Genomic DNA, 72,089 nt, shown 5'->3' with positions numbered 1-72,089 from the left:
CGATAAGGTTGCCTCTTTAGAGTGGGAACCTACTCAAAATTTGGCGCAGCGCTGCGACCAACGGCCCAAATCCCGCGCCTACGCACTGCCTCTCCAGGGCAAGCGCACTGCAATGCCCATTATGGATTAGGAGGGCGGGCAAAGGCAGAGGCTGGGGAGGAGTAACAATGAACGGCTGAGCAGCCTGGGCTCCTACACACTGAACGCCGCCCCCGGGCACTTGCGAGTGCTCATTTGCATATGAATTAAACATAGTTTTTCCTGCTTCTGCAAGTGTAAAGAAAATAACAAAGGTACCATTACATTCATGTATAGGTGTGCTACAGGACAATGTAAGTGCTGTATATGGTCATATAGTGGTGACAGACTCCCTTTAAGGCTCAACACCGAAACAGCTGATTGGTAGGGGTGCCGAGTGTCAGACCCCCACTGATCTGACATTGTTGGCCTATCCCACTCCACAGTACCCTCCGGAGTCCACTCCTCAGTCTCCTCTGTAGCCCACTGCTCAATCGCAACCATAGTCCACTGCTCGATCCCCTCCACAGGGCACTCCTCTAACCCCTCCACAGTCCACTTCTCAATCCTCTCCACAGTCAACACTCAGTCTACTCCTCCAATCCTTCCACAGGCCACTCCTCAGTCCCCTCTGCAGTCCACACCACAGTCAGTCCAGTCTGATTTCCTGTCTGTGTGTCACCATTATTACCAAGTTTGGGCATCTCTGTACCTGTCATTATTATGAAGCACTGTCCCTATCACTGTTATTGGGCACTATGTAGCAGTCACTGTTATGGAGACACTGTGGCTGTCACTGTTATCAGGAACCGTGTCTGTCACATTTATGGGGCACTGTGTGGGTGGATGTCACTGTTATGTGGCACAATTTGGCTGTCACTGTTATTGGGCACTGTGAACATCATTGTTATGGGGCACTATGTGGCTGTCACTATTATGGGGCACTGTGGTTGTCACTGTTATGGAGACACTGTGATAATCACTGTTATGGGGCACACAGTAGCAGATTAACATAAGGGCATTCGGGTCAGAAGCCCGGGGCCCGGCATCACTGGGGAGCCCAACGCAGAATACCCACATACTGCGGCGGGGGACAGGAGCGCATAGTTCTCTGCCCTGCCACTGATGACCGCCATAGGCTTCAGGCCTAGTAGGCCTGAGCCCTATGTGGTAGTATAATCCCGGCGCAGGCGTGTGTGATGACATCATCGCGCGCCTGTGCCGGGACGCAGGACCATGAAGATTGCGGGCCTGCTGCCTGCCTCACGATCCCGGACACAGGTAAGTATTAGCTTTTATTTTTTATTTTTTTTCTGTGTGTGCTAACTTTGGGCGGCAGACGAGGACATGGGGGCAAATCATTTCATGGGGGGCAGTGTGGAGGAAGATTATTACATGGGGGCAAAATACTTCATTGGGGGCATATTATTACATGGAGCAAATTACTTCATAGGAGGGCAGTATAGGGGCAAATTATTTCATGGGAGGGCAGTGTGGGGGCAAATTACTATATGGGGACAGTGTGGAGGAAATTACTATATGGAGCAGTGTGGGGGAAATTACTATACTGTAATTACTAAACTATACAGCGTGGGGGAAATTACTATATGGAGCAGTGTGGAGGAAATTACTATATGGGGCAGTGTGGGGGAAATTACTATATGGGGACAGTGTGGGGGAAATTACTATATGGGGACAGTGTGGGGGAAATTACTATATGGGGGCAGTGTGGGGGAAATTACTATATGGGGACAGTGTGGGGGAAATTACTATATGGGGACAGTGTGGGGGAAATTACTATATGGGGACAGTGTGGGGGAAATTACTATATGGGGACAGTGTGGGGGAAATTACTATATGGGGACAGTGTGGGGGAAATTACTATATGGGGACAGTGTGGGGGAAATTACTATATGGGGACAGTGTGGGGGAAATTACTATATGGGGACAGTGTGGGGGAAATTACTATATGGGGACAGTGTGGGGGAAATTACTATATGGGGACAGTGTGGGGGAAATTACTATATGGGGACAGTGTGGGGGAAATTACTATATGGGGACAGTGTGGGGGAAATTACTATATGGGGCAGTGTGGGGGAAATTAATATATGGGGACAGTGTGGGGAAATTACTATATGGGGACAGTGTGGGGGAAATTACTATATGGGGACAGTGTGGGGGAAATTACTATATGGGGACAGTGTGGGGGAAATTACTATATGGGGACAGTGTGGGGGAAATTACTATATGGGGACAGTGTGGGGGAAATTACTATATGGGGACAGTGTGGGGGAAATTACTATATGGGGCAGTGTGGGGGAAATTACTATATGGGGACAGTGTGGGGGAAATTACTATATGGGGCAGTGTGGGGGAAATTACTATATGGGGTAGTGTGGGGGAAATTACTATATGGGGCAGTGTGGGTGAAATTACTATATGGGGTAGTGTGGAGGAAATTACTATGTGGGGGCAGTGTGGGGGAAATTACTATGTGGGGGCAGTGTGGGGGAAATGACTATATGGGGGCAGTGTGGGGGGAAATAACTTTATGGGGGCAGTGTGGGGGAAATTATTTCATTGGGGAAGTGTGGGGGAAATTACTTCATGGGGCAGTGTGGGGGAAATTACTTCATGGGGCAGTGTGGGGGAAATTACTATATGGGGACAGTGTGGGGGAAATTACTATATGGGGACAGTGTGGGGGAAATTACTATATGGGGACAGTGTGGGGGAAATTACTATATGGGGCAGTGTGGGGGAAATTACTATATGGGGTAGTGTGGGGGAAATTACTATATGGGGTAGTGTGGGGGAAATTACTATATGGGGCAGTGTGGGGGAAATTACTATGTGGGGGCAGTGTGGGGGAAATTACTATATGGGGCAGTGTGGGGGAAATTACTATATGGGGCAGTGTGGGGGAAATTACTATATGGGGCAGTGTAGGGGAAATTACTATATGGGGGCAGTGTGGGGGATATTACTACAGTATATGGGGGCAGTGTGGGTGAGATTACTACAGTATATGGGGCAGTGTGGGGGAAATTACTATATGGGACAGTGTGTGGTAGATTACTGTGTGAAGGCAGTGTAGGGGAAATTACTATATGGGTCAATGTGGGGGAAATTACTATATGGAGCAGTGTAGGGGAAATTACTATATGGGGCAGTGTGGGGGAAATTACTATATGGGGCTGTGTGGGGGAAATTACTATATGGGGACAGTGTGGGGGAAATTACTATATGGGGCAGTGTGGGGGAAATTACTATATGGGGTAGTGTGGGGGAAATTACTATATGGGGCAGTGTGGGGGAAATTACTATATGGGGCTGTGTGGGGGAAATTACTATATGGGGACAGTGTGGGGGAAATTACTATATGGGGCAGTGTGGGGGAAATTACTATATGGGGCAGTGTGGGGGAAATTACTATATGGGGACAGTGTGGGGGAAATTACTATATGGGGACAGTGTGGGGGAAATTACTATATGGGGATAGTGTGGGGGAAATTACTATATGGGGCAGTGTGGGGGAAATTACTATATGGGGCAGTGTGGGGGAAATTACTATATGGGGACAGTGTGGGGGAAATTACTATATGGGGACAGTGTGGGGGAAATTACTATATGGGGACAGTGTGGGGGAAATTACTATATGGGGACAGTGTGGGGGAAATTACTATATGGGGACAGTGTGGGGGAAATTACTATATGGGGACAGTGTGGGGGAAATTACTATATGAGGCAGTGTGGGGGAAATTACTATATGGGGCAGTGTGGGGGAAATTACTATATGGGGCAGTGTGGGGGAAATTACTATATGGGGCAGTGTGGGGGAAATTACTATATGGGGCAGTGTGGGGGAAATTACTATATGGGGCAGTGTGGGGGAAATTACTATATGGGGCAGTGTGGGGGAAATTACTATATGGGGCAGTGTGGGGGAAATTACTATATGGGGCAGTGTGGGGGAAATTACTATATGGGGCAGTGTGGGGGAAATTACTATATGGGGTAATGTGAGGGAAATTACTATATGGGGACAGTGTGGGGGAAATTACTATATGGGGCAGTGTGGTGGAAATTACTATATGGGGTAGTGTGGGGGAAATTACTATATGGGGCAGTGTGGGTGAAATTACTATATGGGGTAGTGTGGAGGAAATTACTATGTGGGGGCAGAGTGGGGGAAATTACTATGTGGGGGCAGTGTGGGGGAAATTACTATATGGGGGCAGTGTGGGGGGGAATAACTTTATGGGGGCAGTGTGGGGGAAATTATTTCATTGGGGAAGTGTGGGGGAAATTACTTCATGGGGCAGTGTGGGGGAAATTACTTCATGGGGCAGTGTGGGGGAAATTACTATATGGGGACAGTGTGGGGGAAATTACTATATGGGGACAGTGTGGGGGAAATTACTATATGGGGCAGTGTGGGGGAAATTACTATATGGGGTAGTGTGGGGGAAATTACTATATGGGGCAGTGTGGGGGAAATTACTATATGGGGCAGTGTGGGGGAAATTACTATATGGGGGCAGTGTGGGGGATATTACTACAGTATATGGGGGCAGTGTGGGTGAGATTACTACAGTATATGGGGCAGTGTGGGGGAAATTACTATATGGGACAGTGTGCGGTAGATTACTGTGTGAAGGCAGTGTAGGGAAAATTACTATATGGGGACAGTGTGGGGGAAATTACTATATGGAGCAGTGTAGGGGAAATTACTATATGGGGCAGTGTGGGGGAAATTACTATATGGGGCAGTGTGGGGGAAATTACTATATGGGGCAGTGTGGGGGAAATTACTATATGGGGCAGTGTGGGGGAAATTACTATATGGGGATAGTTTGGGGACGTTGCTATTAGGGGACTTTTTTGGGGGGACACTATACAGGCATTATTACCTGAAGCAAAATATAGGGTGTTGTTATTACTGGGGGCACGCTAGGGGACATTATAGCTGCTGTAGACACTATAGGGACCTTTGGGATAATTTATCAAACTGGTATAAGTAGAACTGACTTAGTAGCCCATAGCAACAGATTCCACATTTCATTTTTGACAGCTCCGTTGGAAAATGAAAGGTGGAATCTGATTGGTTGCTATGGGAAACTAATCCAATTCTACTTTACACCAGTTTGATAAAGGACCCTAATTATGAGAAATCTAACGTGTCTATGTAACAAACTCTGTAGAGACAAGATGTGTGTTACAAATAGGGGGTAGGAAGTAGTGCACCCCTGACTGCCACCCGCGCCTCTGTCCCTGCCTACTTGCACTTAACAGTCCTAGATAACGGAGCGCAACTGGGCGGCTGTCCCTAACTTACGTAAGTGCGGGATAGACAAACAAGACAGACAATACGGAAAGCCAGATAGCAAAGTCAAAACCAGGAAGTCGAGGCAGTACAAAGGAGCAGGCACAGCGAGTCTAAACACGAGCCAGGAGTCAAACTAGGAGATAATAACAAGATACAAGGAGCGGGCGAAGAAGAGTCAAAACACGAGCCGAGAGTCAATACCAGGAGTTACCACAATACACAGGGAGCAGACGAGGACGAGTCAAACACGAGCCGAGAGTCAATACCAAAAATCTGAGGAAATAACGCAGCAGTATACACTAGGTAAGGACCTTAATCACAGGCAACCTGTGGCCAGCAGGCTGCCTTTTAGGGCTCGTGCACACAAACGTTTTTTGTGTTCCGTATACGGACCGTATTTTGATTCTGTATACGGTCCGTATACGGAACCATTCATTTCAATGGGTCCGCAAAAGATGCGGACAGCACTCTGTGTGCTGTCCGCATCCGTTGCTCTGTTCCGTGACCCCGCAAAAATTATAAGACATGTCCTATTCTTGTCCATTTTGCAGACAAGAATAGACATCTCTATAATGGGCCTCCTGTTCCGTTCCGCAAATAACGGCACAGTCGTGTGCATGAGCCCTTAAATAGTGAGGAGTAGGAGTCATGTGACGTGCCCAGCGTCACATGACTTGTTCTCCTGCATCCAGCTGAGCGCCGAGTGCCCAGATCGGCGCTCAGACTCAGCCCTGTTACTATGGGAGTGGAGGACGCCAGCCACGCTGGAGAGACGTGCGCGGCTGGGTCCTCCCCGCCCCTTGTTACTCTGGAGACGAGGATGCAGTGCGTGTCCTCGTTTCGATCTCACTGCAGGGAGCCGGCGATGCTGGGGAGAAGGAGCGCCCCGTCGGCGCCCTGTGAAAGTACCCCCCCTTCTACGAGGGGCCACCGGACCCAAAGTCACCAGGCATGGTTTTTCCGGATGAGCAAGATGGAATTTTTTAATCAACCTGGTAGCATGCATCCTATTCACCAGCACCCAGGACCTCTCCTCTGGTCCATAACCCTTCCAATGGACAAGGCATTGAAATTAATTTTGAATTTTCCTGATATCCAGGATCTTAGATATGATATATTCATTTTGTCCGTCCACCTCTACCGGAGAAGGGAATCCCTGTGAAGGAACTACAGGCGAAATATATTTCTTAAGCAAGGATTTGTGGAATACGTTGTAAATACGAAACGAGTTCGGCAGCTTCAATCTAAATGATACGGGATTAATAATGTCGACAATTTCATATAGTCCAACAAATCTCGGCACAAACTTCCTAGAAGACACCTTTAACGCCAGATTTTTGGTGAACAACCAAACCTTCTCGCCGACTTTAAAATCCACCCCCTTAGAACGCTTCCTATTAGCTTTAATTTTCTGAACCTCCTGGGCTTTTTCCAGGTTCAATTGAACCTGAGCCCAGACTGTGCACAGCTCTGAAGTAACACTATCAGCCTCAGGGTTAAGTGAGGAAACAGAAGAACAAGAATTAAATCAGGGATGGAAACCTAAGTTACAGAAAAACGGAGATATTCCAGTGGAAGAGTTCACACGGTTATTAATTGCGAACTCCGCCAAAGGAAGATATCTTGCCCACAACTGTTGATTATCAGACATGTAACACCTTAAAAATTGTTCAACAGCCTGATTCAACCGTTCCGTTTGACCATTGGTCTCAGGATGAAAGGATGACGAAAAGGACAATGAAATTTCACATCTTTGACAAAAGGCTCTCCAAAACTTAAAAACAAACTGGACACCCCTGTCAGATACAATGTTCTCCGGAACTCCATGCAATCGTACAACTTGATCAATAAATAAAGAAGCCAGGGTCTTGGCATTAGGGAGCTTGGCCAGAGGAACGAAGTGCACCATTTTACTGAACCTATCGACCACTACCCAAACCACTGACTTACCCTCAGAGGGTGGCAAGTCAATAATAAAATCCATAGAAATATGTGACCAGGGTCTACTAGGAATGGGTAGTGTTCGTAACTCACCAGCTAGACGTGTTCTGGGAGTCTTGGACCTGGCACATACCTCGCAAGCAGACACATACGAACTGACATCCCTCGATAACGTAGGCCACCAGTAGTATCTGGACTCGAGTTCTCTGGTGGCATAAATACTGGGATGACCAAATAAAACAGAATTATGGCACTCACCCAAACTTCGGAGACGGAAATGCCCTGGAACGAATAACTTATCTGTGGGTGTCTGTGCAGGAGCTAGGTGTTGTGCTGCCTTAATATCAGAAGCAAGATCCGATGATAGTGATGCCACAATGATGTTTGCCGGCAAAATGGGTTTAGGAGGAATGTCTAGAGGTTGAAACGCACAAACGCTACGAGACAAAGCATCCGCCTTCACATTCTTAATTCCTGACCTGAAAGTAATAGAGAAGTTAAATCACGTGAAGAATAATGCCCATCTAGCTTGCTCGAGAAATAATACATTCTCATTGTCAGTAAGAACAGTGATACACTGTTTGGCCCCCTCCAAAAAATTTCTCCACTCTTCCACTCTTCAAAGGCCCACTTAATGGCCAGCAATTCACGATTTCTAATGTCATAATTCCTCTCAGTGGGAGAGAACTTACGTAAAAGAATGCACAGGGTCTTAGGTTAGAGGGTCCCTTAGAAAGAACTGCCCCCATCCCATCCTCAGAAGCATCAACCTCCACCACAAAAGGTTTCTCCTGATCCGGCTAAATCATCAACCTCCACCACGTTCTCAAAACACTTCTTAAGGGTTTCGAAGGCCTTAATGGCCTCCAAAGGCCAGTTAAGATCCACCCCCTTTTTAGTTAAGTCGGTTAAGGGTCTAGCAATTACCGAATTTTTTTAAATAAATTTAAGATAATAGTTGGAGAACCCGAGGAAGCGCTGTAATGCTTTAAGGAAAGATGGCCTCACCCAATCTTGAATCGCCTTCACCTTTCCCGGATCCATCTTAAACTAGTGTGGAGTAAGGACATACCCTAGATACAAAATTTCTTGTACCCCAAAAATACATATCTCTAACTTGGCAAACAATAGATTTTTTCTTGGAATTTGGAGCACCTGCTTGATATGAGTAACATGGAATCCCAACTCGAAGAAAAAAAATCTAAATATTGTCAAGATACACAATCATAAATCTACTGATAAATTCTCTGAATATGTCATTCATGAAATTTTGAAAAACTGCCGGAGCATTACTAAGTCCATTACTAAGTATTCAAAGTGTCCCTTAGGAGTATTAAAAGAAGTTTTCCACTCATCTCCTTCCTTAATTCGAATTAAATTATATGCCCCTCTCAAATCAAGTTTAGAAAACCAAGACGCACCCAGAACCTGATTAAACATATCTGGAATCAATGGAAGGGAATATTGATTTTTAATAGTGATCTTATTCAATTCTTGATAGTCGATACAGGGTCTGAGGCTCCCGTCCTTTTTTTCAACAAAAAAACCCCCCGCCCCCATAGGGGAAACAGAGGGTCTAATGTGCCCTTTAGTTAGCTTCTCCTTAATATATTCCTTCATGGAATTATGTTCCGGACCAGACAAATTATATATTCGACCCTTAGGGAACCTAGATCCTGCCACTAAGTCAATAGCGCAGTTGTAAGGTCTATGGGGCGGAAGACACTCTAGGTCAGATGTGGAGAACACATCTAAATATTCCTCAATAAACAGAGGTAAGGTCTTATTTTCAGCAGAGACCCCCCGCTTGAACAATGTGTAAACAGGAGTTACATTTAGGACCCCATCTTTCAACTTCCTCCATGGTCCAATTGATAACAGGATTATGTAATTGGAGCTAAGGCATACCTAAAATCACTTCTACGGGAAAATTTTCCAAAACCAGAAAAGAGCAATTCTCAGAATGACACGCCCCTACGGTCAAGGTTATTTCGGGAGTACAACACTTGACCGTTCCACCCAACAAAGTAGTGGAATAAACTTGAGATCAATAAAGTTAGAGGCCGAACCAGAATCAATAAAGGCATTACCAGAACCCCTATAGGACCCCACAGAAATAACAATAAGAACTAGAAACTTTTTTCTTACCACCCCGGGGAGTACCTTGTCCTTTGATCCTTCAGATTTGGGTCATCTTCTGGAAGAAGAAACCTTGGGACAGTGTCGGATCCAATGATCGGAGTCGCCACAGTAAAAACATGTACCCCGGCGTCGGTGTTAGTCTCTTCTGGTCATCCCAAGCTGCATAGGTTCATCAGTCAGAGTCTCTGATTTGACCCCCAAAGGACAAATCTCTGGTTTGGACACAACCTGTGGAAACAACAGATGCTCCTGCTGTCTCTCCCTAATGCGTCTGTCCAGTCTCAACACAAGAGTCACGGTTTGTTCCAAGTTCTCAGGGCAAGGCTAACACACTAGCATGTCTTTGAGGTTTTCTGACAGGCCTGACCTAAACTGACTTTTGAGAGCAGATTCATTCCAACCAGAGGGAACGCACCACTTTCTGAATTGAATACAATAATCGTCTACCAGCCGGTCACCCTGCACAAGGGACTTAAAGAGGACCTTTCACTAGAATAAAACATCTAAACTAACTATACAGACATGTAGAGCGGCGCCCAGGGATCCCCCTGCACTTACTGTTATACCTATAACTATGAGGGAGAACGGAGCGGCGCCCAGGTATAACAGTAAGTGCAGGGGGATCCCTGGGCGCCGCTCTACATGTCTGTATAGTTAGTTTAGATTTTTTATTCTAGTGAAAGGTCCTCTTTAAGCTGACTCTCTGCCACGGTCGCCCTGGCCGGTTCATCATACAGAACCCCAAGAGCCTGAAAAAATGCATTAACAGACCTAAGACACAGAGAGTCGGGAGGCAATGGGAATGCCCAATCCTGTGGGTCGCCTTGTAGTAAAGAAATAATAATTCCTACTTTTTGTTGTTCTGAACCACAAGAATGAGGGCGCAAACGAAAATACAGTTTACAACTTTCTTTAAAAGCCCAAAAACATTTGCGGTCCCCAGAAAAGCGATCTAGTAACTTAACATGGGGTTCCGCTTGTAGTGCGGGAGGATTTGAGACAGATAGGTTGCGAGCAGATTCTTGCGCTAGCAACCTTTCCCCCAACTCATGGACAATCTGAGCAAGGTTCTGAACGTGATCAGTGAGACTTTGCAGAGGGTCCATGGTGATATATGGCCTGTGATTCTGTCACGAATAGGGGGTAGGAAGTATTGCACCCCTGACTGCCACCACGCCTCTGTCCCTGCCTACTTGCACTTACCCGTCCTAGATAATGGAGCGCAACTGGGCGGCGGTCCCTAACTTACGTAAGTGCGGGATAAACAAACAAGACAGATAATGCCAGCTGGCTGCCTGTTAAATAGTGAGGAGTAGGAGTCATGTGATGTGGCCAGCGTCACATGACTCGCTCTTCTGCATCCAGCTGAGCGCCGAGTGCCCAGATCGGCGCTTAGACTCAGCCCTGTTACTATGGGAGCAGAGGACGCCAGCCACGCTGGAGAGACGTGCGTGGCTGGGTCCTCCCCACCCCTTGTTACTCTTGTCGGGGGTACAGGTTACCTCCTGCTCGACCCCTAGTACCCCGACCAACACTACCTACACTAAACCCCACTCCCCAGTCACTTACCCCACCCTTCTCCTCCGAACCTTCACCTTAAGAACCACACAGACACCAGGCTGGAATTAATTGGCCACAGCAGCCGTTTATTAAACAATACAACAAGTAAGATATATATATAACAGTATATCACAATATATATATAACAATATATATATAACTGATTCCTTGCAAAGGGGAGGTCCTTGAAGCCCCAAAATTGAAAAATTTCCCCCGCTGGGGTGTCACCTTGCTCCCAGCCATTCTCACCAGCTCGGAAGCACCACTGAATGGCCCCCCACCACTTCGGCCCAAACTGGGAGTTCAGCCCCACCGCGGAGCCCTCCCATCCCATCCTTGTACCATAGAACAACACCGACTTCAAGGACCTCCCCCCGCCACAGACCTGCAGACTTGACCCCTCAAGACTGCGCGTCCCTCCACACACCAATCGCAATCTCAATGCCATCTTGCAGTACCAAACTCCACATGTCAATTCCTACTCCATTCAGATGCACGCCATCTGCCCTCCAGAAGGCACCCACTCCGTTCTCTAGCTCTCTATGTCTCACCGCCATTGCCCCATTCCTAGCCATAAACCGACCCATCGCTCGGTTCAACTTCACCCTTGCTCTGTTCATTCCCTCAACTGAACGGGCCCCCCTCCAAACCTTCCTCGGAACAATATCCGACCACACCGTTATCAACCGCGGAAACAGGGCCCATAATCTCAACAAATCAAACTTCATATCCCCCAGGATCTTCCGCAAAGACCGTGCCGCCAAGTCGTTGCCGCCCACATGCAGCACCAAGATATCCGGCGCCCTATCCAATCTGAAAAATCGGTGCACCTCCTTCGGCAGCACCCCACTCCATACCATCCCCCTTCGCCCTTTCCACCTTACCACCGCCTCTGACCGCAGGAAACCAAGTTGCTCGCCGTCCGGCCGAACTGCTGCCCGGGCGGCTCCCCAGAAAACATACGAATGACCCAGTATCCATACCAGGGCAGGCTCCGCACCTGAAACGAGAAATCAAACGAAACAATACAACCTCGACTAACTCGTTCTAAACTTACAATACCCACAACACCTCACTCCACAGCCCTTTTTAGTTACAAACGATTGACCCGGACATATGACCTAAAACGGACTGACTCCCAACGACCTATACTTTTTATTACCTCGTCCCCTAAACCCCACCGAACAGCCTCGGTGGCCGCTCCAATCCGAAATGAGTGGCTGGAATACCCCACCACTTTTAAACCCAACCTAAGCGGACATCTATCAAAAACGGCAGCGAATTGGAACAAGGACGAAAAGGAGCCATCCTCATGCACTAATAACGGTTGACCCTCCAACTCCACCGACCCATAATCCCGCATACAACGAACCAGGCACATTGCGCAGCCCGGTACACTGAACAACACCACTCTCTTCCCTCTCCCTTGCACATCTGTTTTCGACCGCCGAATAACAAATTCCACCCGATCCTGACAAAGCTCTACATCCGATCTAAGCAAACCTCCCACCCACCGGGTCGTCGGACAAACCAATTCCCCTAACCGCAATGCCCCAAAAAACGCCAACGAGAAGGCCAACTTAAACAACCTCCTCTCCCCTTCAGAACTACAAACCCCTTGTAACTGTTCCTCCAGTTTTAACAGCAACTCAAATGATACCAGACGCCTACCATCCACCCGCACCCCCAACCGCCACCAACCCTTCAAAGCTCTGGTGACTAAAAAGGATTTGGTAACGTCCCCCATCTTCCGCAACTTAAAGCCAAATGCCAACCCTGCCATGTACCGGTTAATCTTCGCCACTGACCAGCCTTCATCCTTGCAATGCCCCAAAAACAACAATAACGCCACCTCCCCGTCCTCAATCCCACCTCCCAAACTACTACACCACTCCTCCCAACATTTCCATGCTGCTAGATATGTTGCCCACGTACTGGGCACCAGGGAAGCCTGTACAAGACTTGCTATCGTTCCTCCAGAATCTCCCACAACCCACTCGGACACTCCTTCCCTACCTCTTCCGCTTGCGGGGCCAGCTGCCGGAAACGATCCCACTGTGAACGAGAAAGAGCGTCAGCGATTTCGTTATTCACACCTGGTACATGCACCGCCACCACCCAAGCATTCAGTGCCAAACACTCTAACACCAATTGCTGAAGCAACTTTACTACCAAAGGCGATGACGCCGATAGCCCATTTATCGCCTGCACCACCCCTAAGTTGTCACAGTGGAACCGCACCTTCTTATCCTGAAAAGCCTCCCCCCACAACAAAACCGCCAAGACAATGGGAAAGAGTTCTAGCAAAGCCAGGTTCTGCAACCAGCCTTTCTCGGCCCAACCTGTCGGCCAACTCCCTGCACACCACTGGCCTCCCCAATAAGCCCCAAATCCCCCACTCCCCGCAGCATCTGTAAACAATTCACAATCAAATGCATTCACCACATCATCCATAAACAGCTAGCGACCGTTGTACCGCTCTAAAAATAAACTCCACACCTGCAAGTCCGCTCGCAACTCCCTCCCCAAACTAATGTAATGATGTGGTTAAGCCACGCCCGCCGTTGCCCCAGCTAACCGTCTGCTAAACACCCTCCCCATAGGCATGATGCGGCATGCAAAGCTAAGCTTCCCCAAAAGGGACTGCAACTCCCGCAATTTAATTTTTCGCAACCAAGCCACCCTTCCCACTTCCGCTTTTAAATCATCAAACTTGTCCCGCGGCAACCTACATTCCATAATTTGCGTGTCGATGACAATCCCCAGGAAGCTCAACTCCACAGCCGGACCCACCGTCTTTTCCGTCGCCAACGGAACTCTGAACGCCGCAAACACTGGAAACAACGTATGTAACAACAAAGCGCAAACACCCAGCCGAATCAGCCACCACCCACTCTAAAAATGAACTAAACGCTTCGAAGTACGCGCATGACAACGAACAACCCATCGGCAAACAACGGTCCACAAAAAAAACCCTGTCCCAAAAACAGCCCAACAAGTGTAAACAGTCCAGATGTACTGGCAGTAACCTAAACGCTGCTTCAATGTCTGTCTTTGCCAATAACGCCCCCCTACCCAACTTCTTCACCCATGCCACCGCCGCGTCAAATGATGTATATACCACCGAACACAGGGCCGGATCAATACCATCATTGACCGACGAACCCTTCGGGAAGGACAGATGGTGAATAAGCCGAAACTTATTCGCCTCCTTTTTGGGAACCACCCCCAGCGGAGACACGCGCAAATTCTCAAATGGCGGAACAGCGAACGGACCTGCCATCCTGCCCAGCCCTACCTCCTTCCTTAGTTTCTCCACCACCACATCCGAATGTTCCCTGGCTGACCGTAAGTTCCTTTCCAACAAAACCGCCTCCCCTGGTATAAACAGAATTTTAAAACCCTGGGAAAAACCCTCCCGTAACAAAACCGCCGCCTCCCTGTTTGGATATCTACTTAGAAAGGGCTCCATCCTTACCAAATTGACTGGCGCGTCTCCCCCTTTGGGATTACCATCCCCCCACCTTTGCCTACCGCCTTTGAAACACCGCGACGCGACAGGGGATCCCTCGCAACTGGAAAACTCGTGTTTAAATTTAGACTTGGCTCCAAATCTGCCGTTCCCGTCGTTGAAGGAAAAACACAAACCTTTCGCCGATGCGACTGATCCTGAAGATTGAGTCCCGCCCCTGAATTCCCTGCGAAAGGACTGCCCCGGCCGTACAGGCGCCGTCACCTTTAACCCCTTAACCCCACCCCCACATTCAACTTAACCAATCCCTGATCTCTCCCACTAACACCAGCCTCCCCCTACCAACTCCCGGCCGGGGGGAACACAGTGAAAAAGGGGAGGAGAGTAGGGGCGGCCACCGAAACCAAGGGGTCCACCTGAACCCGACCCCCCGTCATGTCGGCCTCCCCCTAAGGCTCCACCTCCAGTCCGGCCACATCTGGAGATGAGGACGCCGCGAGTGTCCTCGCTCCGATCTCACTGCAGGGCGCCGATGATCCTGGGGAGAAGGAGCACCCCGTCGGCGCCCTGTGACAATGTGGCTAAAAGAATTTGTTATGGAGGTCTGGGTCAAACGGAGAAGAGGAAAGAAAAGATCTAAATGACAGGAGATGTCACTAGATGTAACATGTATGTGGTAATGTATTCTCCTATATGTAGAGCTGGCTCACTACTGTGACCTGCATCTCATCTTCACTTCCAAGTCTTTTTTATTATAATTATATATATTGTAAATTTGGCAACTAAAATTTTAATGTCACCTGCAGTCCTATGTAACAGCCCAGATAACAGTGATAACTTTCTGTGTACAGATAACGTAGCAGATGTTCCCTGCAGTCCTATGTAGCACCCCACATAACACAATAGTTCACTGTGTTATGTGGGGTGTTACATAGGACTGCAGGTAACATCTATGAAATCTGTACTCAGAGAGTTATGAGATGGTGGGGGTCCGACTCCTGGCACCCCCGCCAATCAGCTGTTTGAGGAGACCGCAATGTTAAAGTGAGCGCCGCAGCCTCTTTACTCCTCACCAAGCACTGTGCTGTCCATTTGATATGACTGTGCTTGGTATTGCAGCTCAGCCCCAATCAGTCAGATGGAACTGAGCTGCACCTAGGCCATGTGAACGATGAATGTGATGTCATATGGCTTAGGAAGAGACTGTGACGCTCACGAATCACCTCAGCCTCTTCATATAGAAAAAAACCTAAAACTTAGGGTACTTTCACACTAGCGGCAGGACGGATCCGACAGGCTGTTCACCCTGTCGGATCCGTCCTGCCGCTATTTTGCCGTGCCGCTGAATTGCCGCTCCGTCCCCATTGACTATAATGGGGACGGGGGCGGAGCTCCGGCGCAGGATTGCGAAAGAGGCCCCCGGACTAGAAAGTCGGACATGCAGTACTTGTAGTCCGGCGGCCTTTCGCCGTGCACTGCCGTGATGCGCCGGGCTCCGCCCCCGTCCCCATTATAGTCAATGGGGACGGAGCGGCACTATTATTGGGCACTGTGGCTGTTAATGTTATATGGCACTATGTGGCTGTTAATGTTATATAGCACTATGTGGCTGTAACTGTTATGGGGCACTATGTGGCTGTCACTATTATAGAGACACTGTGGCTATCACTATTATTGGGCACTGTGGCTGTCACTGTTATGGGGCACTATGTGGCTGTCACTATTATGGAGACACTGTGGCTATCACTATTATTAGGCACTGTGGCTGTCACTGTTATGGGGCACTATGTGGCTGTCACTATTATGGAGACACTGTGGCTATTACTATTATTGGTCACTGTGTCTGTCACTATTATGGGGCACTATGTGGCTGTCACTGTTATGGGGCACTATGTGGCTGTCACTATTATGGGGCACTATGTGGCCATCACTGTTATGGGGCACTATGTGGCTGTCACTGTTATGGGGGCACTATGTGGCTATCACTATTATTTGGCACTATGTCGCTGTTAATGTTATATGGCACTATGTGGCTGTCACTGTTATGGGGGCACTATGTGGCTGTCACTATTATGGGGCACTATGTGGCTATCACTGTTATGGGGCACTATGTGGCTGTCACTGTTATGGGGCACTATGTGGCTGTCACTGTTATGGGGCACTATGTGGCTATCACTATTATTTGGCACTATGTGGCTGTTAATGTTATATGGCACTATGTGGCTGTCACTGTTATGGGGGCACTATGTGGCTGTCACTGTTATGACTCACTATGTGGCTGTCACTATTATGACTCACTATGTGGCTGTCACTATTATGGAGACACTGTGGCTATCACTATTATTGGGCACTATGTGGCTGTCACTATTATGGAGACACTGTGGCTATCACAATTATTGGGCACTGTGGCTGTCACTGTTATGGGGCACTATGTGGCTGTCACTATTATGGAGACACTGTGGCTATCACTATTATTGGGCACTGTGGCTGTCACTGTTATGGGGCACTATGTGGCTGTCACGGTTATGGGGCACTATGTGGCTGTCACTATTATGGGGCACTATGTGGCTATCACTGTTATGGGGCACTATGTGGCTGTCACTATTATGGAGACACTGTGGCTATCACTATTATTGGGCACTGTGGCTGACACTGTTATGGGGCACTATGTGGCTGTCACGGTTATGGGGCACTATGTGGCTGTCACTATTATGGGGCACTATGTGTCTATCACTGTTATGGGGCACTATGTGGCTGTTAATGTTATATGGCACTATGTGGCTGTCACTGTTATGGGGGCACTATGTGTCTGTCACTGTTATGACTCACGATGTGGCTGTCACTATTATGGGGCACTATGTGGCTGTCACTGTTATGGGGCACTATGTGGCTGTCACTGTTATGGGGCACTATGTGGCTGTCACTATTATGGGGCACTATGTGGCTATCACTGTTATGGGGCACTATGTGGCTATCACTGTTATGGGGCATTATGTGGCTGTTAATGTTATATGGCACTATGTGGCTGTCACTGTTATGGGGGCACTATGTGTCTGTCACTGTTATGACTCACGATGTGGCTGTCACTATTATGGGGCACTATGTGGCTGTCACTGTTATGGGGCACTATGTGGCTGTCACTGTTATGGGGCACTATGTGGCTGTCACTATTATGGGGCACTATGTGTCTATCACTGTTATGGGGCACTATGTGGCTATCACTGTTATGGGGCACTATGTGGCTGTTAATGTTATATGGCACTATGTGGCTGTCACTGTTATGGGGCACTATGTGGCTGTCACTATTATGGGGCACTATGTGGCTATCACTGTTATGGGGCATTATTTGGCTATCACTGTTATGGGGCACTATGTGGCAGTTAATGTTATATGGCACTATGTGGCTGTCACTGTTATGGGGCACTATGTGGCTGTCACTATTATGGGGCACTATGTGGCTGTCACTATTATGAGGCACTATGTGGCTATCACTGTTATGGGGCACTATGTGTCTATCACTGTTATGGGGCACTATGTGGCTGTTAATGTTATAAGGCACTATGTGGCTATCACTGTTATGGGACACTATGTGGCTGTTAATGTTATATGGCACTATGTGGCTATCACTGTTATGGGGCACTATGTGGCTATCACTGTTATGGGGCACTATGTGGCTGTTAATGTTATATGGCACTATGTGGCTATCACTGTTATGGGGCACTATGTGGCTGTTAATGTTATATGGCACTATGTGGCTGTCACTGTTATGGGGCACTATGTGGCAGTCACTGTTATGGGGCACTATGTGGCAGTCACTGTTATGGGGCACTATGTGGCTATCACTGTTATGGGGCACTATGTGGCTATCACTGTTATGGGGCACTATGTGGCTGTTAATGTTATATGGCACTATGTGGTTGTCACTGTTATGGGGCACTATGTGGCTGTTAATGTTATATGGCACTATATGGCTGTCACTATTATGGGGCACTATGTGGCTGTCACTATTATGGGGCACTATGTGGCTGTCACTATTATGGGGCACTATGTGGCTATCACTGTTATGGGGCACTATGTGGCTATCACTGTTATGGGGCACTATGTGGCTGCTAATGTTATATGGCACTATGTGGCTGTCACTGTTATGGGGCACTATGTGGCTGTCACTATTATGGGGCACTATGTGGCTGTAACTATTATGGGGCACTATGTGGCTGTCACTGTTATGGGGCACTATGTGGCTGTTAATGTTATATGGCACTATGTGGCTATCACTGTTATGGGGCACTATGTGGCTGTTAATGTTATATGGCACTATGTGGCTGTCACTGTTATGGGGCACTATGTGGCAGTCACTGTTATGGGGCACTATGTGGCAGTCACTGTTATGGGGCACTATGTGGCTATCACTGTTATGGGGCACTATGTGGCTATCACTGTTATGGGGCACTATGTGGCTGTTAATGTTATATGGCACTATGTGGTTGTCACTGTTATGGGGCACTATGTGGCTGTTAATGTTATATGGCACTATGTGGCTGTCACTATTATGGGGCACTATGTGGCTGTCACTATTATGGGGCACTATGTGGCTGTCACTATTATGGGGCACTATGTGGCTATCACTGTTATGGGGCACTATGTGGCTATCACTGTTATGGGGCACTATGTGGCTGCTAATGTTATATGGCACTATGTGGCTGTCACTGTTATGGGGCACTATGTGGCTGTCACTATTATGGGGCACTATGTGGCTGTAACTATTATGGGGCACTATGTGGCTGTCACTGTTATGGGGCACTATGTGGCTGTTAATGTTATATGGCACTATGTGGTTGTCACTGTTATGGGGCACTATGTGGCTGTTAATGTTATATGGCACTATGTGGCTGTCACTATTATGGGGCACTATGTGGCTGTCACTATTATGGGGCACTATGTGGCTATCACTGTTATGGGGCACTATGTGGCTATCACTGTTATGGGGCACTATGTGGCTGCTAATGTTATATGGCACTATGTGGCTGTCACTGTTATGGGGCACTATGTGGCTGTCACTATTATGGGGCACTATGTGGCTGTAACTATTATGGGGCACTATGTGGCTGTCACTGTTATGGGGCACTATGTGGCTGTCACTATTATGGGGCACTATGTGGCTATCACTGTTATGGGGCACTATGTGGCTATCACTGTTATGGGGCACTATGTGGATGTCACTGTTATGGGGCACTATGTGGCTGTCACTGTTATGGGGCACTATGTGGCTGTCACTGTTATGGGGCACTATGTGGCTGTCACTATTATGGGGCACTATGTGGCTATCACTGTTATGGGGCACTATGTGGCTATCACTGTTATGGGACACTATGTGGCTGTTAATGTTATATGGCACTATGTGGCTGTCACTATTATGGGGCAATATGTGGCTATCACTGTTATGGGGCATTATGTGGCTATCACTGTTATGGGGCACTATGTGGCAATTAATGTTATATGGCACTATGTGGCTGTCACTGTTATGGGGCACTATGTGGCTGTTAATGTTATATGGCACTATGTGGCTGTCACTGTTATGGGGAACTATGTGGCTGTCACTATTATGGGGCACTATGTGGCTGTCACTATTATGGGGCACTATGTGGCTGTCACTGTTATGGGGCACTATGTGTATATCATTGTTATGGGGCACTATGTGGCTGTTAATGTTATATGGCACTATGTGGCTATCACTGTTATGGGGCACTATGTGGCTATCACTGTTATGGGGCACTATGTGGCTGTTAATGTTACATGGCACTATGTGGCTATCACTGTTATGGGGCACTATGTGGCTATCACTGTTATGGGGCACTATGTGGCTGTTAATGTTATATGGCACTATGTGGCTGTCACTGTTATGGGGCACTATGTGGCAGTCACTGTTATGGGGCACTATGTGGCAGTCACTGTTATGGGGCACTATGTGGCTATCACTGTTATGGGGCACTATGTGGCTATCACTGTTATGGGGCACTATGTGGCTGTTAATGTTATATGGCACTATGTGGTTGTCACTGTTATGGGGCACTATGTGGCTGTTAATGTTATATGGCACTATGTGGCTGTCACTATTATGGGGCACTATGTGGCTGTCACTATTATGGGGCACTATGTGGCTATCACTGTTATGGGGCACTATGTGGCTATCACTGTTATGGGGCACTATGTGGCTGCTAATGTTATATGGCACTATGTGGCTGTCACTGTTATGGGGCACTATGTGGCTGTCACTATTATGGGGCACTATGTGGCTGTAACTATTATGGGGCACTATGTGGCTATCACTGTTATGGGGCACTATGTGGCTATCACTGTTATGGGGCACTATGTGGCTGTTAATGTTATATGGCACTATGTGGCTATCACTGTTATGGGGCACTATGTGTCTGTTAATGTTATATGGCACTATGTGGCTATCACTGTTATGGGGCACTATGTGGCTATCACTGTTATGGGGCACTATGTGGCTGTTAATGTTATATGGCACTATGTGGCTATCACTGTTATGGGGCGCTATGTGGCTGTTAATGTTATATGGCACTATGTGGCTATCACTATTATGGGGCACTATGTGGCTATCACTGTTATGGGGCACTATGTGGCTATCACTGTTATGGGGCACTATGTGGCTGTTAATGTTATATGGCACTATGTGGCTGTCACTGTTATGGGGCACTATGTGGCTGTTAATGTTATATGGCACTATGTGGCTGTCACTGTTATGGGGCACTATGTGGCTATCACTGTTATGGGGCACTATGTGGCTGTCACTGTTATGGGGCACTATGTGGCTGTCACTGTTATGGGGCACTATGTGGCTATCACTGTTATGGGGCACTATGTGGCTGTTAATGTTATATGGCACTATGTGGCTGTCACTGTTATGGGGCACTATGTGGCTATCACTGTTATGGGGCACTATGTGGCTGTTAATGTTATATGGCACTATGTGGCTGTCACTGTTATGGGGCACTATGTGGCTATCACTGTTATGGGGCACTATGTGGCTGTTAATGTTATATGGCACTATGTGGCTGGTAATGTTATATGGCACTATGTGGCTATCACTGTTATGGGGCACTATGTGGCTGTCACTATTATGGGGCACTATGTGGCTGTCACTGTTATGGAGCACTATGTGGCTGTCACTATTATGGGGCACTATGTGGTAATCCCTCCTGTTATGGGGCACTATGTGGCTGTCACTGTTATGGGGCACAGTGTGGTAATCCCTCCTGTTATGGGGATAAAGTAGCACATGAGTAAGGTTATTAGTTTGAGGCGTGACCCAGTAATCCCTCAAAGGCAGGCCGGTGTGATAATAACCCATTGTATTCCGGATAGTATTCTATGTCCAGTGACCGGTGTCTTCCCCGCTCCTCCTTTACCCCTCACTAGTTCTGCTCTCCGAGTTTGTCCCTCGCTGCGCTCCGTCACCAGAGAACCAAGATGGCGGCCTCCATGCTGAGCGGGGTGTATGTGACCCTTCGGGGCCCCGCGGCCTTCGCTGTGGCCCCGATCAGGGTACAGTGGTACAGTGCGGGTCTGACAGTCTCAGGAGCGGGTAAGAAGCAGTCATATATTGGGGGGTGTGATGATCGCGTGTCCTGCCCGACAGTGTGCCCACCGAGGACTACAATACCCAGCATCTCGTAGCCTAATAGAAGTACTACAATTCCCAGCAGCTCTGTACTATAGAACTACAATGCTTACCATCCTATCCCAAAGATCTCTATTACAAGCATGAGCCTCCAATGGGACTACAAACCCCAGCATGTTCAGCTAGTATTTGCCATTATTTTATATATATATATATATATATATAGCGCTACAATGTGCAAGTAACCTTTTTCAGTCTCTGCATACCATAGCGCCTGTAGAACTACAATACCCAGCATTCTTGTGCGCACACGGAGCTACACGTAGTGATGAATTGAGAGCATGCGACCCCGTCATGACGCCAGTCCTATTGCCCAGTGGGTAAACTGGTCTGCAAGAAAGGGAGACTTGATAGTCCTTGCATTGTGATTAGTGTTGAGCGAACTTGTGTTTTAAATTCGGCGTCGGGTTATCGAAGAATCGCGTTATGGATTCTAAATTCTGTTATGGTCCGGACCAGGGTGGATTTGATTTTAATCACTAGTCAGTAGGGCTTGATTTAAATCATAGTTTTCTACATAAAGACCAATTCTTGCTGGTATAACGGTTTAGAATAACAACTTTTCATATTAGGTTGATTCTGTGTTCATAGGTTTGTAGAAGTTAGGATTAAAGGGATTCTGTCACCAGGTTTCACCCCTGTCAGCTAAACATATGCTGATGTTCAGGGCCTCATCAGGATTCCTAATGTGGGCTTCTAAATGTGATCCGTAGCCTTATTTTGCTAAAAAACAGGTTTTACTAACCTGTCACTCAAAGAATTAAGGTGCCCAAGGGGATGCAAGGTGCCCGCTGCACCCAGCGCCGCCTTTCCGGACTTCTGCACCGCCTCCTAATCCTCTGTGCCGCCTCTCGCTCTCCCTCCATCCCCCCCTCCTCCTGCTGTAAGATCTCGCGCGTGCGCACAGGGCTCTGCCTGATGCGCCCGTGCGGACTTCTCGATTTGGCTTCTTGAAGCGAAGTGCGCATGCGCCGGCACTTCGCTCAACCCAGGTATGACCTGCACTCTGGCGCCAGCCTTTCAGAGCCCTGTGCTCACGCGCGAGATCTTGCAGCAGGAGAAGGGGAGGGAGAGCGAGAGGCGGCACAGAGGATTAGGAGGCGGCGCTGGGCACGAACGGCGGTGGGTGTGGCGGGCACCTTGCATCCCTTGACATCCCCTTGGGCACCTTATTTCTTTGAGTGAAAACCTGTTTTTTAGCAAAATAAGGCTACGGATCACATTTATAAGCCCACATTAGGAATCGTGATGAGGCCATGAACATCAGCATATGTTTAGCTGACAGGGGTGAAACCTGGTGACAGAATCCCTTTAAGGTCTTTTTCTCAACTCTGTTCATGTTATAACATTTTTGCTGTGATAAGAGGCATGTGATCTCTGCTGAGTCAAATTCCGTTTTGAGAACTGAAAAAGTAAACCAAGCATCTGTGATAATATCTTGTAGGCAGAGAAACTGCCCAATAATCTTACAAAAACCTCTGGAAGAGCATGACATTGTGAATGGGTTAATGGAATTTATTTACCCAAAAAATTTAACACATACAGCCTTATTCTATATAATTAAAAAACGAATCTTTATTTCATGATGGAATAACCTTTGGATGGTAATATATTTTCCTCAAAATGCATTTTATCTAAAATAAAATCAGATTTAAATAAAAAAAATATCAGATTTTATATATATATATTTTAAATCATTGATTTTTATCCACCCTGGTCCGTGGTAGCGGAATCCATAACGCGATTCTTCGATAACCCAAACCCGAACTTTAGATGCCGAACTTAAAACACAAGTTCGCTCAACACTAAGGCCTCATGCACACGACCGTTGTTTGGGTCCGAATCCGAGCCGCCGTTTTGGCGGCTCGGATGCGGACCCATTCACTTCAATGGGGCCGCAAAAGATGCGGACAGCACTCCGTGTGCTGTCCGCATCCGTGGCTCCGTTCCACGGCCCAGCTAAAAAAATATAACATGTCCTATTCTTGTCCGCGCTTTGCGGACAAGAATAGGCATTTATATTGACAGCCGCCGGTTCCGTTCCACAAATTGCTTCTGTTTTTTTGCGGATACGCGGTTTGCGGACCGCAAAAAATGGCACGGTCGTGTGCATGTAGCCTAATTGTGATCTGTATGTGTATGAGGGAGAAGATGGGAGTGATTGTCATCACTGAGGTTTTCTTTTTTTGTTTCCAGCTGCTGTCCACAGAAAACGGCCTGGACAGAGAGGCGGCCAAAGGAAGGAGGTAAGAGCAGCAAGGATCAGGCCGAGGCCGGTGGATGCTAAAATCACCGCACAACTTAAAAAGTGACCGTACCCCCACGCCCTACGGTAGTGACATGACTGTAACACAGTGATCTTATGCAAACATTGCACGAACATTTCATCAAAGTTGCGAATCCAGTCCATGTCCACCCCTGTACTCCAAAGATAAGCTGATCATGAGGACTTTTTTGAAGAACCCCCCCCCCACACACACATTTAAAGACGCTGTTTAGCACCATAATGTGGGCGCATAGGTCACATGATTTCTCCTGTGCAACCAGTTGATACGTGTTGTGTGTGACGTGTTCTTGCTGTCTGACCACCTGTCACTTATTCTTTTGTTGCCCCCTCCAGGTCCCACCTCCACGCACAGAGAAGATGCTTACAGATCAAGAATGGAGTAATGTCTATCCGACAGCCGCCTCCTTCAAGCCGTCAGCGGTCCCGCTCCCCGTGCGTATGGGATACCCCAAGAAGAAAGCAGCGCCCCCAGATAAGATTGGGAACCTGGAACTGCTGAAGGTAAAACTGCCTTGAGCAGTTCATTTTGACTTGCAAAGTTAAGGCGACGTTTACATCCCCAGTCAAAATGCGCCATTTATGCCAGAATGTGCCGGATCACCGCCGGACCTCATTGCAGTTAATGGGGATCCGGAGGTGAATTCACATGAGCGAGTTTTCCGCGCGGGTGCAATGCATGACGTGAGCGCATAGCACCCTCACTGAATCCGGACCCATTCATTTCAATGGGTCCGTGTACATGAGCGTTGTTTTTTCACGCATCAGTTCTGCGTTGTGTGAAAAACACAGCATGTTCTATATTCTACGTTTTTCACACAGCCCTGGCCCCATAGAAGTGAAAGGGGTGTCAGTGAAAAACGCATTGCATCTGGGAGCAAGTGCGGATGCGATGCGTTTTTCACTGATGGTTGCTAGGAGATGTTGTTTGTAAACCTAAAGTTTTTTATTGCGCGTGCACCCGCGTGGAAAAAACTGAACGCAGTCTCAGACAAAACTGACTGAACTTGCTTGCAAAATGGTGCAAGTTTCACTGAACGCATCCGGAGCCAATCAGTCACGCTCGTGTGAACGAGGCCTTAGGTAAATAATGAGGCAGATCCGGGCGGCCATTGTGCGGTATTGAGGAATGACTGTTCAGTAGACATTGCATTGTGGGAAATATGGTGATGAGGAGGGGAGATGCTGCTGCAGATTCTCTCTATAGAGCTATGAGAGGGAGGGAAGCATGCGACTCACAGCTCTGCCATCACACCAGGAAGACGAGTGTTTTTCATCCTCTGGCTCTTCAGCTGTGGTGAACTACAACGCCTATCATGTCCTAATATTTTTTATTTTTTTTCCCCCCAGATTTCCAACTTCCTGCACTTAACGCCAACAGCCATCAAGAAGCACTGTGCTATGCTGAAAGGTAGGATCAGAAAATCTGTCGCTGTGGTAGATGGTTTAGAAGTTTCATAGGTTAAATTTACAGGTAATTTGAAACACGAAGCTCCAGTAGCATCTAAAGCTGCATCCACAATTCTGCTGGCTGCTACATGCAGTCTGTCAGCATTGTGAGAGAGTGCGCAATACATTGTGGAAATGCAGTGTTTCTCTGCCAGATGAAATCTTGCTTTATACTCCGGTCACATCCAAAGCTGCAACCACAACTCTGCTGGATGCCAGATTGAAATAGTCAGCACTGACTGACAGACCCGACTTTCACAACTTAGCTGAGATCCCATAATGCATGGTGGTGATGCCAGTGCCTGGTGAAAACATGACATTTCTCATAATGCACTACAGCAGACCCTGCACCACTAGGGGGCAGTAATGTAACGTGGGCTTCCTCTACTAGAAAGGCATTAGAATTGCAATTGCAGCTCTAGCTGTGACTAGGGGACAAAGTCCGTTTTTTCAGCTTGTTATCTGGATTTAACTTATGAAATGATACCCAAGGGGCGCAGTTTTTGGCTGATATTACTGCGGCATGGCCAGATAATAATACCCAAGGATCAGGTTGATGAATTGCTGATAACTTATATTAATTTCTCTGCGGCCACCGATATAAATAACTTCTGGATGGGATTGAGAATATTTGATCCAGTGGTATTAATGTAAAAATGTGATTTGGCTCTTGGCGGAGAAGACTTGCGTTACCGATGGTTATCAGAGCAGGAGGAATGTGAGGTCTCCCCTCCCCCACTCCACAGTGTCATGGTCTTATACACTGGGAACAGGTGCTTTGCTACGATTACAGTACCCATAGGCGTTATCACCCAGCTTTCCATAGACCCCGAACGGTATGTACCCTCTTACATTGTATGCATCTTTATTCTAGATGCCGTTCAGGATATTTGGACAATTCCTGTAGGCTTTGCAGGCCCGGGTTTCTTAAGATTCTAGACAACATATCAGCCTGCTCCTTCTCTCGCAGTTATAGATTTGCCAGTGTTGTGTATGGAAACAAGAGTTGAGCTTGAACCATTCCTAATATTGTCCAGTAGAGATCAGCAGCTGTAGATGTGTCTAGTAGCTGCTTATCTCCCCACCAACTGAATGTTTGAATGACCGCTGTCTTATGTGTATGGCCACTGTAGGTTTCAGGTAGGTCAAGGTGTAAAGCGCTATAGGAGGATTGTGGCGGTGCTTGGGATTGCGGAAAAATTTTGGAAATGTATTCTATGTATTCTCTAGAATTCTGCACGCCGTGGCCGGCATCGCTCACCAGTGATGATTCCTGCACCCAGCATTTTCCTATTGAGCTCCAGTCGGTGGATTATGTGTTTGCCGGACCGTCCCTTCGCAACCCAAAGGCCAGAGCTGTAACCTTGCAGGTTTGTGTATTCACGGGTAATTTTTTCAGAAAAGTCTTGGGAGCCAAATGGTCACCCTAAAGCACCCTTTATCTCCCTCAGGAGCAGTCACCTGATCATGTAATCTGCCTACACATGCAGTGTTAGGCTAGTTTCACACTGGCGGCACGGACCTCCGGCAGGCTGTTCTGTCGGATCCGTCCTGCCGCTAGTGACCATGTGCCCGCGGACTGCCGCACCGTCCCCATTGACTATAATGGGGGCGGAGTTCCGGCTGAGGCACGGCGGAGCACGGAGAGAGGCTGCCGGAATAAATGTTGGACATGTCGTAGTTTTATTCCAGCAGCCTCTCGCTGTGCGCTGCCGTTTTTCCCCTTGGAACTCCGCCCCCACCCCCATTATAGTCAATGGGGACGGAGCGGCAGTCCGGGGGCACACAGTTACTAGCGGCAGGACGGATCCGACAGGCCGTTCACCCGACGGAACAGCCCTCCGGAGGTCCGTGCCTCTAGTGTGAAAGTAGCCTTATATCCCAGCACCTTCTAAACCATTTATACTACTGAAAAATGATAAAAGAACACCTAGAAGGACCTACGATAAAAAGTCTATTTTACAATATGGCAAGATCAAACTTCCATGATCCTTACATTACATACAGATGCTCCACAGACTTTTGTTTGGCATTGCTGTTTTTTTTTTTGTCTGGCGGCACAGTTTTTTGGAGGAGTTTCTTTAGTGCATTGGTGATGTTGACCGTGGTCAGACCAGCGCACTCGCACAAATAGAGCGGGTTCTTCAATGGTAAAGACAGATAGATGGATGCCAAGATTGCTGTATAAGAAAAACTACTGAATCTCAAAGGACAGCGGTGGCATGAGTAATTGGTTCTGCAATGACCCCCTGGACCAACAGAAACCGTCTACTTGAAGCAGGACTGCATTCTCTCATTCCACTGACTTCTCATCATCGCCAAGAGCGCCTGGACTGGTGCCGAGAGAGATCCCATTGGATGCATCAATGGCAAACAGTGTTCAGTGATGAAAGCAAGATTTGCCTTGGTACTAATGATGGCAGCATCAGAATTCATTGGAGAGCACCCACTGCCATCATGAATAGTGAGGAGACATACAGGACCAGCACCAAGTGTCATGGTGGTGGGGCCATTAACTACCATGGATCTTCTTGTCTGGTATTCGTAGAGGGAACCTAGACCAGCCTTCAGTAAGTCCAGGACATCATGGAACCAGTCCTACTGCTTTTTTGACTCAGGAGATGTGATGTTCTAACAAGGTAACATTCGCCACACACTGCCCACGCTATACAACATGCTCTTTAGGGTATCCAGCTGCTCCTCTGGCCATCTCTATTACCCGAAATCTCCCCTATCAGGAATGTCTGGGACTGGATGAGGCTATGGATCTGCCATGTACAGCAGCCAACAACCACCTTGCCTGAATTATGGCTCCAAGTTGAAAGAGCTTGGAATGACATACCACAGGAGGATATCCAGCATCTGTAGGACATTACCATGCCAGAGTGGCAGCTTGTATCACAGTTACGGGGGATGCCACCCAGTATTGACCCTGCCTCAACATATACCGTGATGCCGAACCTAAAATAAAGGGTGCACTGCCTTGGTTGTGTGATCATTGACCAAGCACCAGTAGCAGTTTATACTTTGTCAGTTTCTCCTAAATCACATTAATAGGTGTCCTTTTCTCATTTTCTGCTGGTGTATAGCCTTTCGGGAGTCAAGGATAGCCAGGTAACAACCCCTTTAGAAGCTCTAAAGGCAGCCATGTGGGTTGTCACCCAGCTTTCCCAGAATCAAACCTGAGAAGCAGCTAAAGAGAATTTTCATTCCTTGTCAGTAGAGGATGATTTATGTGGTTGTCCAATGACAAAAGCTTACGCTTTAATTACAGGGTTAGGGATAATTGTCCGATCAGTGTGGCTCTGCCGAAAACTAGAACGGGTGTCTTGTGTCTCCTATTTGAATGGAGCAGCGGTCAGACCTGCACACTGCTGCTCCAGTCTATCCTGTGGCACTGGCGGAGATAGCCGATTACAGCACTCGTCTCCGGCAGTACAAGGTCTGCAAATGTGTGACTACAGCTCCATTCAAATGGATATGAATCGGGGATTCATGAAAACCCAAAGAGAGAACAGAATATAACACAAGAGTTCTCGAAAGGGAGACAAGTCTGCATTTAGGACTCCCCCCTATATTAGGGACGCTGTGTAATGCTTTGCTGCATCGGTTGAGGGTTTCCTCTTTGACATGTCCTGTGACCCACTCATTGCAGGTCAATGACCACCCACAAGTTACGTCATCTTCTTTCTTCAGATTAAACTTTCCAGTCTGAACCTAGATAATCACGCCAGGAAGAAGCTTATAAAACTTGTAGGATCACGGTACAACGCTGGGGATGACATTCTCACCATCCGCACCGACAGGTAGGACATAACCAACTGATTGCTGTGAACCACTGAGTACCGGCAGGGGGTTACTGGGGTGCACAGCTGATTCTGGTGTGCTTTGCCTAATCCTAGGTGTCCGGTCAGAAAACAGAATCAGGACTACGCCTTGTATCTGCTGACTGTCCTGTACCACGAGTCTTGGGTGAGTTATACATAAAAACTGCGGAGATTGCATCTTAAAGGGGTTATCTACCTGCTGTAACTGTTCTACAATAAAAGACAAAGGTCACCCGTCAAGTCCCCTGCTGCTCTTGCTCTGATGCTCCAGTTGTATAGTATTAGGGTTCATGCACACGACCGTTTCCTGTTTTGTGATCCGCAAAACACGGATACCAGCTGCGTGCATTGCACATTTTGCAGAACGGAATGTCTGGCCCATAATAGAACAGTCCTGTCATTGCCCGTTATGCGGATAAGAATAGGACATGTTCTACACGGGGCGACGGATGCGGACAGCATACGGAGTGCTGTTTGCATATTTTGCGGCCCCATTGAAGTGAATGGGTCCGCGTCCGACCTGAAAAAAAATGCCGATTGGATGCGGACCCAAACCACAGTTGTGTACATGAGCCCTTGATGTCACCATGTGACTTCTGCAGCCTATCACTAGTTTGGCATGTGACTGCTGAGGCCCGTGATTGGTGCGGTCAGGGGCATTGCTAGGGGCTCAAAAGATCCGGGGCACAAGCCCCAATAAATATGTCCCCCCCCCCCCCCCCGCACTTTGCTGTACTTGCTATACAGCAGCACTTACCTGTCGCATCCAGGGCCTCCAGGTGCCGTCTCCTCTCTGTCATCATCTCTGTAGATCTTCTCTCTCATCATCTTCTCCACTCGGTCTGGACAACTTGTGACACACAGACATCTTAGCTTCCTCACATTCTATCATTATCCCCCCAACTGGAGTCCCCACAGTGTTATCCTGCTGCTTGCTGTGCCCCCCTCCCCCCAGGGGTGTAGTTATAGGGGGTGCAGAGGTAGCAGTCGCTACCGGGCCCAGGTGCCTGAAGGGCCCCAAAGACACTTGTGCCGCATAAGAAGACACACAAAGCACTGAGGGAAGGGGGGCCCAAGCTGAACTCTTGCACCGGGGCCCATGAGCCTTTAGTTATACCCCAAATACTATCCTGAAGAAACATTACTGCCCCCCATAGTAATAGTGCTCCTCATAGTCCCACCAAAAGTAATTCCCTTCTAGAATGCCCTCATTAGTAACACTGCCCCAACCGTGATAATGCTCCTCAACAATGCCCCCATTATTAGAAGAGCCCTCCCATATTAATAATACCCTCACAGAGTCCCCAGTAGAAATAAGGCCCCCTATTGTTCCCCCAGTGGTAATAAAGCTCCCTACAGATCCCTCAGTAGTAATAAGGTCCCCATAGTGCGCTTAGTAGAAAAAAGGCGGATCTATAAGACCCTCCTATAGAGCCCCCAGTAGTAATAAGACCGCCTATAATGTCCCCTGGATCTGCAGTGCCCCCTGCAGTTATAATCCTCCCTCCACCATACAGTCCCATGTAAATAACATCACCTCCTCCCCAGCCGCCTCCAACGCACAATCCAATGTAAACATCACCCCCTAAGGCTAATTTCACACTTGCGTTCGTGCGGATCTGTCCTGTACTTGTACAGGACGGATCCGCACCGATAATACAAACGAATGCATCCGTTCAGGACCGATTCGTTTGTATTAGATTTGAATTTCTAAGTCCCAATGAATTTCTAAGGTCCGTTTTCTATGACACAATCTGGCACAATAGAAAACTGATCCGTCCCCCATTGACTTTCATCCGTCTTGGCTATGTTAAAGATAATACAAACGGATCTGTTCTGAACGGATGCAGACGGTTGTACACTGCTCAAAAAAATAAAGGGAACACAAAAATAACACATCCTAGATCTGAATTAATGAAATATTCTTAGAAAAAACTTTTGTTCTTTACATAGTTGAATGTGCTGACAACAAAATCACACAAGAATAAAAAAATGGAAATCTAATTTTTCAACCCATGGAGGTCTGGATTTGCAGTCACACTCAAAATTAAAGTGGAAAAACACACTACAGGCTGATCCAACTTTGATGTAATGTCCTTAAAACAAGTCAAAATGAGGCTCAGTAGTGTGTGTGGCCTCCACGTGCCTGTATGACCTCCCTACAACGCCTGTGCATGCTCCTGATGAGGTGGCGGACGGTCTCCTGAGGGATCTCCTCCCAGACCTGGACTAAAGCATCTGCCAACTCCTGGACAGTCTGTGGTGCAACGTGACGTTGGTGGATAGAGCGAGACATGATGTCCCAGATGTGCTCAATTGGATTCAGGTCTGGGGAACGGGCGGGCCAGTCCATAGCATCAATGCCTTCGTCTTGCAGGAACTGCTGACACACTCCAGCCACATGAGGTCTAGCATTGTCTTGCATTAGGAGGAACCCAGGGCCAACCGCACCAGCATGGTCTCACAAGGGGTCTGAGGATCTCATCTCGGTACCTAATGGCAGTCAGGCTACCTCTGGCGAGCACATGGAGGGCTGTGCGGCCCTCCAAAGAAATGCCACCCCACACCATTACTGACCCAATGCCAAACCGGTCATGCTGGAGGATGTTGCAGGCAGCAGAACGTTCTCCACGGCGTCTCAAGACTCTGTCACGTCTGTCACATGTGCTCAGTGTGAACCTGCTTTCATCTGTGAAGAGCACAGGGCGCCAGTGGCAAATTTTCCAATCTTGGTGTTCTCTGGCAAATGCCAAACGTCCTGCACGGTGTTGGGCTGTAAGCACAACCCCCACCTGTGGACGTCGGGCCCTCATATCAGCCTCACGGAGTCTGTTTCTGACCGTTTGAGCAGACACATGCACATTTGTGGCCTGCTGGAGGTCATTTTGCAGGGCTCTGGCAGTGCTCCTCCTGTTCCTCCTTGCACAAAGGCGGAGGTAGTGGTCCTGCTGCTGGGTTGTTGCCCTCCTACGGCCTCCTCCACGTCTCCTGATGTACTGGCCTGTCTCCTGGTAGCGCCTCCATGCTCTGGACACTACGCTGACAGACACAGCAAACCTTCTTGCCACAGCTCGCATTGATGTGCCATCCTGGATAAGCTGCACTACCTGAGCCACTTGTGTGGGTTGTAGACTCCGTATCATGCTACCACTAGAGTGAAAGCACCGCCAGCATTCAAAAGTGACCAAAACATCAGCCAGGAAGCATAGGAACTGAGAAGTGGTCTGTGATCACCACCTGCAGAACCACTCCTTTATTGGGGGTGTCTTGGTAATTGCCTATAATTTCCAGCTGTTGTCTATCCCATTTGCACAACAGCATGTGAAATTGATTGTCACTCAGTGTTGCTTCCTAAGTGGACAGTTTGATTTCACAGAAGTGTGATTGACTTGGAGTTACATTGTGTTGTTTAAGTGTTCCCTTTATTTTTTTGAGCAGTGTATAACCGACACCCGCCCGCACTGACAGGAAGCGATGATCACACCGCCCCTGTCATTTAACCCCTCAGGTGCCGCGATCAACGCGGATCGCAGCACCTATGAGTGAAGGCAGAGGGATGCGGCTCCCTCTTCCTTCCAGTGAATTTGCGGGGTTCCGATCGGTTACCATGGCAGCCTAGATGCTGCTGAAGCGATCCAGGCCTGTCATGGCTTTCTCTATATTGAGCTATGCACAAGGCATAGCGCAGAATAGAGAGTGTAAAAATCCTATTTGCACTAATAGATCCCTATTAGGGTAAATAGGAAAGGGGTTCAAGAGATCCCATGTACGAGGCCCCTAAGGGGGCTAATAGTAAAAATAAAAAAAAAGTGAAAAAAGTTTTACTTTTTTTTTTTTTAAAACACCAATATATTAAAAGTTTAAATCGCCTCTTTTCCCAATTTTACATATAAAAATATATAAAAAAAAAACTATTGGGTATTACCGCATCCGAATACGTCTGAACTATTAAAATAGTGGGGGGGGGGGAGGGGGGAATGAAAAACATGCGATTTGCCTTTTTTTTTTTGTCATCTTGTCCCCCTCAAAAAATTGAATAACAGTGATCAAAAAGTCTTACTTACTACTAAAATGGTACCAATAAAAACTACAGTTTGTTACTCAAAAAAACAAGGCCTCATACAGCTCTGTAGGCCGAAATATAAAAAAGTTACGGTTGTCAGAATATGGTGATGCAAAGAAAGTGTTGATTTTTCCAAAGTAGTAAAAACAAAAAAATATTCAAGTTTGGTATTGCCACATTTGTATTTAGCCTACAGAATAAGGACGTCAGGTCATTTTTAGTACATTGTGAATGCTGTAATGTCAAAACCCCCAAAACCTTGCCGAAATTCTGTTTTCTTTTCAGTTTTGCCACACACAGAATTTTTTCCCCCCCGTTTTCTAATACAAGACATGGTAAATTAAATGGTGCTATTAAACAATGCATCGTGTCCTGCAAAAAATAAGCCCTCACATAACTATGTGAATGGAAAAATAAAAAAGTTATGGCTATTGGAACGTGGGGAGGAAAGATCTAAAATGGAAATAGGCCCTGTCTTTAAGGGGTTAATGCTATATAGAAACAGCATTCAAAGCAAAGTTTTTGAACAAATTGACATGAGATTTATGATCTGAAGCTCAATTCGCTCAAGCCTAGAACTCGGCCATTTTGCCAAAATCTTGTATTGAACAGCTCGAGCGCATGCCAATGAGTCCCCATATTCAGGAGCTCCTGGGTCTCCCCGCCCACCTGCTGCTGATTTAGTAGGAAACAGGAAGGTGGGTGGAGAGCGCCAGGAACTCATTGGCATGCGCTCGAGCTGTTAGGATTTAAAAGTGAGGGCAGCAGAAAACTGCTGTCATTCCCTTTAAGGTCCATGCACACAACCGTATATGTTTTGCGGTCCGCTAACCACGGATACCAGCCACGTGCATCCTGCCATTTTTTTTTCCACCTCTTGTAGAAATGTCCTATTCTTGGCTGCAAAACGGACAAGAATAGGACATGCTCCATTTTTACAGGCCCGCACAACGGACATACGGATGCTGACCGCACAGAGTGTTGTGTTGTTTTGTTTTTTTGTTTTTTTTTTGCTGCCAGATTGAAATGAACGGATCCACATCTCATCCGCAAAAAGTGCGGATCAGATGTGGACCGATTATGGCCGTGTGCATGAGACCTAAGTCTAATTGCAAAGTTGTTTCATTGTTCAAAGCCTACAGCCACCACTATTTGGCTTTGTTGCTCCAACCCGTTAACTTGCTGCCCATCATCCCATCCCTTGATGAATGCCGTTGTCACAATCAAAGAAATGTTATTCGCTTCACTGGGTCTTAATGTTATGGCTGATTGACGTATGACTGAAAAACCTAATTGCAGCAGTGACCCCTGCAGGAAGTAAGGTGGTACTGCACTCTTCTGTAAATGCGATTTCTTCATATTGCTCTGCGGCTCCCTGAGTAGCGCTCTTGTCTGGAGCCCATCATTATAATCCCCCCCCCCCCTTCCCCGTACTGCACTCCGCCACCTGATCTCGGGCCGTTCCCTGTACACAAACCTCCTGGCGCTTTCATTACCTTTCAGTGGCTTGTTAATAATTCAGCACCTTCTCGTCGGATGAATCGCCTTTGATTGCTCTGCATATTTTATGAGCCTCGGTGACACTTGTGATTTTTCCATGATCCGGGGCGAGAGCTTGTGTTGGGTTGCAGGATGCAGGGGGGGAATCCCAGAGGCGAGCGCCTGTGAGCACCTGTCTATCCCTGAATTGTTCCAGTTTATATTTTTTGTCTTTCCCAATTTTAATTTTGAACCTACAGGAACTGGTAAGTGCAACAATTGACTTTTAATGTGTGCTTGTGGCTCTCCACTTATTGGGACACTATAGCTCCCGCCATGTCATGACACCTGCAAGCATGCTGGGTGTTGTAGTTACACAGCAGCTTGGACGCTCTAGGGTGCGGGCCAGAGATGCAACAACTGAAGTGTATCTTGCCTTCGTTGCCTTGAATGCTGTCTATTGCCCTGTGTTAGAAAAAAACTTGCTGATCAGTTACACTGTGGATGTAAATGTTTCTGGAGGTTCACAGCAGTAGTTGTCATGGGGGACAGGGAGGTTTCTATCTCTTACGCCATTCACCCCAGTCAGCTACACTACAGTGCCACAGATAACAGGAAACCATAAGTTAGACTGAACTGTACAGAAAATAGATGATCAATTTGTGGTGTAGTGTCCTGTTAAAAAGGAATCGGCTATCCATACTAAGGAAATGGTTTAAGCCATCCATTAAAAATCTCTGCATGTCTTGTTCTGTAGATGTTATATCATGGATTCTCATTTGCTCATATCTTTTGCTATCCTTTAGATTTGAAGGCGTGTAGTGCCTCTATTTGACCTGCAGATGGAGGTAGAACTATGAAATTGTAATAAGCTCATGTAGTGGCTGAGCAAGTTGCACTTGTAAAGTCACATGCGCTGTGTGGTTTTTGGATGCAATTTTTGCTATAATCACACCAAAAATGGTGGGACTCCAGCCTTAAAATAAGATAGATGTCATTCCCAGTCCCCTTGTACACATGACTACTGTGCATGGCTGAGCATGCATGTCTTCTCAGGAGGAATAGGGAGAGGAAGCTGCTCATCAAGCACAAAAGGATCAGGCAGTTGAAATCCAAATGTCCGATTTGGCGGGTTTGGCCGACCTACATCTAAAGGCTTGTGCACACGACCAGATTTACCAGTGGGCTGTCCGCGTTTTTTGCAGATTTTTACAGTGACCCATTCATTTCTGTGCACCCCATGCAGACTCCGTATTTTTGGAGATTCACATGGCTGTTCTACAACTTCTAAAACATGTCCTATTCTGCTATGTATCCCTTTCTGTTGTTGGGAGTGAGAAAAGTACGGAATGCGCACAGAAGCTATCCGTATTTTGCAGACTGAAATACGGACCTGGGGTAATGAGGTCTAATGTGTATGACCAGCTTAACCACTTCAAGGGCTTGTCTCACTCCAGCAAATGTTATTTATCATGTAGCCAAAGTTAATGCAAGGCACTTACTAATGTATTGTTATCCATAATGCTTCCTTTGCTGGCTGGATTCATATTTCCATCACCTTATACTCTGCTCGTTTCCATGGTTACAACCACCCTGCTGTCCATCAGCGGTGGCCGCGCTTGCACACTATAGGAAAAAGTCCTGCCTCTCTGGTGGCCAGGACCATGGTAGCGCACATAGGTGGGTGCTTTTTCCTATAGTGTGCAAGCACGGCCACCGCTGCTGGATTACAGGGTGGTAGTAACTATGGAAACAAGCAGTGTATAATGTGATGGAAAAATGAATCCAGCCAGCAAAGGAGGCAATATGGACAATCACAATACATTAGTAAGTGCCTTGTATTAACTTTCTCTACATAATAAATGCTGTTTGCTGAAGTGACACAACCCCTTTTAAGGACAGGACAATTTTTTATTTTTTAACGCTGCTTGCCTTCCAAGAGCCACAGCTTTTATTATTTTTCGTTCACATGGCCTTATGAGGGCTTGGCTTAGCTTTTGTGGAACAAGTTTTATTTTTTAATGGCACTGTATGATTTACTGTATCTTGCATTGAAAAACTGGAAAATATTTCCTATGCGGGTGAAATTGGGGAAATTTTTATTTTTTTTGCTATGGTTTTGGTTTTTTATTACATTCACTATGTGCTAAAAATTATCGCTGCATCTGAAAATACCTGAGCTGTTCAAATCCCATATGGTGAACGCTGTAACGTAAATAAATCAATATTCCTGGATTGCATTGTGTTTTGTTTTGTTTTCCATTTCCACCATATTCATAATTTTTCTTCAGCTTTCCAATGCATCATATGTAATTATTAAAGGGTGCCTTTAGAAAATGCAACTTGTCCCACAAAAAAACAAGCTCTCGTACGTCTATGTGAGCGGAAAAGCCCCCTGAGGGTACTTTCACACTTGCGGCAGAGGATTTCGGCAGGCAGTTCCGTCGCCGGAACGGCAATCCGGGCACAAACGGATGCATTTGTGAGACGGATGCGGATCCGTCTCACAAATGCATTGCAATACCGGATCCGTCTCTCCGCTGTCATCCGGAAAAACGGATCCGGCATAAAAAAAAATTTCAAAGCCAGATCCGTTTTGCCAGAACACTTAACGCCGGATCCGGCACTAATATACTTCAATGTCAATTAATGGCGGATCCGGCATTCCGGCAAGTGATCAGTATTTTTGGTCGGGGATAAAACTGCAGCATGCTGCGGTATTTTCTCCGTCCGCAAAAACGTAAGAGGGCCTGAACTGATCTCCATTCAGAATGCATTAGGATAAAACTGATCAGTTTTTTGACGGAGCTCAATACCGGAAAACAAAAACGCTAGTGTGAAACTACCCTTAATACAGGGGGTAGTGACTGTACGAAGTAAAAATGACAGTTGCCAGAATGGTAATGTCCAGAATGAACTCTCTTTGTAGAACCGAACAAGCAGGGGGTATTGGTAAATTTTAGCTCCTCGTGAATTTTGCACCATTTAAAACTGACATGTTGTTTTGTCTGTCAGAAAACGGAAGCATGGGAAAGTGAAAAGGAGGAGAGCGACATGGATGAATACATTTGGGAGGGCAGCAAATCCCAGCAGAACGTCCTGAACACGCTCACCAGGTCACTTGGGAACTCCGAAGATATCCTTCAAGCGCCCAACGTGCAGGAATACCGCAGAGCGATGCTGAACCTGCGTAACCAGGGAGAGACTGAAGAAAGCATCCGCTGCTACAAGCAGAGTGTCAAGAATCTGCTGGGAGTAGTGTGACCACATCACAGGACCGATCCCCCAATATGGACTCTCGTATCTTCTCTGAATGGACTGAAACCGAATAAAGATCAGATCTCTTTGTTATGCAGACTCGGGGAGGTCTGTTACCTTCTGAAGACGCGGCTTGTTCACAAATCAGTCACCGGCTACAAAAATGTAAATTTGTTTTTTTTTTTAAAGGAAAACTCCTACCATCCTGGGAGTTGTAGTTTCCAATGGCTGCAGAGCCACAGGTTGGAGAATCCAGTTGTAGGCAACAATGATTTTTAGCCCAAAATGAGTAAAAAAAAAGAAATAATTTTGTACATGGCGCTTAAAGCAGTCTGGCAATAACTACCCAGTAGACAGAGAAGTGGTTTCCATATATGAATATCAATAAGACTGGGCAGTTGTGGCCCAATGGAGTGGCAGAATGTAGTTTGGGCAGAGGCTGTTGCGACCCTTGTTAACAGGTAATTGGAGTTTCTGGCCAAAAGTGTGTGTGTGTGTCCTCCTAAACTCCTATTGCCTTCTAATAACCTCCCAAGATGGTTGTCACCCAGCTTTCTTGGCGTTCTGAGCAGCAATAATGGGCATATGACTGTATATCAAGGCAGATGTGCCATTCAGGAGCCTGAAAAGCAGGGTGACAACCCTGTAAGATGTCCCTATTGTTTTTACAACCTCTTGTGCAGAGAGGTCAAATCTTACATTTCCCAGGTATTCCTTATATTTTTTTTTTCCCCCAGGAGTACAATGATTATGCTGAAGATGGGCCGTCAATATCCAATTGGTCTGACTCCTGATACCCCCGTCGATGAGCTGTCGCACTCTGGAGACTGCTATGGCTTCCTCAAAGTATACCAAGCACAGCGCTGTGTATTGTATAGTGGCTGTGCTCGGTATTGCAGCCCAGGCCTGTTCACTTTAATAGGACTGAGCTGCACATTGCCCATATGACTGATGAACATGACATCCCTGGCCCAGGAAGAGCACTCGGCACTCACCTGATCGTTGGGGATGCCGGGAGTCGAACCCCAACCAATCAGATATTGACCTATCCTGAGGATAGACCCTCAATATTGTACTCCTGTAAATCCACTTTAAGGACTATTCCGTGTGTGCGGCCTGGACTACAGAAGCTCACGGCATTATTATGTGCCTCTGTCTGGCCTTTCTGGAACAGAATCATAGTGACCGCTTTATGTCAGTAGGATTCAGTTACAGATGGGTCCGGCAGAGGCACACAGCATTATCAATCCTGTTAATGCCAGGCGCTTCTGTAGTCCAGACTGCACGACTGATTCCCGCAAGGGACACGCTCGTGTGAAAAAGCCCTAAAAGTGGCTTTCATGAGATGAAGATTTCTATTTACTGGTGCAAAAAAGAGAAAAATGTTTTATTGTTTATATAAATAACATGGAAAATCTGAGAGAATCAAGTACGACAAATTCAGACATGGTGACCGCAGGACGTGGCTCCGGAAATTGCTCAGAGAAGCTTTCTAGCAGCAGTCCAGACAGGAAGTGGAACCGCTGCCGCTTGGTAACCAATTAGATTCCAGATTTCGGGTTTACACGGTCCTCATTTTCTGCGTTTTTGGAGGTCAAATCATGAGTGGATTATAAAATGAGGTGAGGCGTTTTCTTTCCTTTTAGGCTCCATTCAGACGTCTGTTGAATGGGTCCGCATCCGTTCCGCAATTATCCGGAACAGGTGGGGACCCATTCATTCCCGCATTTCCGGAGCGCGGCCCCGATCTTCCGGTCCGCAGCCCTGCAAAAAAAATAGAGCATGTCCTATTCTTGTCCGCAATTGCGGACAAGTATAGGCATCTCTATGGGGGTGCCAGCCGGGTGTATTGCGGATCCGCGATGCACTACGGACGTCTGAATGGAGCCTTATACTTTCTCTATCTCTATGATCCACTATTGCTTTTGGCTTCAAAAGCTGAATCAGAAAACCTGATCATAGAGTGTTTTTTTTTCCAACAACATTTTTTTTCTTTTTAAAGAAATTCCACCTACCCTTTTAGGCCTCATATACACAACAGTATACGATTTTTAATCTGCGTAAAACATAGCCTGGCTGTGAATTCCATATTTTCCTTAGCCCATCAATAGAAAAGGCTATTCTCATATGCAAATAAGGACAAGAATAGGACCTGCATTGAGATTTGAGGATCAGGGGCATGGCTCTGTGAAGAAAACAGGTGAGTGCATAGCCCAATAGAAATGAATGGATCAGTGTGCTATGCGTGATAAAAACGGACGGCACACTGAAGAGAAATATGCTAATGACTGGTGTGAATGAGGCCTTAAACCAATAATTATCAAAAGTTGTCATTTGTAAAAACTCTGTTATATTCTAATCTGTTTTATAATTTAGGGTCTTATATAAAACTGCCCTAAACAGCTGTGGAACAATTCAGTGACCACTTCAGCATCTGTATCATGACCAGTTAGATAGTGTAATATTTAGGCCCCTTTCACACGGGCGAGTATTCCGCGCGGATGCGATGCGTGAGGTGAACGCATTGCACCCGCACTGAATACCGACCCATTCATTTCTATGGGGCTGTTCAGATGAGCGGTGATTTTCACGCATCACTTATGCGTTGCGTGAAAATCGCAGCATGCTCTATATTCTGCGTTTTTCACGCAACGCAGGACCCATAGAAGTGAATGGGGTTGCGTGAAAATCGCAAGCATCCGCAAGCAAGTGCGGATGCGGTGCGATTTTCACGCATGGTTGCTAGGTGACAGTCTATAAACTGTATTATTTTCCCTTATAACATGGTTATAAGGGAAAATAATAGCATTCTGAATACAGAATGGATAGTAGGTGATCAATTGAGGGTTATAAAAAAATTAACTCACCTTCTCCTCTTATTCGCGTAGCTCCCGGTCTCTTCTTTACTTCTCAAAAGATGAACTATCGGCTAAAGGACCTTTGGTGACGTCAGATCACATGCTCCAATCACATGGTACATCACCGTGGTGATGGACCATGTGATTGGAGCATGTGATCTGACGTCACCACAGGTCCTAGCCGATAGTTCATCTTTTGAGAAGTAAAGAAGAGACGGGAGCTACGCGAACAAGAGGAGAAGGTGAGTTAATTTTTTCTATTTTTTTTTTAACCCTCAATTGATCACCTACTATGCATTCTGTATTCAGAATGCTATTATTTTCCCTTATAACCATGTGTAGATTTTATTATTTTCCCTTATAACAACACCTAACCCAAGCCCGAACTTCTGTGAAAAAGTTCGGGTACCAAACATGCGTGATTTTTCTCACGCGAGTGCAAAACGCATTACAACATGCTGCTGAGTCTCCCAGCAGGCAGACATGTCACTCAGGGCAGCTCTTGTATTTACTCCCTTAGCAGTGTCATTATACAGCTAGGACTTGTAGTCCTACACATACAACATGCTGCTGAGTCTCCCAGCAGGCAGACATGTCACTCAGGGCAGCTCTTGTATCCACTCCCTTAGCAGTGTCATTATACAGCTGGGACTTGTAGTTCTACACATACAACATGCTGCAGAGTCTCCCAGCAGGCAGACATGTCACTCAGGGCAGCTCTTGTATCCACTCCCTTAGCAGTGTCATTATACAGCTGGGACTTGTAGTCCTACACATACAACATGCTGCAGTCTTCCAGCAGGCAGACATGTCACTCAGGGCAGCTCTTGTATTCACTCCCTTAGCAGTGTCATTATACAGCTGGGACTTGTAGTTCTACACTTACAACATGCTGCAGTCTTCCAGCAGGCAGACATGTCACTCAGGGCAGCTCTTGTATTCACTCCCTTAGCAGTGTCATTATACAGCTGGGACTTGTAGTCCTACACATACAACATGCTGCAGAGTCTCCCAGCAGGCAGACATGTCACTCAGGGCAGCTCTTGTATTCACTCCCTTAGCAGTGTCATTATACAGCTGGGACTTATACACTCACCTAAAGAATTATTAGGAACACCTGTTCTATTTCTCATTAATGCAATTATCTAGCCAACCAATCACATGGCAGTTGCTTCAATGCATTTAGGGGTGTGGTCCTGGTCAAGACAATCTCCTGAACTCCAAACTGAATGTCAGAATGGGAAAGAAAGGTGATTTAAGCAAATTTGAGCGTGGCATGGTTGTTGGTGCCGGACGGGCCAGTCTGAGTATTTCACAATCTGCTCAGTTACTGGGATTTTCACGCACAACCATTTCTAGGGTTTACAAAGAATGGTGTGAAAAGGGAAAAACATCCAGTATGCGGCAGTCCTGTGGGCGAAAATGCCTTGTGGATGCTAGAGGTCAGAGGAGAATGGGCCGACTGATTCAAGCTGATAGAAGAGCAACGTTGGCTGAAATAACCACTCGTTACAACCGAGGTATGCAGCAAAGCATTTGTGAAGCCACAACACGCACAACCTTGAGGCGGATGGGCTACAACAGCAGAAGACCCCACCGGGTACCACTCATCTCCACTACAAATAGCAAAAAGAGGCTACAATTTGCACGAGCTCACCAAAATTGGACTGTTGAAGACTGGAAAAATGTTGCCTGGTCTGATGAGTCTCGATTTCTGTTGAGACATTCAAATGGTAGAGTCCGAATTTGGCGTAAACAGAATGAGAACATGTATCCATCCTCTGATGGCTACTTCCAGCAGGATAATGCACCATGTCACAAAGCTCGAATCATTTCAAATTGGTTTCTTGAACATGACAATGAGTTCACTGTACTAAAATGGCCCCCACAGTCACCAGATCTCAACCCAATAGAGCATCTTTGGGATGTGGTGGAACGGGAGCTTCGTGCCCTGGATGTGCATCCCTCAAATCTCCATCAACTGCAAGATGCTATCCTATCAATATGGGCCAACATTTCTAAATAATGCTATCAGCACCTTGTGGAATCAATGCCACGTAGAATTAAGGCAGTTCTGAAGGCAAAAGGGGGTCCAACACCGTATTAGTATGGTGTTCCTAATAATTCTTTAGGTGAGTGTAGTCTTACATATACAACATGCTGCAGTCTCCCAGCAGGCAGACATGTCACTCAGGGCAGCTCTTGTATTCACTCCCTTAGCAGTGTCATTATACAGCTGAGACTTGTAGTCCTACACATACAACATGCTGCAGAGTCTCCCAGCAGGCAGACATGTCACTCAGGGCAGCTCTTGTATTCGCTCCCTTAGCAGTGTCATTATACAGCTGGGACTTGTAGTCCTACACATACACCATGCTGCAGAGTCTCCCAGCAGGCAGACATGTCACTCAGGGCAGCTCTTGTATCCACTCCCTTAGCAGTGTCATTATACAGCTGGGACTTGTAGTTCTACACATACAACATGCTGCAGAGTCTCCCAGCAGGCAGACATGTCACTCAGGGCAGCTCTTGTATCCACTCCCTTAGCAGTGTCATTATACAGCTGGGACTTGTAGTCCTACACATACAACATGCTGGAGAGTCTCCCAGCAGGCAGACATGTCACTCAGGGCAGCTCTTGTATTCACTCCCTTAGCAGTGTCATTATACAGCTGGGACTTGTAGTCCTACACATACAACATGCTGCAGAGTCTCCCAGCAGGCAGACATGTCACTCAGGGCAGCTCTTGTATCCACTCCCTTAGCAGTGTCATTATACAGCTGGGACTTGTAGTCCTACATATACAACATGCTGCAGAGTCTCCCAGCAGGCAGACATGTCACTCAGGGCAGCTCTTGTATTCACTCCCTTAGCAGTGTCATTATACAGCTGGGACTTATACACTCACCTAAAGAATTATTAGGAACACCTGTTCTATTTCTCATTAATGCAATTATCTAGTCAACCAATCACATGGCAGTTGCTTCAATGCATTTAGGGGGGTGGTCCTGGTCAAGACAATCTCCTGAACTCCAAACTGAATGTCAGAATGGGAAAGAAAGGTGATTTAAGCAAATTTGAGCGTGGCATGGTTGTTGGTGCCAGACGGGCCGGTCTGTGTATTTCACAATCTGCTCAGTTACTGGGATTTTCACGCACAACCATTTCTAGGGTTTACAAAGAATGGTGTGAAAAGGGAAAAACATCCAGTATGCGGCAGTCCTGTGGGCAAAAATGCCTTGTGGATGCTAGAGGTCAGAGGAGAATGGGCCGACTGATTCAAGCTGATAGAAGAGCAACGTTGACTGAAATAACCACTCGTTACAACCGAGGTATGCAGCAAAGCATTTGTGAAGCCACAACACGCACAACCTTGAGGCGGATGGGCTACAACAGCAGAAGACCCCACCGGGTACCACTCCTCTCCACTATAAATAGGAAAAAGAAGCTACAATTTGCACGAGCTCACCAAAATTGGACTGTTGAAGACTGGAATAATGTTGCCTGGTCTGATGAGTCTCGATTTCTGTTGAGACATTCAAATGGTAGAGTCCGAATTTGGCGTAAACAGAATGAGAACATGTATCTATCCTCTGATGGCTACTTCCAGCAGGATAATGCACCATGTCACAAAGCTCGAATCATTTCAAATTGGTTTCTTGAACATGACAATGAGTTCACTGTACTAAAATGGCCCCCACAGTCACCAGATCTCAACCCAATAGAGCATCTTTGGGATGTGGTGGAACGGGAGCTTCGTGCCATGGATGTGCATCCCTCAAATCTCCATCAACTGCAAGATGCTATCCTATCAATATGGGCCAACATTTCTAAAGAATGCTATCAGCACCTTGTGGAATCAATGCCACGTAGAATTAAGGCAGTTCTGAAGGCAAAAGGGGGTCCAACACCGTATTAGTATGGTGTTCCTAATAATTCTTTAGGTGAGTGTAGTCTTACATATACAACATGCTGCAGTCTCCCAGCAGGCAGACATGTCACTCAGGACAGCTCTTGTATCCACTCCCTTAGCAGTGTCATTATACAGCTGGGACTTGTAGTCCTACACATACAACATGCTGCAGAGTCTCCCAGCAGGCAGACATGTCACTCAGGGCAGCTCTTGTATTCACTCCCTTAGCAGTGTCATTATACAGCTGGGACTTGTAGTCCTACACATACAACATGCTGCAGTCTCCCAGCAGGCAGACATGTCACGCAGGGCAGCTCTTGTATCCACTCCCTTAGCAGTGTCATTATACAGCTGGGACTTGTAGTTCTACACATACAACATGTTGCAGAGTCTCCCAGCAGGCAGACATGTCACTCAGGGCAGCTCTTGTATCCACTCCCTTAGCAGTGTCATTATACAGCTGGGACTTGTAGTCCTACACATACAACATGCTGCATTATACAGCTGGGACTTGTAGTTCTACACATACAACATGCTGCAGAGTCTCCCAGCAGGCAGACATGTCACTCAGGGCAGCTCTTGTATCCACTCTCTTAGCAGTGTCATTATACAGCTGGGACTTGTAGTTCTACACATACAACATGCTGCAGAGTCTCCCAGCAGGCAGACATGTCACTCAGGGCAGCTCTTGTATTCACTCCCTTAAGCAGTGTCATTATACAGCTGGGACTTGTAGTCCTACACATACAACATGCTGCAGAGTCTCCCAGCAGGCAGACATGTCACTCAGGGCAGCTCTTGTATTCACTCCCTTAGCAGTGTCATTATACAGCTGGGACTTGTAGTCCTACACATACAACATGCTGCAGAGTCTCCCAGCAGGCAGACATGTCACTCAGGGCAGCTCTTGTATTCACTCCCTTAGCAGAGCAGGGGGAGGGGCAGAGAGTGTTTTTATTGCATGTAAACAAAGGGCCAGAAAAGAACCAGGGAAATGAGGAAATATATATATCTTTTGCATAAAACTTGCTTAGCTTAGTTTTTTTTTTTTTCCATAACTTGGACAACCCCTTTAACTGAATGATAGCTGTATAACTCTGTATCTCTCGAGCTCCACCTAGTGGTGGCTAAAGATACTGTCACTACGACAGTGTTGGGCCCTATAGGGGACCTGTAAAATGGATACCTGTTTCAGCAGTTTTTTCTTTCTTTATCCAAGCTGCAGCATTGATTTCAGGTGGAGATTATGTAACTGGCTGCTGGTGGTGATGTCAGCAGATAAAGGACTTAGTATGAGTGCAGGGCCCGGATTACACAGAACAACTTGTAGTGGCTCCGATTTCTGCTGCTTACTAAAGGCGTCACATGTTACTTTGTTGCTGCCTGTACTGTCCGATTTTCATGGGCATTTCCCATTTTAATAATGATAAAAAAAGTAAAACATTGCCTTTAACGGCAGCCATACACCTTCCGTAGAGCATCTAGTTGCTCTTCGTAGCTCCTCCATACATATCCAGGCTGAGGGTGCATGTTCTCAATTAGGAAAGGGGAACGAGCCACTGTCGGACATCTCTGGTGGCAGCTTATCTCCTTTGTGAACAAGGGTCGGCCGCTGAAATTCACCATACCCGATCCTTTGTTCACCTGATATCTGTCAGAGTAGACTCAGAGGCTCCCATACACTTAACGTAGTTAGCTGTCTCGCAGAAATTGGAGGGGTTGGACGACTTTACAGTACCCTTATGAATATTGACACCTTTAGTCCTTGAGTCGTCTGTAAGATTACCAGCTTAATAACAAATCTTTCAAGTTATACAGCTGGACATGCATGAATAGAGTTATTTGCAGTGCCTACCTTCCAGCAGAACCATTACATGTACACAGTAGGTCATAGCCTGCACAAATAAGGGGATATTTACTGTTGTGTCTTTTTTTTACAATATTTTTTTACTAAATGCTGCAGTTTTGCAGATCTTACAACATGTGGATATAGACAAAAAAATCACAGAAAAAACTAAGATAAAAACATCCTGCACGGTATGAGATACAAATCTGCGGATGTCACTGGCCATATTATTGAAGAAAATCACAGAAATAAGATAATAATGTACTTATTAAAGTAGATGCAAGCATTATATATGGACAAAGTCCTCACTCTGATATGATAAAATCTGAGACACTTAGCCAATATATTTTGATCAAAACACATCTAAACCCGCCTACCAAGCGTCAAGGTGGTCTCAGGTCAGGCGGGTCCTACGCTAAACCTACCTAAGCCGTTGGGCTTCTATGTTCAGGAGCGCAGACTCCGCACATATGGTGTGCTGCTCCTAGTCACCTCCATGTGCATCAAGCAACCAATGGGAGGAGGAGCAAGCACACCTATAAGGGCCCTTCCTATCCAATAGAGCGCCTTGATTAGGTGGTACATATTGGTGTGCTTTCATCTACTTTACTAAGTGCATTATTATCTTATTTCTGTGATTTTCTTCAATAATATGGCATGGGACATCCGCAGATTTGTATATCATACTGTGCAGGATGTTTTTATCTTAGTTTTTTCTGTGATTTTTTGTCTATGTAGTATTTGCTTGAGGGAGTGGTACCTTCAAGTGTGAATGAAACCTATTTTATCTTGGGAGTAGCATTCCTCTGCACTTTTGCCCTTCCTATCCAATAGAGCGCCTTGATTAGGTGGTACATATGGGTGTGCTTGCTCCTCCTCCCATTGGTTGCTTGATGCACATGGAGGTGACTAGGAGCAGCACACCATATGTGCGGCGTCTGCGCTCCTGAACATAGAAGCCCAACGGCTTAGGTAGGTTTAGCGTAGGACCCGCCTGACCTGAGACCACCTTGGCGCTTGGTAGGCGGGCTCAGATGTGTTTTGATCAAAATATGTTGGCTAAGTGTCTCAGATTTTATCATATCAGAGTGAGGACTTTGTCCATATATAATTCTTGCATCTACTTTACTAAGTGCATTATTATCTTATTTCTGTGATTTTCTTCAACATGTGGATATACCCTAAAGCTCCACATTGCTTCTGGTAGAAGAATCATCATGAACTAAAAGAATTTCAAGGCCAAACAACCACTTAGAAGCCTGAGATCACCTTGTGTACAATGCCAAGTAGCAGCTGGAGAGATGTAAAGCCTTGGACCAGAGTGTGGTAGACACCAGGAGAACATGACCGGTGTGGAGGTGTTGGGGCAACTAGTCTTGAGAAAGAGGAATATTAGTGGGAGTCTTAAGATTTTGGGTTCTTGACTTTTAACTGTGACCCTCATATGTGTCCAACCACACTTGGACATGAATTCCCACAAATGATCCATATTCCAGAAGAGGGTGGCTATAGTAGCATTATAGGGGTCAATCTACATAGTAATGCCTTTGGTTCTGGAATATGATGTTCGACCACCTCATATGAAAGAAATGTTTTGAAGTGTGCATACTTTTGCTGAGTAGTGTATCACTTCATCGCTAGCCACATTTGCCTTTAGGAAATCTGGGGTACAATTACTTGGGGAGAAAAATGAGCACCCGTATTGGTTGTCATGAAAGCAACAGTCTAGTACAGCTGACCCGTTACATGCTGAGGTCATGTGCTTGGAGAAAGAGAGAGAAATTCCAGTGATCTTCTAAAACAAACCCATCTTTATTGAAGCAAGTAAAATTCAGTATAATCAAAAGTCAGACATATGTACCATAGTTTTGACCTGACTAGAAGTCCTTAGTCATAGATTTTATATGCTTCAATAAAGATGGATTTGTTTTAGAAGATCGTTGGAATTTCTCTCCAAGCACGAACTCAGCATTTTCCGGGCAACATCGCTGTAATCGGTGAGCTGACTGGTTGTCACCCCACTTTCCCAGATACAAATATGACTGAGAAGATATTTTTCCATAAGGCAGCATCATTTTCTGCAGTGTTGTGCACAGATTGTAGGTTTCCCACCATCCCTGACTCAAGGCCCTCAATAGGAATGTTTTTCTATGTTCTCCCCCTGAACACAGAAGGAACAACTAAACTCAAATTCTGTAATTCTAGTATCCCAGCCCCAGGAGGTTATTCCCATACATTTGACCTCTTACACACCTGTTTTGTGGAATCAGCCTTTGTGGGCGTTTGTGATAATCTTGGGGTCACCGTGCTGGTGACGTAGTCCCCTGATATAATTCTTGCTATTGACTCATTTAGTGACCTCTTTCTAATCTGAGGACACAAAATCCCTTTATCTGGGCCAGATCCAGCGGTGGTGACCTTCATAGGCAGCTCCCAGAGCAAGAGAACCCAAACACCACATTACAGAAGAATGGAGCCATTCAGCAAGACCAGGACAAAAGGCCCGAGTCCCCCCCCCCTCCCCCTGCCCTAAGAGGAGGGGGGATATATTAACTGCACGGACGCCCAGCACAGGAAATGCAGCGAACAGCTCAGCACTACATCTGCGGAGGGTTCATTAAATAAGAATTATATTGTAAAATTCCACTTATCACACATCAATGGGACTTGATAGATGATAGGTTATCAAATATTCTTTATTATTGAATCAGATTATGGACTAGTCCTTGATAGGGTAGAGAACCCCCCCCCCCCCCCCCAAAAAAAAAAAATTTGCCATTATGTGTGGCATAATCTGAAGTTCTGAAAATAAAGAAATCTTGCTGTGTATATATTTCAGTTTTATTGACGTGATGTAGACGTGTCAGGTGCGGAGCTAGTCCCATGGGGACACATAGGACAGGAGCACATTTGCAGTAGATAAAAAAAAAAAAAACATGCACATTTTACACGTACTAATGTGATGGATGTATACACTTTTGCAACCAATTTTTCCAAAGTATAAAAAAAATACTTTGCAATTAGCCTTGATGAAAATCTCCGACTGTTTTGTGTCTACAGCTCCTATCTACAGACCTATGTCTCCATGGTTACAGACTACAAACAGACCCTGTGTAGTCCGATTATGCAGTTGTGTTAGGGTCCTTTTACATAAGCAGAGTGATGCCGTCATCAGTGATGACTAATAGATGCGATCACTTGATAAACGAGTATTTGCTCATTAGTTGGGTGGTATGTTTACACAGGGCACTGATGGGAGAGTAAGGCCCCTTTCACACGAGCGAGTATTTCGCGCGGATGCGATGCGGGAGGTGAACGCATTGCACCCGCACTGAATACCGACCCATTCATTTCTATGGGGCTGTTCACATGAGCGGTGATTTTCACGCATCACTTGTGCGTTGCGTGAAAATCGCAGCATGCTCCTCTTTGTGCGTTTTTCACGTAACGCAGGCTCCATAGAAATGAATGGGGTTGCGTGAAAATCGCAAGCATCCGCAAGCAAGTGCGGATGCGGTGCGATTTTCACGCACGGTTGCTAGGAGACGATCGGGATGGAGACCCGATCATTATTATTTTCCCTTATAACATGGTTATAAGGGAAAATAATAGCATTCTGAATACAGAATGCATAGTAAAACATCGCTGGAGGGGTTAAAAAAAATTAAAAAATAATTTAACTTACCTTAGTCCACTTGTTCACGTAGCCCGGCGTCTCCTTTGCTGAACAGGACCTGTGGTGAGCATTTTACAGGTAAAGGACCTTTGGTGACATCACATGATCTTTTACCATGGTGATGGATCATGTGATGACCGGAATGACGTCACCAAAGGTCCTATTGCTGCACAGAGATCAGATGAAGACAGAAGGAGATGCCGGGCATCGCGATCAAGTGGACTAAGGCGAGTTAAATTTATTTTTATTTTTTTTAACCCCTCCAGCGATGTTTTACTATGCATTCTGTATTCAGAATGCTATTATTTTCCCTTATAACTATGTTATAAGGGGAAATAATACAATCTACAGAACACCGATCCCAAGCCCGAACTTCTGTGAAGAAGTTCGGGTTTGGGTACCAAACACGCGAGATTTTTCTCACGCGAGTGCAAAACGCATTACAATGTTTTGCACTCGTGCGGAAAAATCGCGGGTCTTCCCGCAACGCCCGTGTGAAAGAGGCCTAAGTGTTCCAGATGATCAGTCCATGTAAAAAGTCCCTATGGGTTCCATTCAATGTCCAGGGGGCACTGTTGGGGGTTGGGTATAAAATATACTGAGGGCACTGCAGGGGTTGGGATTAGGGATGGGCGAATCGACTTCGGGAAATGGTTTTTTACAGTAGAAATCAATTTATGAAGTTATTATGCGCAGCCTTCACGAAAGTAATAACCTTGGCTCATAGGAGCCAATACATTCTAATACTGTACGGAGCATGCTCCGTACGGTATTGAAGCAAAGTTTTATGCAAATCCGAAGTCAATTCGCTCATCCCTAGTTGGGATGTAAATTTTTTTTTAATGCCAATGAACTACATGCGTTTAACAGCTGTTTAAAACTGATGCAAAATGGGCATTAAAAATGGGTACACAGCTAGAAACTGGATGCACACACTGATGCAAAATGGCCCGAGAAAAACTAACAGCATGAATGCATCCTTATAGTGCAACTTTTCTCTTAAGTTTTTGTTTATATACAACAATTTGATTTGTAGGTATCCAAGGTGGTTGTCTGACTTTTCCAAAATTCTTCAGGCTTAAAAGGGCGTCTGTCGGCAAATTTGTACCTATGAAACTGGCTGACCTGTTACTTGTGCGCTTGGCAGCTGAAGGCATCTGTGTTAGTCCCATGTTCATATGTGCCTGCATTGCTGAGAAAAATGATGTTTTATTATATGCAAATGAGCCTCTAGGAGCAACAGGGGTGTTGTCATTACACCTGGAGGCTCTGCTCTCTGTGCATCTGCCATGCCCTCTTCACGATTGGCCCTGTCAATCAAAGTGGAGAGGGCGCAGCAGTTGCAGATAGAGCAGTGCCTGTAGGAGTATTGGCAACTCCCCCATTGCCCCTAAAGGCTCATTTGCACATAACAAAACATCATTTTTCTCAGCAATGCGGACGCATATGAACATGAGATCAACACGGATGTCTTCAGCTGCCAAGTGCACATGTAACAGGTGAGTCAGTGTCATAGGTACAAATCTGCTGACAGACGCCCTTTAAGATTAAATGAAACCTTTGAGATAAAACCACTTTCCTTACATACAATGAAGACAATCTTAGAACTCCACTAGGCAAACCAAACACACTAAGGGCTCGCTCACACGACCGTGTGAAGCCTGTGCCCGTATTGCAGACCCACAATACACGGGTCCCGTTCCGTGGCCATCCCGCATCACTAGAGCGGACTCATTCATTTCAATGATATCTTTTTGCGGTGCTGAAGTACGGAACGGAACCTCAGAAAGCACTCCATAGTGCTAATGTAGTGTTCAGTTCCGTGCTTCCGCACCGCAAAAGGATAGCGCTTGCTCTATCTTTTTGCGGAACGGAGGGATCGCGGACCCATTCAAGTGAATAGGGCTGCGATCCCTATGCGGGGCTGCCACACGGCAGGTGCTTAGCGGACCGCAATTTGCGGTCCGCAGCACGGGCACGGGCTTGGGCTTCACACGGTCGTGTGAACAAGCCCTTAGCTAGGAATATTCTTCTCCATAATGAACTTTCCATTGAGGTGTTAAGTTATGCCCAGTTGGACAAATCCTTTTGAAAATTGTTACCATATCATTGATTTTGAAAATCAATAACACATGAATGGTTAATCAGACTACGCAGGGTGTGTTTGTAGTCTGTAACCATAACAACATATAGTTCTGTATAGGAGCTGTATACACACACACATAACTGTAGGAGATTTTTCATCTAGACTATATTTGCAAAGATGCTTCATTATTTTTTATGCATTTTGGTTGCAAAAATTGCACCAATCAACTGTCACAATATTCAGAAGGAAAGATCATCACAAATATAATGGATGTATTGACCAAGGCCTACAATGTGACCTGCAGCTGCAATGCTGGGGGACAAATTGATTCCCTTCCACGTAATCCCAGAGATGAGCATTAAGCATTTTACCATTCTTGGCCGTAGCCTCCAAATCCTGTACCAAGGAACTGGATCTCATCCTGCTATTTCCTCACCTTTCAGGTGATAGTCGTATAGCAGGACCAATATTATTCACTAGGGGGTGACCCATGGCTATGAGGCAGTGAGTTTCAGGCCTTCTCCTTGAGAAGAGTGCAAGTTATCATTGTCCCTTTCTCAGCTCTTGGAGCCCTCCAGGGTCTATACCTCCCTCTTCGCTTCCTCCTGCAGCACCCAAATGCCAGGATACCTGAACAGCAGCACAGTAAGGTCACCATGGAACCAATCAATGCAGGAAGTGGCCAGAGATGGGTCATGGTGTCTGAGGAGTCTTCAGTATCTCCCTCATAAGTCTGGTTTCTACCACTGTGGCCCTTGGTTTCATTTATATGCTGCTTGCTGCTGTCAAGGTGAGCCGGACTCTGTAAATCTGGTTGGTCCAGGGGTGGTAAGGATGGAGGTGTCTCCTTGTTGGATTCTCTGTCTTCTGGGGAGGAGATCAATGTTGTCTTAGAAGTAACTTGAGCAGTTAATGGAGGAGAATAAGTAGGTGGCAAAGAGCGGAGAGGAGAGTCTGCTGGGGATGGGGGCTGAGGAGAAGGATGTTGGGTTGGTGGATGAAGAGGTAACTCATCATGTGGATGGGTGGACAGTGAATTAACATGAGGTTCATTAGAGGGTAAGATGGTTGGGGAAACAGGGGTCGAGGAAGTCGGAACGCGGGATAAGTTCAGACGCTCCCACTTTAATGATGAACGTGGGTTCAAATCAATATGTCCCAGTTTATCAAACACCAGCAGATCTGGATCAGCACCTAGAACATGGAATTCATATTGTGAACATGACCTCCTCTATACGTAAAACAAGTTATAGTGCATGTTATACTCTAGTTACATCCAAAGCTGAAGCAAATACTCTTGGTTGCTGCTAGATTTGGTCTGCCGCCACTTTAAAGTGATCTATCAGGTCAGCTCTGGCCGTGTAGTTGTCATGTCAGGCTCAGCTCTTGTATAAACACATTATTCTTTGGTGACAGAAACTAGAAAATTTCTAAATTTACAGTTTGGATGTGAATGGAGAAGAAAGATGTGAATAAATCCAATATCTTACATTACTTTTTCCTTCTACAGTTTTATCAGTTTCTATTGAGAGGAATGGTAGGGAATCTGACTGCCAGGCTGAGCTAAGGGAGGGATCCTCTTGGTGACTACTATGGTGGACTCACCAGCCATGACGGTGTAGAGAATGCTGCGCTCTTGCAGCTGGAGGAGGCAGCTCTCCGGCTGTGGACAATGCACCAGGTGACATTCCCCGCTCTCATTGTTCATCTCGAAGTAGAAGACAGCCAGATTACACAATTCTGAGGACACACGGCAAAATTGGGGTTCTTTGAGAAACACATTTAAGAAACACTGCATCATGAGATTGTCTTCTAAGCGATGACCTAACTTTATTCTAAAAAAAAATCTCCAAGTCATCCCGGGACTGAGAAGGACTACTCTGAGGAAGTGCTTTTCATGCAATTCCCAAATACATTTAGCAAAGAGGCTCTATGCAAGACAGAAATTGAGACTTGTGAGGTATTACTTCTTAAGCAGTTCTCTGACATATTAAATTGGAATTAAGGAACACTACTTTAGGGGATCATTAGTAGTAGTTGTCTTATAGACTCCTAAAAGAATCTCCAGATCCAGGCAGGAATTGAAAAACAGTGTGTTATGGGGTTGCTTTTTAAGCAGTTGCCAGATACGTGCTGAATTGAGAAACCCGACTTTATGTGCAACTGCTTTGTAGGCAACTCCACCTTATCCACAGGGTAATGGGAGATCTCCACCTGCCCCCTGAGATATTGAAAGGATCTGATTACAATCACATTGGGGATCATAATATCTGCTGCCCCCTCCTGGTTTCACTGACCTGTGCAGGACAATACGAGTTATCAGAGAAAACAAAACATATCAGGAAAGCAGAGAAAATATGGGACGGCTCACTCTCTATATACACGGAGTGGTGCCAAGGTCCAAAATAGAATCACCCCTTCAAAATAGTAAAAATCTAAGTAATATTGGACCGGCACTCAAACATATGGGTTCACGCAGAGCAGTATAGTATGGTAAAATAGTGCAATTTAATGAAGCATAAAACATACATACACATACTAGTGGGGTGGATGAGGTAATAGGTAGATTAGCTCATATAAAGTCCATACATGTCGCTCATATAAAGCTCATATAAAGTCCATACAATACGAATATTTTCTGAAAATTCGATTATCCAGATGGTAAAATAGGAAAAATCGATAGGAAAAAATCGGTAGCAAACAGTCTTCAACTGTAATGAGTAGGGTACTCACTTGTTGGGCAGTTCTGTGGCGTCCCACGTGTAAGAGAGCTTACCTTGGTGTCGGTTTAATCAGGTACAGACGGCAAAGTATGATTACTTAGCTGACATCCTCAAATCGGATCTTCGTATGAACGCTTCAATTATCGCGAGATGAGCCGTTTCTTTTCCTTTCTCTTTCGAATAATACAGACTCTGTCAATCGCGGTTAAAATCGTGATGAAGCTTCGATCTTTTGGGTCATGGATTATTGTCAGTCACCAGTCATACGGACTCTGTATGAATATCCCATCGATCCCAGACGCGTTTCGAAATAGATCCCTATCTCTTCCTTCCACTGAGGAAGAGATAGGGATCTATTTCGAAGCGCGTCTGGGATCGATGGGATATTCATAAAGAGTCCGTAATTTGAAGCATGGCCATGCAATACTGAAAGAGACCTTGGAAATTATCATCTGAAATGAATGTAAGCAAACCGACTGGTGGTCGATTTTACTAACGGCTGGCGACTGACAATAATCCATGACCCAAAAGATCGAAGCTTCACCGCGATTTTAACCGCAATTGACAGAGTCTGTATTATTCGAAAGAGAAAGGAAAAGAAACGGCTCATCTCGCGATAGTTGAAGCGATCATACGGAGATCCGATTTGAAGATTTCAGCTAAGTAATCATACTTTGCCGTCTGTACCTGATTAAACCGACACCAAGGTAAGCGCTCTTACACGTGGGACGCCACAGAACTGCCCAACAAGTGACTACCCTACTCATTACAGTTGAAGACTGTTTGCTACCGATTTTTTCCTATCGATTTTTCCTATTTTACCATCTGGATAATCGAATTTTCAGAAAATATTCGTACAAACATGGGACATTACAAATAATTTGCATTGTATGGACTTTATATGAGCTAATCTACCTATTACCTCATCCACCCCACTATTATGTGTATGTTTTATGCTTCATTAAATTGCACTATTTTACCATACTATACTGCTCTGCGTGAACCCATATGTTTGAGTGCCGATCCAGTATTACTTTGATTTTTAATATCAGGAAAGCAGGCTTGTGTGCCAGAGGAAGATGTCACCCAGCTCGCCCAGACCCTGATTAGAAAACCTACTTGGTTCTAAGACAAAACATGAAAACAGGCCTCAGTCAATCTCTATCTCCCATGGACTTTGAATGGAGGAGCAGTCTGCGTGCTCGACCAATGACAGACAGCGGAGGTGCCAGCGATTGGAACCACCACATAGCTTATCCTGTGGCTAGGTCAGGGATCAGCAACCTCCGGCGCTCCAGCTGTTGTGAAACTACAACTCCCAGCATGCTCCACTCACTGGAGTGCTGAAGGTTGCTGACTAGTGTTGAGCGAACTTGTGTTTAAAGTTCGGCATCTAAAGTTCGGGTTATTGAAGAATCCCGTTATGGATTCCGCTACCACGGACCAGAACGCGATTCGTCGATAACTCGATGCCTAACTTAAAAAACAAGTTCGCTCAACACTATTGCTGACCCCTGGGCTAGGTGATAGTTCCTTTAATACTTCTCACAGCTGAAGTCTTGTTACAATTGTATCTAGTCTACACAATCCCCTGGATTACCTTGGTGGCAGCACTTGCGGCTGCAGAGTTGGGCTGAAGGCTCAGGATGTCTCTGTAAGACTTTGGCTCCTCGTTGTTCTGACCCGGAGAAGCTGAGGAACAATCCAGGGAACCTCCTGATCCAGCAGCCATGGTAGAAGGTGGTGTGTGGGCACAGAGCGCTGGACAGACAGAGAACCCATGGGATGTCCAGGAGAGAGAAGAGCAGGAGCGTCACTGACTCCACGTTCACTGCCATGACCGGGTGCTGAAGGGCAGAGGGTCTTGCAGAGGGCGAGGGTTAATATACAGGGGTCACGATTACTGGACAACACAGCTTTCTACTAGACTTTGTATGTTGATGCTTCACCTTATTCAAAATCTCTGCTTGCCGTCAATGAATGGGAACATTCTTATTTATAGCCAGAGAGTAAAACCTATTCAATGCAAATACTTATAGCTGACAAAATTGTATCCAGTCTAAATGATCCTCTATGAGCCTACTACATTCTACCTGCACTGATACATTGTAACAAACTATGAGGACAGCAGAGAGCTGTGCTGTGACGTTTACCTCACAGAGGATACAATTGGAACAAACCCTCATCTATGAGTAGTAATGGGTCAGGATGGGTTTGGTTCAGTTACCTGTACTACATTGTATAGTATATAGTGTAAGGCACATGTATATAGTATGCACAGGTGTATAGCATGCCTTTTAACCCTTAGTAGTGCATTCCTGTATGAATGTGCACTCACCTGTACCAGTTGCCGGCCCCATGTGTTGGCTCATGGTGCTCCTTGCCTTGCAGAGTCCTCTCCTCTTCGGACTTCAGGTTCCCCCCCTCAATATCTCCTCCTTTTCTCCGTCACACAGTCCTCTCCTGTCCTCTGGGCTGGACGGGGTGTAACTTTAATACTGGGGGAGGGGAGAAAACTTGAAAGAAACCAAAGTCAAGAATATGGAACTTTTCTTCTGAACTTTATTTTTTTGTTGGGGGTGGGGGTAAAATCACATTCTTAATTCAAATATAATAGAAGGAAGAAGCAGGAAACAAGCTTCTGTTTTCTTGTGTAGGATGAGAAGTTCTGAGATCGGTAGTGATGATGATTGGAAGGAAAGAAAATCACCTTCATCATGGTGTGGATGACAACACCCATTATGTGACCAATCGCACTGATAGGAGAGATGAACAAATTCAAGAATAGTGCATTGGAGCAAAAGAAGAAGCTTAAAGGGGCTGTCTCACGTCAGCAAATAGCATTTATCATGTAGAGAAAGTGAATACAAGGCACTTACTAATGTATTGTGATTGTCCATATTGCTTCCTTTGCTGGCTGGATTCATTTTTTCATCACATTATATACTGCTCGTTTCCATAGTTACGAGCACTCTGCAGTCTATCAACGGTGGTCGTGCTTTCACACTGTAGAAAAAAGTGCCGGCCTCTCTGGTGGCCGGGACCGTGGGAGCGCACATAGGTGGGTGCTTTTTCCTATAGTGTGCAAGCGCGGCCACTGCTGATGGATTGCAGGGTGGTCATAACCATGGAAACGAGAAGTGTATAATGTGATGGAAAAAATAATCCAGCCAGCAAAGGAGGCAATATGGACAATCACAATACATTAGTAAGTGCCTTGTATTCACTTTCTCTACATGCTATTTGCTGAAGTGAGAAAAACCTTTAATAGGAATCTGTCAGCAGATTTGTACCTATGAAACTGTCTGACCTGTTAAATGTGCGATTGGCAGCTGAAGGCGTCTGTGTTGGTCCCATGTTCATTTGTGCCCGCAGTGCTGAGAAAAACGATGTTTTAATATATGGAAATGAGTCTCTAGGAGCAACGGGGGCGTTACCATTACACCTAGAGGCTCTGCTTTCTCCGAGGGTGTGGCAGTTGCATAGAGAGCTGAGGCTCTAAAGCTGTGATGGCTAACCTCCAGCACTCCAGCTGTGGTAAAACTACAACTCCCAAGATGCACCCTTGCTTGGCTGTTCTGAGAACTCCATAGAAATGAATGGAGCATGCTGGGAGTCATAGTTTCACCACAGCTTGAGGTTAGCCATCACTGCTCTAGGTGTAACGGTAACACCCCTGTTCTCATGATCTAATAGTTGCCCCCATCCTTTCTCTAACCGGAATACCCCTTCCCGACGGGACTTGCCGCCCAGCGCCGTACTATTACGGCCCGCTGATCGGGCGGGTTCAGGAGCTGTGCCCGCCTGATCAGCTGCAAGGGACCTGCTGTTCCCGTTAGCCGGACCCCTGCTGTATGCGCCGGCATCGGTGAAAACACAGATGCTGGCGCATTAACCCCTTCTATGCCGCGATCAGCACTGACCGCAACATAGAAGGGGTTTGCTGCGGGTGAGGGAGCCCATCGGGTCTTTGCGCTGCCGTGGCGGGGACCAGTTGGGTGAGAAGGCAGCCTGATGCCATGCAGAGGCTGCCCAATGCCTTGCTTGGCATCGGGACCTGCCTTCTACGGGTGCCCAGGAGATCCAGCATCAGGCTGGGTCTCCTAGGCAACCTGTTAGTGTTTCACTCTGTGTATTACACTAACAGGCAATGCATTACAATACAGATGTATTGTAATGCATTGCAGAGGGGATCAGACCCCCAAAAGTTAAAGTCAGAAATAAAGTAAAAAAATAAAAAGTTCAAAATAGTTTTTAATAAAAAAATAAAGTTTCAAGTGAAAATAGAAAAACACCTCTTTTCTTATTTTATAATAAAAAATTGGAAAAAAAAGAAAAAAACACACGTTAGGTATCACCGCATCCGTAACGACCGGCTCTATAAATATATCACATAATCCACCCCATCCGATAAACACTGTAAAAATAAAAACTGTGTAAAAAAAAGCCATTTTTGTCACCTTACATCACAAAAAGTGCAACACCAAGCAATCAAAAAGGCATATGTCCCACAAAATGATACCAATAAAACTGTCACCTCATCCCGCAAAAAATGAAACAACTATAGTTCTCACAACATGGGACACTAAAAGATAATTTATCTGCTATTATTGTGTTAAAGTGAAACAAATAAATAAAAGTATATATATTAGGTATCGCCGCGTCCCAAACAACCAGCTCTATAAAATTATCACATGATCTAACCCCTCAGGTGAACACCGTAAAAAATAAAAACTGTATAAAAAAGCCATTTTGGTCACCTTACATCACAAAAATTGCAACACCAAGCGATCAAAAAGCCGTATGCCCCCCAAAAAAGTACAAAACCGTCACCTCATACCGGTAAAAATTAGACCCTACCTAATACAATCGGTCAAAAAAAAAAAAAGCTATCACTCTTAGGCGATGGAGACACTAAAATATGATTTTTTTTGCTTCAAAACTTCTATTATTGTGCTGAAGTGAAATAAAAAAAGTAAACATATTAGATATTCCCGCGTCCGTAACAACCTGCTGTATAAAAATATCACATGACCTAACCCCTCAGGTGAACACCGTAAAAAAATAAAAAATAAGAACAGTGCCAAAAAAGCGTTTTTTTTGTCATCTTACATCACAAAAATTGCAACACCAAGCGATCAAAAAGGCATATTCCCCCCAAAATAGTACCCATCAAACAGTCACCTCATCCCGCAAAAAAGGAGACTCTACCTAAGATAATCGGTCAAAAAATAAAAAAGCTATGGCTCTCAGACTATGGATACACTAAAACATAATTTTTTTGGTTTCAAAAATGCTATTATTGTGTAAAACTTAAATAAATAATAAAAAGTATACATATTAGGTATTGCCACATCCGAAACGATCTGCTCTATAAAAATATCACATGGCCTAACCTTTCAGGTGAATGCTGGAAAATAAATAAATAAAAACTGTGCCAAAATTACAAATTTTTTGGTCACCTTGCCCCATAAAGTGTAATAATGAATGATCAAAAAATCATATGTACCCAAAAATGGTACCAATAAAAAAGGTCAACTCTTCCTGCAAAAAAACAAGCCCCTGCACAAGACGATCAGCAGAAAAATAAAAAAAATATGGCTTTCAGAAAATGGAGACACAAAAACACACTTTTTCCAAAAATTCTTTATTATGTAAAACTGAATCAAACAAAGAAATTAGACATATTTGATATCATTGCGTCCGTAACAACCTACTCTATAAAAATAGCACATGATCTACCCTGTCAGATGAATGTTGTAAAAAATAAAAACGGTGCCAAAACAGCCATTTTTTGGTTACCTTGCCTCACAAAAAACTTAATCATATGTACCCCAAAATAGTACCAATAAAACTGGCACCTTATCCCCTAGTTTCCAAAATGGGGTCACTTTTTGGGAGTTTCTACTGTAAGGGTGCATCAGGCGGGCTTAAAATGGGACGTGGCATCTAAAAACCAGTCCAGCTAAATTTGCCTTCCAAAAACTATATGGCATTCCTTTTCTTCTGCGTCCTGCAGTGCACCCTTACATCAAGTTTACGACCACATGTGGGGTGTTTCTGTAAACTGCAGAATCAGAGTAATAAATAGTGAGTTTTGTTTGGCTGGTAACCCTCAAAATTTCATCTCTATTTTCCCAATTCTTGTGGAACACCCAAAGAGTTAACAAAGTTTGTAAAATCCGTTTTGAGTAGCTTGAGGGGTGTAGTTTCTACAATAGGGTCATTTATGGGGTTTTTTGACTATGTAAGCCCAACAAAGTGACTTCAGACCTGAACTGGTCCTTAAAAAGTGGGTTTTGGAAATTTTCTTAAAAATTTTAAGAATTGCTTCTAAAATTCTAAGCCTTGTAACGTCCTAAAAAAATAAAATGACATTTACAAAATGATGCCAACATAAAGTATACATATGGGGAATGTTAAGTAATAAATAATTTATGAGGTATCACTTTCTGTTTTAAAAGCAGAGAAATTGAAATCTTGAAAATTGCAAATTTTTCTAAATTTTGGGTAAATTTTGGAGTACAATGTGTCACGAGAAAACAATCTCAGAATGGCTTGGATAAATAAAAGTGTTGCAAAGTTATTACCACATAAAGTGACACATGTTAGATTTTCAAAAAATGGCCTGGGCAGGAAGGTGAAAACTGGCCTGGGGTAAAAAGGGTTAAAGGGGTTCTCCGGGAATTAAGAAAATGAAAATACTTAAATATTATGTCATTATAAATCTATTTCTAAATACCTTTCATTATTTATAATGGCTCATTTTGTGTGGGGAGCAATCATCAGGGTAAATAAAATGGCCGTCTTCCTATTAGTACACACAAAACCTGTCCTAATCACACATGAGGACAAGTTAGAAGGAGTAAATGAAAAGATTGAGCAGCTCTCACCTGCTGCACCTGTAGTGAGCACGGTACCAGCCTGGACACGGCCGTAACAGCAAGTTTTACCGCTAAATAAAGTGTCTCCTGTTGTTCAAGAGCCTGATTTTCTCTTTTTGTTGATGAGGACAAGTTACTTCAGAACACTGAGATAAAGAGCTGCCTCATCCTCCTCTCTGCTCTGCTCGTTATGATTATAATCCTGAATACAGATGATAAGCTCTTTATCTGAATCTGTCACGGAAGGGGAAAGCGTGCACAGCCCCGAGCTCAACCCACACCTCTGTCCCTGCCTACTTGCACGGTCTGCCCTAGGCGATGGTGTACAACTGGACGACGTTCCCTAAACTGAGTACGTGCTGGGCCTTAAAGGGAACAATGATACTGGAGAAAATAATAAACAAAGTGACAGGCAGGCACGGAGGGGTAAATACACAAACAATGCAAATATAAGCAGCGGTCAAAATACAGGACGAAAGATACATATAAAAGAGAAACTAAGGTCAAAACAAGCCGAGGTCAGTACCAGGAGGTCACGTCAGTACAGAGGAATAACCAAATCACAACAAACACAAGCTGAGGTCCGAATGCCAGGAGGTCACGTCAATACAGAGGAAACAGCATAAGTGGGGTCAAGGAAACAGAGCCGGGGTCAAGGTACAAAGCAAACCAATACAGAGAACTTGGTAAATGAAAAGACTTTATTCACAGGCAACCTGTGGCCAGCAGGCTGCCTGTTTAAATAGTCCTGGCTGGAGAGTCACATGATGTGGCCGGCATCACGTGACTCACAGCAGCCAAACTCAGCCGAGCACCGATCATCATTATCGGCGCTCGGCTCTCCTGTAGCTCGCCTGCTGACATGGAGAGGAGGACACAGGCTACGTCCCTGTCCCTCTCCTTGCGAAGGGTGCCGGCGGTGCCGCGAAGGAAGCGCGCGTCGCCGGCCCCTCGTTACAGAATCTCTAGGAGAGGAGACATGAAGTACAGAGGACGGACAGGACAGACTGTGGTAATGGAGACTGCATACAAGTGCTGCTGCTCATTATCCACACCTCCATCTCCTCTCTGTACTTCATGTATCTTCATCAACTCCATTACAGAGATTCAGCTGAAGATCTTATCAGCTGTATTCAGGATCATAATCCCTGACAAGTAGAGAGGAGGATGAGGCAGCTCTTTACCTCAGTGTTGTGAAGTAACTTGTCCTGCTGTGGGATTAGGACAGGTTCTGTGTGTACTAATAGGATGGCAGCCATTTTATTTCTCCTAATGATTGCTCCCCAGACAAAACGAGCCATTATAACTAATGAAAGGTCCCGTATTTGGGAATATACTTATAATAAAGTATTATTTTAGTATTCTCATTTTCTTAATTCCCGGAGAACCCCTTTAAGGACTCTCCGGTTAAGAGTACTGTAATTTTCTAATCTACTGGCCCACGATTACTATAGTTTCTGCGCTTGTATTTGTGCCAAAATTTTATGCAATTTGGTGCATCTCATTTTAGACATTTTTATGAAGCAAGTAAGCCAAAAAGAATAATGCTCTGTGCCTCCTCTGTCGGGGGCTTATCACAGAATGGGGTGCGGCTACAAAATTCTGTTACAAAGTAAGCCAACCTATAGTTGGTATAGAGTCAGAGAAAAGTCTCTCCCTGCAGCAGATTTATCATCCAGCCTGAGCCCCTGTCATGAATCTGCTGCATCTTTTGACTAAGTTTACAATCTCTATATTGCAGACAGGATCAGTAAATCCACCCCTTTGTGTTTCAGCTCATCACCATTTTGAATATCTCTACTTGCTCTCAGAGAATGGGAACATATTGACCCAATGCCCTCACAGCTGAGGGTTTGTTACAATTGTATCCAGTGTAGACAATCTTGATGAGGTTAAGGGGTTCTCCAGAACTGTGGAATTCATCAATATCTGACCTGTGGGGGTCCTACTTCTGGCCACCTCCGCAGATCAGCCGTGGCAATCTGTGATCACTTAGGCCTCTTTCTAGGCCATGTGAATTTGCGTTCATCAGTCACATTTAAGTGAACAGAGCTGAGCTGCAATGCCAAGCACAGCCACTATCCAGTGGACGGCGCTGTGCTCGGTAAGCTGTGAGCTCCAGGTCTTCCTCAAACAGCTGATCGGCGGGGGTGCCGCATGTCAGGCCCCCTCAAATCTCGTATTGATGACCTATCCTGAGGTTAGGCCATCAATATGAAGACAGCAGCACAAATCTCTCTTCTGTCCTGATAGTTTGTTACAATGTATCAGAGCAGGTAAAATGTATCATTCTGGAGTCCAGGCAGTGTAGCTGTCTAGACTGGATACAATCACAAGAATTTCACCATTCACTGACAGCAATAAACAGTGAATCTGATACTGGAACGGAATTGAAACACCCGTACATTAGAATCTCATGCATTATACAAGGGTTATTTAAAGGAGCCGTGTCACTGTCATGTCGGCCCACCTTCCAGATGACTTTGTGCCTTCCACCTACTGATACAGTTTCAGCCGGTCATTGTGTCGCCAGTCCTTAGCCTCCGGTTCCCACGCTCAGTATTCTGTTGCTCATTGTACTGAGACTTTCAGGCAGTTTCAACAATAAATCTGAGTGAGATGTGCCCGGCTCTGCCCTCCCTGCCCTTCTGTAAAATGCATTACCGCAGTACCATCTATTGTTCACTGTTATCAGCCATTTCAGGAAAAGTGCAGTGTTCTTCAGGGAGAGCAGACATCTTCCCTTCCTTGCCAACTTATGTCACATACCCCCAGGGCTCAGATCCTGATATCTGCCGCTCCCCACATTATTATAAGCCTCGGATAGAAAAATAGAAAACTGTGCACTTAGCAGATGTCGCTGTACTATAAGGCTACCTTCACACCTGCGCTTTTCTCTTTCCGCTATAGAGATCCGTCATCAGAACTCTATAGCAGAGGGAAACGCTTCCGTTTTGTCCCCATTCATTGTCAACGGGGGGAAAAACGGAACTGAAGGGATCGGAGTGCACCAGAATGCAGTACGTTCCGTTTCATTGCGTTCCCATGATGCACACAAAAGCGATGCAAGCAGCGTTTCTGAGTTTCTGGGATGCGGAGCAAGACGGATCCGTCATGACTCACAATGTAAGTGAATGGTCAGGGATCCATCTCTGACACTCTCTCATGGCTATTTTACAGATAATACAACCGGATCTGTTCAGAACAGATGCAGACGGTTGAACTATCATGACGGAAGCTTTTTTGCTGATCCATGACGGATCCAGCAAAAACACAGATGTGAAAGTAGCCTAATAAAGGCCCTTTTACATTGAGAAAGAAGCAGACTCTTCCGATAAACTGCCTGATCATCAGTGGAGATGAGGGCTGTATTTACACCTCCGCTGTATGGCGGTAGGCGCTTCATAGAATATCATAGAAATTCATTGTTCCTGGGTAGTAGATTGTTGATTAGACAGAATGAGAACGATCTGCTGCATAGGAACAATGATCACCCGATGAACGCTCACCCCTGATAGTCTGCCAGATCATCGGTTCATGTGAAAGGACCTTTATTTAGAATTATTTGTACCCTGCTGTCTACGAAGAGTCTGACTACATAAGACAAATGGCACCACCTAATGGTCATATTTGGTAAAGCAGCAGTACAGAGTATGCAGGAGCTCCGCAGACAGCATCATACATGATAGGATTAGATACATCAGCTCAGCAGATAGTATCACACATGATAGTATTAGATACATCAGCTCAGGAGACAGTATCACACATGATGGGATTAGATACATCAGCTCAGCAGACAGTATCACACATGATAGGATTAGATACATCAGCTCAGCAGATAGTATCACACATGATAGTATTAGATACATCAGCTCAGGAGACAGTATCACACATGATGGGATTAGATACATCAGCTCAGCAGACAGTATCACACATGATGGGATTAGATACATCAGCTCAGCAGATAGTATCACACATGATAGTATTAGATACATCAGCTCAGTAGACAGTATCACACATGATGGGATTAGATACATCAGCTCAGCAGACAGTATCACACATGATGGGATTAGATACATCAGCTCAGCAGATAGTATCACACATGATAGTATTAGATACATCAGCTCAGTAGACAGTATCACACATGATGGGATTAGATACATCAGCTCATCAGACAGTACCACACATGATAACAGATACACAGCTTAGCCGACAGTATCTCACATGATAGGCTTACATACATCAGCTTAGCAGAGTGAATCACACATGATAGGCACTCTTTTTATAAAAATAAAAAAAAACATAACAAATAATTATAATTCCACAACCAAAAAGTCCAAATACATAATCAAACCAAAACCTGACCAAGCCCATCCACATTCATATAAGGCTAGTTTCACACTTGCGGCAGGACGGATCCGACATGCTGTTCACCATGTCGGATCCGTCCTGCGGCTATTTCGCCGTGTCCCCGGGCCGGCGCTCCGTCCCCATTGACTATAATGGGGACGGGGGCGGAGCTCCAGCGCAGCACGGCGGTGCACGGCTTAAGGCCGCCGGACTAAAATTACTGCATGTCAGGTTTTTTAGTCCGGCGGCTTTCTCCGTGCACCGCCGTGCTGCGCCGGAGCTCCGCCCCCGTCCCCATTATAGTCGATGGGGACGGAGCACCGGCCCGGGGGCACGGGGAAATAGCCGCAGGACGGATCCGACATGGTGAACAGCATGTCGGATCCGTCCTGCCGCAAGTGTGAAAGTACCCTAAGAACTACATACAGTGCTGCCCATAATTATTCATACCCCTGGCAAATTTTGACTTAAAGTTACTTTTATTCAACCAGCAAGTAATTTTTTGACGGGAAATGACATAGGTGTCTCCCAAAAGATAATAAGACGATGTACAAGAGGAATTATTGTGGGGGAAAAAACAGCTTTTATTTACATTTGAGCAAAAAGTGTCCAGTTGGTGTAAAAAAGGAGAAGCCTTCAACCCAAAGAACACCATCCCCACTGTCAAACATGGTGGTGGGAACCTAATGCTTTGGGGGTGTTTTAGCCAATGGACCAGGGAACCTAATCACAGTAAACGGCATCATGAAAAAAGAGCAATACATGAGGCTTCTCAACGACAACATCAGGCAGTCTGCAGAGAAACTTGGCCTTGGGCACCAGTGGACATTTCAGCATGACAATGACCCAAAACACACAGCAAAAGTGGTGAAGAAATGGTTAGCAGACAACAACATTAACGTTTTGGAGTGGCCCAGCCAGAGTCCAGACTTGAATCCAATTGAGAATCTGTGGAGGGAGCTAAAGATCATGGTGATGGCAAGAAGAACCTCCAACCTGAAAGATTTGGAGCTTATTGCTAAAGATGAATGGGCAAAAATACCTGTGGAGACATGCAAAAAGCTGGTCTGCAATTATAGGAAGAGTTTGATTGCTGTAATAGCCAATAAAGGCTTTTCTATTCATTATTGAGAAGGGTATGAATAATTTTGGACTGGACACTTTTTGCTCAAATGTAAATAAAAGCTGAGAATTATTTTTTTCCCACAATAATGCCTCTTGTACATCGTCTTATTATCTTTTGGGAGACGCCTATGTCATTTCCCGTCAAAAAAATTACTTGCTGGTTAAATAAAAGTAACTTTAAAGGATAACTGTCACATTTAGACCCTAATTTCAATTTTCATATATGTAGTTACTAATAACATGATATTCCAGAATCAGTTACTATTAGACTGACTTACCCCATATTTAATAAGATTCAGCCCTTAGCAACCAGTCTGCATAAAACTGCAATCTCACTATTCAGTTAAGATGGCCGCCACTGCCCTCACCCTGAGGCTAATCCCGCCTGCCCTTACTAGCCAGTAACAATAGCCCCCCAAAAGTGTCAGTAACCAGAGCCCTCCCCCTAAAGGGTTAATCTCCTGCAGCACAAAGGGGTCCTCTTACCACATGTTGCTTTCATTTATACACTGAGCAGATGGCAGATCTCCCTTCCCTGGTCTGCGCTGGTTCCACTCTGCATTCTCCAGCTCTGCTGAGTGAGGGAGCGGCTGCCAAGCGCAGGGACAGGGAGAAGTGCACACAACCCAGGCACTGTTATCAGCTGCTGGGGAGGACCTGGCTTTAATCATTTACTTACAGTCCCTAGCTGTCGGTAATGTGACCTTGCACGCAGCCTGCTTCTGCGTCCTCCGTCCTTCAACAGATAGACGGACCATGCCTAGAAACCCTATTTTAAGCAGAGGTAAAAGTGGGCACTACAGGGAACAAAAATGTGGAATTAAGGGGTAATTGAATACACAGCGAAAAGTTGAAATAGGGCCACCACGGAGATATTAATCACCACAATCCAATACTCCAAAAAAAAATAATACAGTTATCCTTTAAGTCAAAATTTGCCAGGGTTATGAATAATTATGGGCAGCACTGTATATACAAAATTGAACTAAACAAAATTAAACATAGCCGCATGCCTAAAAAACAATAATACTACTACTTATAATAATAAAAAAATAAATAGTAAATGAATAATTTTTTCCCCAACAAACAAAATACATCCTAATTTAAACCACCACCATACCTGGCCAGTATCTCGCCTCATTTCCTCTCATTTCCGCATATTCCAGATACTGGCCCCCACCACCACAACCCAAAATCAAAGCTCAACCCCTCGACTCATGTCCGCATAGTCCAGGGTTGGGCCGGGCGGACACACAAAAATCCCCCCTCCCCCTTATAACCCCACCCAAGCTACTCTGAACCCCCTATAAGATCCAAACAACATAACAATATAAAAACAATGTCTACATAAACATCAAATTTATAACAAAACCATAGCAAACACTTAAAGGGGTTCTGCACTTTCATTTAACTGATGATCTATCTTCTGGATAGATCATCAGCTTCTGATCGGCGGGGGTCCGACACCTGGGACCCCCGCCGATCAGCTGTTTGAGAAGGCAGCGGCGCTCCAGCAGCGCCGCGGCCTTCTCACTGTTTACCGCCGGCCCAGTGACGTCCAACTAGTATCAACTGGCCTGGGTGGGGCTAAGCTCTGTTCAAGTGAAACCCGGGACCCCCGCCGATCAGAAGCTGATGATCTATCCAGAAGATAGATCATCAGTTAAATGAAAGTGCAGAACCCCTTTAACTACCAACAACTCCCACAAGCCAGGTGCTGCACCTAATTTATGACAAGGCATACACCACCAGGCTATGATAAATCAGTGCCAGTGTTTTAGCAGAGGTTCACACATGATGGGCTTAAAAACATCAGCTCAGCAGACAGGATCAGACATGAAAGGCTTAGATACATCAGTACAGCAGAAAGTATTACACACGATAGGCTTAGGCTACTTTCACACTAGCGGCACGGACCTCGGGCAGGCTGTTCCGTCGGGTGAACAGCCTGTCGGATCCGTCCGGCCGCTAGTGACCGTGTGCCTCCGGACTGCCGGAGAGGCTGCCAGAATAAAACTACGACATGTCCGACATTTATTCCGGCAGCCTCTCGACGCGCGCTGCCGCGTCTCCCCGGAACTCCGCCCCCACCCCCATTATAGTCAATGTGGACAGAGCGGCCGTCCGGAGGCACGCGGTTACTAGCGGCAGGACGGATCTGACAGGCTGTTCACCCTCTGTTCACCTGACGGAACAACCTGCTGGAGGTCCGTGCCGCTAGTGTGAAAGTAGCCTTAGATACAGTGGCTCAGCAGATAGTATCACACATGATAAGCTTAGATACACATTTCAGCAGAAAGTATTACACATGATTGGCTTAGACACAGTGGCTCAGTAGAAGGTATTAGGGCTCATGCACACGAGCGGCTGTGCCCGTTCTGTGGGCTGCAAATAGTGGTCCGCAATGCACGGGCACTGGCCCTGTGCACCCTGTTTGCAGATGCGGACCCATTGACTTAAATGGGACTGCGATCTGCAAGATATAGTCCGCACCGCAAAAAAAAAGAATATGTTTTTTTTTTTTTGTAGTGTGGAGGCATGGGCCGAAATCCCACAGAAGCAGTTAGTTGTGCTTCTAATTCATGCATCCGCTCTGCGCCATATCTTGTGGATTGTGGACCCATTCAAGTTGTTTGCGGTCTGCATGAGCCCTTAAACATGATAGTATAGAGACATAGGGGCACATTTATTAAGACCAGTGTTTTAGACGCCGGTCTTAATAATGCCCTGCACTAGTGGTGGATCCGCCGGAGATATGAAGAGGCGCCGACCTCTACATAACTTCGGCGTATCCACCGCTGATTCTAAGGCCTCTTTCACACGGGCGTCGCGTGTGAGGGCCGGATAAGATGCGGGTGCGTTGCGGGAAAATGCAAGATTTTTTCACGCGAGTGCAAAGTGTTTTAATGCGTTTTGCGCGCGCGTGAGAAAAATTGGCATGTTTGGTACCCAGACCCGAACCCGGACTTCTTCACAGAAGTTCGGGCTTGGGATCGGTGTTGTGTAGATTTTATTATTTTCCCTTATAACATTGTTATAAGGGAAAATAATAGCATTCTTAATACAGAATGCTTACTAAAATAGGGATGGAGGGGTTAATAAAAAAATAATAATAATTTAACTCACCTTAATCCACTTGTTCGTGCAGCCCGGATTCTCTTCTGTCTTCTTCTTTGAGGAAAAGGACCTGTGGTGACATCACTGGGCTCATCACATGGTCCATCACACGATCCATTACCATGGTGATGGATCATGTGACGGAATATGTGATGAGCGCAGTGACGTCACCACAGGTCCTTTTCCTCCTGGTCGTCAAAGAAGAAGACAGAAGAGAAGCCGGGCTGCGCGAACAAGTGGTTGAGGTGAGTTAAATTATTATATATATATTTTTTAACCCCTCCAGCCCTATTGTACTATGCATTCGGTATTCAGAATGCTATTATTTTCCCTTATAACCATGTTATAAGGGAAAATAATAATGATCGGGTCCCCATCCCGATCGTCTCCTAGCAACCGTGCGTAAAAATCGCACCGCATCTGCACTTGCTTGCGATTTTCACGCAGCCCCATTCACTTCTATGGGGCCTGCGTTGCGTGAAAAATGCACAATATAGAGCATGCTGCGATTTTCACGCAACGCACAAGTGATACGTGAAAATCACTGCTCATGTGCACAGCCCCATAGAAATGAATGGGTCCGGATTCAGTGCGGGTGCAATGCGTTCACCTCATGCATTGCACCCGCACGCAATCTCGCCCGTGTGAAAGAGGCCTAAATGTAGGACAACTTCCGAGCTATCTTACATTTTCTACGCCTAAAACAGGTGTAGAAAATGGTAAATGAGACGGGCCTGCCTTACCGTTCCCTTCCCCACCCACTTTTTTAGACCTGGCGTGAGCAGGGAGAAGTTGCAGATTGCTGCGCCAGAAATACCTCTAATTTAGGCGTATTTATATATTAGATACATCAGCTCAGCAGACAGTACCACACATGACAGGTTTAGGGTACATGCACACGACCGTATGTGTTTTGCGGTCCGCAAGAAAAACGGATGACATCTGTATGCCATCCGTTTTTTTTTTGCAGATCCATTGTAACAATG

General features: G+C 45.8%; 2 protein-coding genes across 3 annotated transcripts; one reads left to right on the top strand and one right to left on the bottom strand.

Moving 5' to 3' along the window:
• The first annotated feature begins 21,928 nt into the window (after positions 1 to 21,928).
• MRPS35 (mitochondrial ribosomal protein S35) lies at positions 21,929 to 38,817 on the top strand. Its single transcript, XM_040436150.1, has 8 exons — positions 21,929 to 22,068; positions 24,361 to 24,410; positions 24,785 to 24,952; positions 25,799 to 25,859; positions 27,128 to 27,267; positions 29,594 to 29,703; positions 29,800 to 29,869; positions 38,282 to 38,817. The coding sequence occupies exons 1-8, from the start codon at positions 21,954 to 21,956 to the stop codon at positions 38,528 to 38,530; spliced, it is 963 nt and encodes a 320-aa protein (XP_040292084.1). The 5' UTR covers positions 21,929 to 21,953; the 3' UTR covers positions 38,531 to 38,817.
• Positions 38,818 to 52,689: 13,872 nt separating this feature from the next.
• On the bottom strand, positions 52,690 to 58,036 carry MANSC4 (MANSC domain containing 4). 2 transcript variants are annotated; one of them, XM_040415619.1, is made up of 4 exons: positions 57,966 to 58,036; positions 57,228 to 57,490; positions 54,510 to 54,644; positions 52,690 to 54,098 (listed from the first exon to the last, which is right to left on the bottom strand). In XM_040415619.1, the coding sequence occupies exons 2-4, from the start codon at positions 57,463 to 57,465 to the stop codon at positions 53,416 to 53,418; spliced, it is 1,056 nt and encodes a 351-aa protein (XP_040271553.1). In that variant the 5' UTR covers positions 57,466 to 57,490; positions 57,966 to 58,036; the 3' UTR covers positions 52,690 to 53,415. The 2 variants fall into 2 exon arrangements, with proteins under 2 accessions (XP_040271553.1, XP_040271555.1); XM_040415621.1 differs by lacking the exon at positions 57,228 to 57,490 and having other exon boundaries at positions 57,966 to 58,017.
• Between the last annotated feature and the right edge of the window lie 14,053 nt (positions 58,037 to 72,089).

Source organism: Bufo bufo, chromosome 1 (assembly GCF_905171765.1).
Source record: "Bufo bufo chromosome 1, aBufBuf1.1, whole genome shotgun sequence".
Classification (NCBI taxonomy): Eukaryota; Metazoa; Chordata; class Amphibia; order Anura; family Bufonidae; genus Bufo; species Bufo bufo.
The sequence above is the reverse complement of the archived record's forward strand: the minus strand, read 5'-3'. Positions and strand labels throughout refer to the sequence as shown.

Coding starts and splice junctions, on each gene's coding strand:
- MRPS35 (XM_040436150.1), top strand. CDS start 21,954: ATGGCGGCCTCCATGCTGAGCGGGGTGTATGTGACCCTTCGGGGCCCC. Junction 27,268..29,593: donor CCAGAGCTGTAACCTTGCAG/GTTTGTGTATTC, acceptor TTCTTTCTTCAG/ATTAAACTTTCCAGTCTGAA. Junction 29,704..29,799: donor CTCACCATCCGCACCGACAG/GTAGGACATAAC, acceptor GCCTAATCCTAG/GTGTCCGGTCAGAAAACAGA.
- MANSC4 (XM_040415619.1), bottom strand. CDS start 57,465: ATGGCAGTGAACGTGGAGTCAGTGACGCTCCTGCTCTTCTCTCTCCTG. Junction 54,645..57,227: donor CCGCAAGTGCTGCCACCAAG/GTAATCCAGGGG, acceptor GTGTGTCCTCAG/AATTGTGTAATCTGGCTGTC. Junction 54,099..54,509: donor TCTCTACACCGTCATGGCTG/GTGAGTCCACCA, acceptor TCCATGTTCTAG/GTGCTGATCCAGATCTGCTG.